Source organism: Quercus suber, unplaced genomic scaffold (assembly GCF_002906115.3).
Source record: "Quercus suber isolate HL8 unplaced genomic scaffold, Cork oak 2.0 scaffold_15, whole genome shotgun sequence".
Lineage (NCBI taxonomy): Eukaryota > Viridiplantae > Streptophyta > Magnoliopsida > Fagales > Fagaceae > Quercus > Quercus suber.
The window spans coordinates 1016297-1087553 of record NW_027069480.1 but is presented as its reverse complement, the minus strand read 5'-3'; the positions used below and the strand labels follow the sequence as shown (position 1 = coordinate 1087553).

The 71257-nt window shown below is 36.0% G+C and overlaps 7 protein-coding genes and 1 long non-coding RNA gene across 8 annotated transcripts; 2 read left to right on the top strand and 6 right to left on the bottom strand.

Annotated features, from left to right (window-relative positions):
- Window positions 1-2494: 2494 nt before the first annotated feature.
- LOC112030933 (zinc finger CCCH domain-containing protein 66) lies at window positions 2495-5745 on the bottom strand. The gene is given in 4 exon segments (XM_024063603.2): window positions 2495-3881; window positions 3884-4717; window positions 4720-5133; window positions 5633-5745. Coding segments are annotated over 3 exon segments (2124 nt in total). The 5' UTR covers window positions 5096-5133; window positions 5633-5745; the 3' UTR covers window positions 2495-2967.
- A 2-nt stretch (window positions 5746-5747) lies between these two features.
- LOC136071169 (zinc finger CCCH domain-containing protein 66-like) lies at window positions 5748-7213 on the bottom strand. The gene is given in 3 exon segments (XM_065782151.1): window positions 5748-6172; window positions 6175-6527; window positions 7073-7213. Coding segments are annotated over 2 exon segments (741 nt in total). The 5' UTR covers window positions 6491-6527; window positions 7073-7213.
- Window positions 7214-8111: 898 nt separating this feature from the next.
- Window positions 8112-10227, bottom strand: LOC112031155 (uncharacterized). The gene is made up of 2 exons (XM_024063842.2): window positions 8686-10227; window positions 8112-8555 (listed from the first exon to the last, which is right to left on the bottom strand). The coding sequence occupies exons 1-2, from the start codon at window positions 9680-9682 to the stop codon at window positions 8197-8199; spliced, it is 1356 nt and encodes a 451-aa protein (XP_023919610.2). The 5' UTR covers window positions 9683-10227; the 3' UTR covers window positions 8112-8196.
- Window positions 10228-15575: 5348 nt separating this feature from the next.
- LOC136071161 (uncharacterized) lies at window positions 15576-16775 on the bottom strand. The gene is made up of 4 exons (XM_065782137.1): window positions 16593-16775; window positions 16436-16459; window positions 15993-16189; window positions 15576-15891 (listed from the first exon to the last, which is right to left on the bottom strand). The coding sequence occupies exons 1-4, from the start codon at window positions 16773-16775 to the stop codon at window positions 15576-15578; spliced, it is 720 nt and encodes a 239-aa protein (XP_065638209.1).
- Window positions 16776-32216: 15441 nt separating this feature from the next.
- On the top strand, window positions 32217-33686 carry LOC112017274 (protein PLANT CADMIUM RESISTANCE 2). Its single transcript, XM_024049744.2, has 4 exons — window positions 32217-32571; window positions 32977-33048; window positions 33131-33343; window positions 33471-33686. Exons 1-4 carry the CDS (start codon window positions 32385-32387, stop codon window positions 33551-33553), a joined length of 555 nt encoding a protein of 184 aa, XP_023905512.2. The 5' UTR covers window positions 32217-32384; the 3' UTR covers window positions 33554-33686.
- A 9355-nt stretch (window positions 33687-43041) lies between these two features.
- LOC136070956 (acyl-lipid omega-3 desaturase (cytochrome b5), endoplasmic reticulum-like) lies at window positions 43042-47328 on the bottom strand. The gene is made up of 9 exons (XM_065781646.1): window positions 47196-47328; window positions 44714-45113; window positions 44526-44615; window positions 44339-44405; window positions 44124-44216; window positions 43824-44009; window positions 43642-43722; window positions 43374-43511; window positions 43042-43272 (listed from the first exon to the last, which is right to left on the bottom strand). Exons 2-9 carry the CDS (start codon window positions 45028-45030, stop codon window positions 43081-43083), a joined length of 1164 nt encoding a protein of 387 aa, XP_065637718.1. The 5' UTR covers window positions 45031-45113; window positions 47196-47328; the 3' UTR covers window positions 43042-43080.
- A 6299-nt stretch (window positions 47329-53627) lies between these two features.
- On the bottom strand, window positions 53628-54831 carry LOC136070954 (uncharacterized). Its single transcript, XR_010632238.1, has 2 exons — window positions 54724-54831; window positions 53628-54210 (listed from the first exon to the last, which is right to left on the bottom strand). It is a non-coding gene; the product is annotated as an uncharacterized LOC136070954 (long non-coding RNA).
- Window positions 53877-66776, top strand: LOC111987218 (phenylcoumaran benzylic ether reductase Betv6). The gene is given in 5 exon segments (XM_065781638.1): window positions 53877-54059; window positions 54150-54284; window positions 54756-55035; window positions 55191-55379; window positions 66336-66776. Coding segments are annotated over 5 exon segments (954 nt in total). The 3' UTR covers window positions 66503-66776.
- The last annotated feature ends 4481 nt before the right edge of the window (window positions 66777-71257 follow it).

Here is a 71257-nt window from a genome sequence, read left to right as displayed (position 1 = left end):
AATTACAGACAGGCTACCTAGTTTTAAATCCGTCACCCCATGGGTCCGTTCATATGTGCTGACGGACCCATCGGGTGAGGGGGCAGCTGAAAGGGGAAAAAATCTCTTAAGACCGAATAGACGGATCCACCATTTGCACGGCCCTATATGGACGGACCTGATGTGAACGGGCCGGACACGGACGGGCTGAATTATGCTGGGCTAGATTATCCATGGGCCTGTTGAGCCCCTAAGGAGGGATATTTTGGCCCATTCTCGTAAGAGCCCAAATAGAGTCCTTGCGCTAGTAGGACTTCGGAGATCTGGTATACTTGGTAAAAATCTTCCGCGTAAGGAGGAGACTTGTTCATCACGTTTTGGACTCCATGGGAAGAGTCCTATAAGGAAAAGACTTCTGCATCAAGGAAGGGATGTCAATCTCAAGCCACTATAAAAGCCCCAATACCCTCATAAGCCGAGGTACGCATAATTAACCCTCTCTAGCACTCTAGAGTTGTGAGCATACTTTCTAACTTAACCTTCGGAGGGTATTTGGCCGGCACTACACCGGTGCTCTCTGTTAGGTCCTCTTTTCTCTGTGCAGGTGTCGTTTCGAGGGTATGAGCATTGTGCAATTCACTGTTGATTTTTTCGGCATCATCATTAATATAAACATTAAATTTTATATCAATTAGATATTATTTACTATATAATCTATAAGATTTTATTTTATGCATAATTTTAAACTTGCAATTTAAAAAAATTATTGATGACATATAAGAAACATATAAGAAAAAAATATATAATTCAATAATGAATTTGTCAAAAAAATTTCTCCTTATATAAATTAGCTATTGAAAATAAATAATATTTGTGTTTCATTTTCAACATTACACACTCAAAAAGAAAACAAAGGCAAAGACAGTCTTGTATCTTAAATTTTGATTATTTTATTAGTAGTGAATTATAGACAGTTTTGTGTTCCTTGAATTTGATGTTTCAAATATACGACTAACGAGTCAAGGTTATTATAAGCTCTTTCTTTTTTTTAAAAAAAAAAAAAAAAAAAACTAATAGCTATGTTAATATCACAATATTTTACACAATTTTTATTATAACTTTTTATGTGGCGAGTTGTAGCCTTGTAGGTAATAAGGATAAATAATTGATACATATGGGTTCACATTTTCATTACTTACAACTCGTGACAAGTTGTGATAAAAATTGCGTAAAATATTATGATACTAACATTATTAGGTCATTATACAAAGCCTATTATATTAATTTATCATACTTTTGTTTATATAAAATTTTTATAATATTGACGTGACAAGTTTGGTTGCATATTGATCACAAAAAATCGAGATTTAAAAATTTACTCATATATCTATCTATTTTATTTTTGTAATGCTAAATTCATGGGATTGTACGTAATTCAAAACATATTTGGATTAAAATCCGGTAAGCCTAAATAAGTAAAGTAATGATTCTTTGTGAGAAAGACTGCAAATTTCTATGCAATTTTTGAATTCTTTAATCTTTATAACTGATAAATTATTGACAAGTTTATATATTTTTTTGAATAGTATATATTAAAGTTTGTAATTAAAAAATTATTATTTTTAAACTGAACTGATAAGATATATATAATAGATTATAAAAAATAATAATAATAATAAAAAACTAGGAATTGAGAAAAAAAAAATACTAGTAAAAAAAAAAAGGAATGGAGGAGATGCTACAAATTAGCTATATAAAATTTACAAATTAATCTGGCAATAAATATGATTATCATTATTTTTAAAATTGTATATAGTTAAATTTATAATATTTTTGACATTACTAAAAACAAATACCACGAAAAAGAATCCAACTTCCTTAACCAGATAAAGTCCTACCTAAATATTAATGGCAAGGCAATGCCCTGGTGAAGCTTCAATTTTATTTTTTATTTTTTTTCCTTTCTCTCAGTTGAATTCATCGTGGTTCAGTTGGTAGGATTGAAGAACAATGACATAGGTTGTACTGGATGACGGCCTACCAATTCCATATGCCACACCTAACAAGAAAAGTTGATTTATAAAGGCACCAAGATTGGTTATTGGGATTGGTACTGCCTTTTTCTTTAGTGCTTAAACATTCTCCCTTTAGAAAATTATGCAGCCAATGAATCTTGCCTTTTGAATGCCGAAAGTAATGTGCAAAATTCAAAAAGGAAATAGGTGGGAAACAGAGAGGAGAGATGAGGAAAAAAAGAGAGAATGAAATATCAATCTCAAGCTACAGCTAGAAAGTTGAAATGAAAGTAATATCCATTTTCATTTGGTTCCAGCTTAAAGCTATTGTAGATGATAGTTAACTCCCATACCACAGTACCTAGTGCTAGCAACTACCTGGAAACACATTAACAGCATAAAGGTGGCCAAATGAGTTAGGAAGAGCCATCCCACCAATTATTAAGAACCAAAGGTTAAATCACTGTTTTCCAGAGAAGGAAAGCATCACATCAAATTCATATGAGAAACAGAGATTAACTTATCAAAGAAACATCTTGTAAATACATTTTATGTATACAACCCACCAACAATATAGAACCCAAGACATTGTTACGCCTACGATTTTCAATAACAAAATGACATATTAAGTATTTATCAGCATCTCTAATCTCACCCACCAAAGATCCTATGCTTCAGAAATCTTTCAACTTGGGATGAAAATAGAAACTCAAAGAAAGACATGAACCAAAACAAGAGAAAAATGGGCTAATAAGAAAAACCTAAAACCTATTATTCTTAAGAACCCTAATATTTGTATGAGCAGAAACCTTTCATCCTGCCCAAGTTCTTTGTTTTCTCCCTAGGGTTATATTCTTTTTCCCCTTCTCCAGTCCTGCCACCTAGTTATGATTAATATCAATAAAGATTAAAAAAATGGCAAAAACTAGTTAAAAGATTAAAATAGTGGCAATTCTGGGGGTTGAATATGCTTTTATGCCACCATCTGCTCTTGCTCCTTGTACAGCTGCTCCACCCAGGCTGGGAGCATCTCCGAGTCTCCAGTGTCAAGATGACACTGCTGCTGCTGCTCCTTCTCAAAATTTAACTGCCCAGGTTTTGCAGGCGGGACATCTTTCACCAGAGACTGGACCCAAGAGACATCGGGCTCATTGACAGTTGCTGGCATCATGGCTGCAGCTGTTGCATAACTGCTGCCACTGCTTCGGAACCCAAATGAAGCTGATTTTCTCAGCTTATTCAACTCTTCTCCTTGTAGTCCCCAGTCCAATTTGCCATCAGGGGAGCCCCAGTCTGAAAAGGCAGAAGGCCTTACAGATGCAGAAGCACGAGGTGAAGAAACACCAGAATGACGATTCACAGCACTTCGCTCAATGAAGCTCTGGCTCCGCGTTGCAAAAGCAGCAGACCTTGAAGTCAAAGCTGCAGCGGCACTAGATGGGTCAACACCAAATGATGAAGATGCCCTCACAGGAGAGGAAGAAAGGCCAGTAGAGTAGCTTGATCGGAGCTGCTGGTTCATGTTCTGGCGCTTCTTGGCCCCAGTAGGAGATTGCAATTGGGGCACTGAGACATCCAGTGAAAGTGCCTGAAATTGAGGCATAAGGGCAGGATCTAGAGAACCAAAAAAATCGTCAAGGTTAGTAGGCTTCACTCCCCCAAGCCTATTCAACTCCCCAGTTCGATCACCCAATGAGGCAGCAAAAGCTGAAGTATTGGACATAGGACTCTTCCAGCCAGATGGGGAGGAGAGACCAGATATCTCATCCATCAACTGCTGTTGCCTGCGACGTTGGTTTTCAAGCCCAAGCAATTCAAGGTCTAATTCCATATCTCTAGCACAGAGAGCAGTTTTCAACCGGCTACCAGGAAGCTGCAAGGAAGGGGCACAAGACTTGACTGGTTCTGCCACATGGTTCCACCCATAGGAGAAGTGGCTCCAGAGGGAGTCATGGGTGGTGTTGAGTTTGAGGGCATCATGCTGGATGGAGAACCAAGGGCAAGTGGGCTGATAGACCCCATATCCAGCTGAGAAGTGTTGGCTGAGAAAGATCTAGGAGAGGGCACTGCAGAACCCGTGGAAGCATAAAGAGGGCGAAGCTCTTCCGGCTTATGAGCAAAGAAACAGACCCTTCTGGTGCATCCTGTCTCATCCTTACAGAGACGAGTACGATACTGAGCAGGGTGAAGCCAACACTCAAAAATACCATGTGCATACTCACAAGCATCTCCTTGTCTGCACGACCCCTTTCTGAACTCAGGGCAAGGGACACAACTATAATGGTATTTCCTAGGATCACGCCGCCTGGCATTTTCCCCCGGATGAACAAATGGACACTCCGTCCAGTCATGTGAGTAAGCCCTTGAGCAAGGCTTGACTTTGAACGTATACATTCTAAATTCATCCGTGCTATAAATCCCATTCTTGATATCCGGAAGAGAGAGATCAACTGGATACTCTTTCTTTTCAGTTGCATCCTTTGAGACCCAAGGCGATGAAGCCTCTAGCTGTTCTGGTCCTTCCATTTCATCACCAATTTGATCAGGCAGACCAAATGTTTCCTCAATACCACTAAAGACCTTCAGCATGACCTCCAACTTTTTCATCCAAGAATTAAAGGCTGGACTTGAAACTGGGGTGATCAAGTCACCGGGTCTTTTTCTGTTAGCATCAAGAGAATTAATATCAGCAGAAGCATCAAGCAAGAGCTTAACGACCTCAACTGAACAAGGAGAGCCCCAGCAACAGCGCAATGAAGTGCTGTGGCTCCATCCGAACCACAAGCCCTATTAACATCAACAAGACCGGTTTCAAGTATATAATTCAGCACACCCTTGCTTCCAAACATGGCCGCAATCATGAGGGGTGTCCTCTCTTCAAACCCCATCACCTTTGACCCATTTCTCCTCCCATACCACAAGCTTGACTCGTCAAAATCAAGACCCTCTTCTTCCACAGCACTTTTGAAACCGGTTAAATCATCAGAGGCCGATAATTCGAGCAAAATTGAAAAGCGAGGTTGCAAAGCCTCTTGTTTCTCAAACCCACCCGCCATGCTGAAACCTGTTTGAGAAGGTTTCCTCTTTGACCCACTGCACATGGAAATCTCTCTCTTTCAGACCTCCACACAGTCTCGTTCTACAAAATTTGTAAGAAATAGATATTCATATTCCAGAATTTACATACAAAGAAAAAGAGCAAAATTAGAAAGAAAAGCTGCACTCATAGAAAAAGTACATAGATGCAGAAAGAGAGACATAAAGCTCCACTCTTTGATGAACATACAATAAATTAATTACACAAATAGATTGTACCAAACGTTTAATACATAAACACATATTCGATCTTTAACTTATTTAGCCACATACTCATAAAACTATAACCCAAATTCAAGCCAATACGAAACAAAAATCTGTCACAATCCCAACAAAATACAACCAAATATTTTCTCTCAGAAACCAAAAACACAATAATCCCATCAAAACCAAAAGACCCAGAACTTAAAATGACACCATTTTCTCACATTTACTTAAGAAACCCAAACAGAATGCTTTCAATTATCCACGAGACCCAAAAACCCAGTAACAAAAACTCATTGAAACACCAAATATAAGTATCAATAAGAGCAAAAGAGTACCTTAGAGCACAGAAATGGCAGATAGAGCAAGACTAGCTAAACACAAACTAGTCACAACTCACAGCTTTAGTTGTTCCTCTCTGCTTAGTTGTTATAGAATCACACACGAACACAGCTAGGGANGTTGAACAAATGGACACTCCGTCCAGTCATGTGAGTAAGCCCTTGAGCAAGGCTTGACTTTGAACGTATACATTCTAAATTCATCCGTGCTATAAATCCCATTCTTGATATCCGGAAGAGAGAGATCAACTGGATACTCTTTCTTTTCAGTTGCATCCTTTGAGACCCAAGGCGATGAAGCCTCTAGCTGTTCTGGTCCTTCCATTTCATCACCAATTTGATCAGGCAGACCAAATGTTTCCTCAATACCACTAAAGACCTTCAGCATGACCTCCAACTTTTTCATCCAAGAATTAAAGGCTGGACTTGAAACTGGGGTGATCAAGTCACCGGGTCTTTTTCTGTTAGCATCAAGAGAATTAATATCAGCAGAAGCATCAAGCAAGAGCTTAACGACCTCAACTGAACAAGGAGAGCCCCAGCAACAGCGCAATGAAGTGCTGTGGCTCCATCCGAACCACAAGCCCTATTAACATCAACAAGACCGGTTTCAAGTATATAATTCAGCACACCCTTGCTTCCAAACATGGCCGCAATCATGAGGGGTGTCCTCTCTTCAAACCCCATCACCTTTGACCCATTTCTCCTCCCATACCACAAGCTTGACTCGTCAAAATCAAGACCCTCTTCTTCCACAGCACTTTTGAAACCGGTTAAATCATCAGAGGCCGATAATTCGAGCAAAATTGAAAAGCGAGGTTGCAAAGCCTCTTGTTTCTCAAACCCACCCGCCATGCTGAAACCTGTTTGAGAAGGTTTCCTCTTTGACCCACTGCACATGGAAATCTCTCTCTTTCAGACCTCCACACAGTCTCGTTCTACAAAATTTGTAAGAAATAGATATTCATATTCCAGAATTTACATACAAAGAAAAAGAGCAAAATTAGAAAGAAAAGCTGCACTCATAGAAAAAGTACATAGATGCAGAAAGAGAGACATAAAGCTCCACTCTTTGATGAACATACAATAAATTAATTACACAAATAGATTGTACCAAACGTTTAATACATAAACACATATTCGATCTTTAACTTATTTAGCCACATACTCATAAAACTATAACCCAAATTCAAGCCAATACGAAACAAAAATCTGTCACAATCCCAACAAAATACAACCAAATATTTTCTCTCAGAAACCAAAAACACAATAATCCCATCAAAACCAAAAGACCCAGAACTTAAAATGACACCATTTTCTCACATTTACTTAAGAAACCCAAACAGAATGCTTTCAATTATCCACGAGACCCAAAAACCCAGTAACAAAAACTCATTGAAACACCAAATATAAGTATCAATAAGAGCAAAAGAGTACCTTAGAGCACAGAAATGGCAGATAGAGCAAGACTAGCTAAACACAAACTAGTCACAACTCACAGCTTTAGTTGTTCCTCTCTGCTTAGTTGTTATTGAATCACACACGAACACAGCTAGGGAGGGAGAGAAAGTAGAGAGAAAAAAGACAAAGGAAAAGACTTTTTCCCTCTCTCTGCTTTTCTCTCTCCATTATATGGTGCGCTGGGTCAAAAAGACAAGCCTATCAAGTCTACCTACGCTTTTTTATAAGAAACTATTTTCCATTTCTGTAAAAAAAAAAAAAAAAAAAAAAAACCAAAAAGACCGTCTGGTCGGCTTGCATAACCAATAATATCATGCTGGAAGTGATTAGCCTTTCTAAAAAGCTGGCTTGCGAAGAAGTTGGCTTGGAGAGCTCGGGAGAAAAGTTCTAGAACATCTATTGCACTTGCAACTTTGCAAAAAGAGACGTTATTAATTACTTCTAATTTAATATATACAATAATCATTAGCTGTCGAATCATACTAATGATTAGGTTAGTGGAGATTACTTTTTGAGTTGGTGGATTTCAAAAAATCCCTAAATGTCAGAAGAACAGAATTTGTTGAAGGATTATGCTTTAAATTTGTGGATTCACAAAAAGTTGGGAACATGTGATGTAGGTGTAGCCACTATGAATGTTTTTGAACTCAATACACTCATATTTCATGGTGGTTTAAGCCTTATCAGTTATCACAACACCAAAGACCGGTTCACAATTACGCAATTATTTATTTTTTTTCAAACTTTCGGATTTGAATTCAATAGGTCTGTTTTATGACGTACAGTGAATGTCAACGGCAATCTTTATCTACCTAGTTTTAAATAATTTTCAATACTAATTTAACTACAAATTCTCTCTCTTGTGACATACATTTTGGTCCAATTATACATTATTAACTACAGTGACCTAGTCATTTAGCCAAAAAAAAAAAGACTACAGTGACCTAGTCTTGGATTAGAGAATTTAAATTCAAATTCGATTTCTAGATGATCAAGTAAAGCAAGGGAAAAAAAAAAAAAAAAAAACCTTCTTTGTAGAGTTTATTGTAAATGCGAAATTTACAAAGGTTGTAGTAAAAGTCTTACAAGATCAATTTTTTTCATGGAAGTCCAACTAATTGACCTACCAGCTCGTCTAGTAATCGATCAAGAATTTCCAGCTCGATATTTGCACCAATATCTTCAAAATCTTGATGCTTCCCTATTCTCCCGTATACCCAATTTGAATGAACCAACTCAGCACCAGTCAGCGTGAGAATTTCACCCCACATTTCCTTGTAGTTTTGGCTGTGGCACTCTTTCTTCTTTGTGCCATGATATTTACCTTCAATTTTCTTTGTTTTCATCTCATCATCACCTATCAAATTGTTGTCCTTTCGTGGAGATTGCTGCTTGTAATTTTCAAGCTCCGGGGATAACTTCCTTCGTGACCTTGAATCAGCCAAACTCGAATCTTCTTCTGTTAATAAATGTTTCAATTAGTGGCAGCAATTATAACATAAAAGTTCTTTAATTGGCAAAGTTGATACAGAAACTATATGAAGCTTAATTGGAAAAAACTTGGTACTTTAAAAGATGAGGTAACAAACCTGATCTTGAAACTTGAGGATCAAAAAGGAAATGATCAAACTCAAGAACAGAAACCGGGCTTGAATCTTCGGAGCTGCAATCAGATTCTACCATTTGAACCAGACATGGACTGGTTTTCTTCTTCTTCTTCCTCCTTGGTTTCCCTTTATGGAAGACTTCATTGTGGCTAACGGGTTTGGACGATTTCACAGCTTCCGAGGCAACAACAACATGTGGTTTTTCATGGGAGTTTTTGGCAGGAGAGGTAGTGATAGTTGAGCCTTTAACATTATTGCATACCTTCTCAACAGGCTTGTCACTGACTGAGATTCTCTTACTCTGCTTCTCTTGCTCATTCAAATCATTTAAAACCTTTCCGCTGGTTCCTTGATCCCCTTTGTTGTAGTTCTTCTTTTTCTTGTTCTTCTCTGACACCCTCTCTGTTCTATTCTCCCTGTTTTTACATCTTTCTGCTCTTCTTTGCTTCAATTCTCCAAAACCCATTTCAGATTTCCTCCCTTCTGATCTTAACTCTTTACTTTCACCTCCATTTTCGAAGCTGAGTACAAGAAAGTTCTCATTTTCAAGCTCGAGAAAGGTTGGCACCTCTCGGAAGGACAACGTGGATTTGACCTTTCGATGCTGCCCTTGCATTTGATCAAACCCGTCCAAGTGATCCGCTGAATTCATGGATCGGCTACGTGAAATTGAATTATGTAACAAGTTGATCTCTGGCATCGACTCCAAACCCATAAGCCTTGCCACTATCCCAGGCGTAGTGGTAGTCTCAATATTTTCCTTGGCCTTCAATTCATGATCTTTATCACATAACACAGAATCAACTTCTTTGATTTGATCTGAAGGATGTGTAGGAAGGTTACCAGAGCAGAGAATTCGGCGCAAAAGACCGGCTAGACAACCGGCAGTGGCACTCTTTGAATTGCACATATTTGCATCAAAAGGGGTGGTAGTGGATGAACATGATGAAAAGGAAGGAGAAGAAGATAACGACTTCATGTTGTAGGAACCAAAAAAAAAAAAAGTATTCTGATAGAGAAATAGTAGTGGGTTGGGTCTAAGGAATTTCAACTTTCAAGTTGCTAACAGCAAAAGTAGTGGTAGTTGTAGTTCAAAGGACAAAAAAGCAATGAAAAGAAAGAGAGATTTGAATTTCATTTGTTCCTCATGATAAGAGAAAAAGAGAGCCAGAGAGTATCTAAAAAGAGTGTGGAAGTGTAAGGGGTGGCGGGCTTTGCATTTGAATGTGGCCACTGTCCAAGTAGTCTCATACAAGTGTTCAGAAACATGTTGCCACGCGCGTTGTAAAGTCTGTTTGTACAATTTGTATTCTTGTGGTGATAGCTCAAACATGCAGCACGCTCAAAGGGCGCGTTAGCTAGCGTACGATGCTGCCGTTAGCATCTTAGAAAGGAAATAAAAGAGAGTTGCTTTAGGTTTGGGTTCATAGTGTATGATGTAGGAGACAATATAGGAATGCTATAATGCAATGAGTGCTTGTGTGTGAAATGGAGATTGGCTTTTCTCTAATACTCTCTATTTGATGTTGTAGTTTTATGATGGGGTTTAGGGAGAGATTTGATGATGATGGAGATGTCTACGAGTATGTCAGACAGTCAGAGAAATTGGTATGGTCACTGCCTGATGAAATGAAATTCTTTTGGGTTTTGCAATTTGCAGCCGAAGAAATTGACCTTTTTGAGAATTGTTCAAACTGAGCTTAACCAGTAACCACTTCCTTGTGTGGGAGAGAGGAGCTGGTCCCTGGAGGCTAATCACTAATACTAATGCAAATGCAAATTTGCAGTGCCTATTTATGCGTTCATTTTCTTGTTGGTGGGGATTCAAAAAAAAAAGTGTTAATAGGTTTTGGACTTATGTATCTTTTGGCTGGTTGAGTTTGTTAGGTGGTTGTGTTGTGATGACATCGAATGTTTGTTCCTACTCCGTTTGATTAAGGGATTTTAATGCTTTTAGAACTCTTCACACTTGTTTTAAGAGCGTTACAGTTTAGTGGTTCTAGACTTCTAGGAATCATTTATTGTTGCCTTGTCACGCTTTAAACTTTATTGGATTGGCTTTTGGACTTGAGTTTAAGTTAGGACTTAGGAGAGTCGAAACCATTACTCACATTCACATCGAAAGTGAAGAAGGCTACCGCCTAGCGGCTTTGTTTAGAAATAGTGCTTACAGAAGAGAAGACAACTATCAAACTAATATGCTAAATTAGTTAAATTTGGAGTGATGTGATAAGAAAAAAGATGATTGTCTATTTATGCTTTTAAATACAGAGAAAACTCATTATTTAGAGGCGGAGCCAAGATTAATTTTAACTTATAAACATGTAATCTCATATAAATATAAGATTATTCCTTATTTTTTGAGAAAGAAAAAAAGATATAAGATTATTCTATTTTACAATTTTCACATTTTTTATTAGAAAGTTTTGGTACAAATCAATGAGATATATGGGAAGTATTATTATTTCTCAAACATTTTCCTAGTCGCTGAGAACAGTTCCATTCCACATCATCTGTTTGGGAACATGTCACTGAGTCACTGACACAATTGTCTTTGTCGCTTGCCCGTTGTCTAAGGCTTCTTACCAGACTCTTGACAGGTGAGATCAACAGAATGCAAGATATGTAGTTGTGTACCACTACTTTTAGAAAAAAAATATCATATGTAGACAGCAATTTTCAATTTCGAGCTTTCACTGCCTCTGGTTAATACAACGACAAAAGTAATGTACGCCAATTTAGGGAATGGATAGATAATATGGGTGCAAGTAGGTGCAGAAATAAAAGTTCCAACTATATATTTAGCCAAAAGAAAATGTTCCAACCATTTAAATTGCATATCACGTCCAAGAACAGAAAGAGCTCAAAATTTGGATTTGGATCCAACATGCAATTACCGTTTTAACGTGACAAAGAATAGTTAATAAGATAAAAATTCAATCTCAACCCTTTAAAATGCTATTAAATGCATCAAATTTTAATCTCTCAAAATACCCCTTGTTAACGCCCAATAGAGTAGCCAATGGAGGCAGCTAAACTCCGAGCTTGATAGAAGATGGAAAAAAATAATAATAAAAAATAAAAACCCTAGTTACAGTCCACCAAACTCATTTACTGATATGTTCCTAATTCTATGCTGTTAGTACGGGTGATTCTAGTCACTAACGTCTAAAGTGATTATTTTTTTCTCAAAAAAAAAAAAAAAAAAAACACTTAAAGTGACAGTCCACCAAACTCATGTTACAAATATGTAATTAATTCTATGTTGTTAGTATGGGTGATTTTAGTCACTAACTTCTAAAGTGGTCATTTTTCCCAAAAGAAAAAATAAAGTGATTGTTCTTAGTCCCTAAAATACATAGTAAGTAATTGATTTTAATACCTAACGACTTCTTTTTTTTTCTTTTTTTTTTTTGTAAATAAAATAATCCCTAAAAAACTTAAAGTGATGTTTTAGTTTGGCAATGTGATCCAGCAGACTAAAAACAAGTACTTTCAACTTTAAAGGCTAAACTCACAACTATGCTAAACTTTAAGGACCAATGGTATATTTAAGTCTTTCATTTATTTAAAAAAAATAAATTACGTTTATTTTAAGTTTTCAAAATAGGCAACCACTCTTTAATATATATATATATATAAATGACTTTTATGTTTTCCCCCTAACACATAGAGGACAAGCATGCAAAGTTTTCTAGGTGTGTCCAACAAAAAGATAACAAGGATTTTGGGTGACCATGTGTCTTAGGTTTGAAGATGATGCCCTCTTAAGGTTACCTTGAGAGAGAGAGATGCAAAGTTTTCTAGGTGTGTCCAACAAAAAGACAACAAGGATTTTGGGTGACCATGCGTCTTAGGTTTGAAGATGATGCCCTCTTAAGGTTGCACAGAGAGAGAGAGAGAGAGAGAGAGAGAGAGAGAGAGAGAGAGAGAGAGAGAGAGAGAGAGAGAGAGAGAGAGAGAGAGAGAGAGAGAGAGAGAGAGGACTTTACAATTTTTAGTTTTGAGTTGGAGAAAGAGGAAATGACGTGTGCAAGTTTGGACTAACTGGGTTACCTTGGAGTTTGTCTGGCATCATAGCTGCTTTGGGGATTGTTTATTTTGATTTATAAGTGTTAGGACCTTAGTGTGTTGGCTTTTTTTTTTTTTTTTTTTGCTAACCTTCAATAGTATTTCATTAAAAATGATCAAAGCAGAAAGGGAAGTCTGCCTTACATATTTCAAGTAACTCCACTGGCAGACTATCCGTAAGGAAAGACATAAAGCACTGGGTCCTAAGAGCTAGCTTGGCAGCGTAGTGAGCTGCAGAATTACAGATTCTTCTAACCCAAACAAAAGAAACAGTACAAAAGGCCCTACTGAAATCAAGAATATCACAAAAAAAGTTACTAATGACCCAACTAGGTTGGAGACCAGGATTAGAAAGTACATCAAAACACTCTTTTGCATCACCTTCAATCACAACCTTTGACCACCCTTCGGCTAAAGCAAGATTGACAGCCCAGAGCACAGCTGCAGCTTCGGCTTGAGCAGGGAGGCACCTGCAGTACGGCTTGATCCATGCTTTAATGGGAGTACCTGTATGATCCCTTGCAACCACTGCAAGTGCAGTTAAGGTGTTACTTACTGCTGCATCAACATTGAGTTTTATGGAGCCTTCCGAGGGAGGTGACCAGGACAAAGGGTGTGGCAGAGGGGAGAAATGCTCTTCAGCGGCTAAAGTTGCGAATTCCAGTGCCCTTCGACAGATGCGGTTACTGGATAATTGAATATCAACTTTGCCATCTTGGAAATTTACCTGATTCCTTAGGTACCAAATCTCATCTACAATGAAGGCCATAGACGAGGAGATGAACTCTTCATCTATGTCAGAAGCAGTAGGGTTGGGAGGGTCCAAGATCATCTTTATAATATCCGTATTGCTTCTGATATTATGGTTAAGAGCTCTCAGTCCCCAGCAAGAGGAAAACCATATCGCTCTAGCCACAGGGCAGTGAAAGAAAAGATGGCTAATAGTTTCTTGGCCATCTTGACACAATACGCACTCTTGGTTGTCAAGCTCCACTCTTTGGCCTAAGACTTCTTTAACAGAAATGGTAAATGTGGCGATCCTCCATAGCAGCATTCTGACTCTCTCTGGCACTTTGATTTTCCAAATATTTTTCCACATCTGGTCACTCAAGGAGCTTTGATTAGGGTGCGGGTTTGACACCTTATATGCAGATTTGGTTGTAAACTCACCTTTGGCATTAGGCACCCATATTAACTTGTCTTCATGTCGATTGGCAGCCAGGGGGATGGACAGAATGGCTTTTGCAGATTCGGCCTCAAAGAGATAGGATACTTGGTTCTCATTCCAGCAGTGAGTCGTGCTATCTATAAGCATGGACACCATGATAGGAGTTTCAGCAAAGGCCGATTGTGCAGGCATGGGGATGAAACCTTGAATCCAAGGTACCCACGGGTCAAGCCACACGTTGATAGAAGAGCCGTCTCCAATGAGATAACACGCCCCTTTAACAATAATATATTTGACTCCTTCAATGGCTTTCCACACTGGTGAGGCTACTTTGTTAGGTTCTCTTCTGAGCCAGTCATCCCTTACTTTATACTTAGCTCTAAGTATTGAGATGCAAAGGCTGTCTCTTTTGGATGCGACTAGCCATGCAAGTTTTGCTAAGAGGGCATTGTTTATCATCTTTGCTCTTTTAAACCCCAAGCCCCCTTTGCATTTAGGTTTACATAGGTTATCCCAGGCCGTGAGGGCTAGGAATTGCCCTCCAGAGTTCTTTGGCTTCCACCAAAATCTGCGAGAGAGCGAATCCAGCTTGTTGCAAACGTTGTTAGGGATACTGAATGCCGACATTGCATAATTAGGGATGGTTTGTACAACAGAATTGATCAAGTTCGACCTCCCTGCCCAAGACAGACTCTTGCTTCTCCACCCCACAAGTTTTGACTCAACCCTTTCGACAAGATATTTAAAATCTTTAGATCGGGCTTTAGTTAGGAAGAGAGGGGACCCCAAATAAATAGCATCCTTCTTTAGGCTCCTCATTTGAAGAACATGCTTTATCGCTCTCCGCTTGTTCCGGTCTGTTTGCTTAGAGAAGAAAACTCCAGATTTCATATTATTCAGGCTCTGGCCAGACCAAAACAGTACTTCTGGATGCAGCTCATAATGGCAGTGGCGTTACTTCTTGTAGCATTGGAGAAAAGAAGGATGTCGTCCGCGTACATCACATGGGTGATGGGAGGTGCACAGACGCTGGCTTTAACTCCACTAATGTTTTTAATCTCGAACTCTTTCTCAATAAGCCTAGATAGCACTTCCTGCCCAATGATGAAGAGATAGGGTGAAAGCGGATCGCCTTGTCTAAGTCCTCTAGATGGCTTAAACTGGTTCGATTTGCCCCCATTGACTAGCACCTCAAAGGAAACTGTGGAGACACAAGACATGATCCAGCCTGTGAAAGTTCTATTAAAGCCCATCTTACAGAGAACAGCCTGAAGGAAATCCCAATTTACTCGATCATAAGCCTTTTGGAGATCTATTTTAATTGCCATCTGCCCAGATTTTATCTTCCTGCTTTTGAAACTGTGTATCAGTTCTTGGACAATCACTGGGTTCTCTGCAATCCAGCAGCCAGGGATAAAGGCTGATTGGGATGGGGAAATGAACCTCGGTAGGATAGGCCTAATTCTGAGCACCAAGATCTTGGAAATAATCTTATAAATGACGTTACATAAACTAATAGGCCTATAATTATTGAAAGTGGACGAGTTTGGAACCTTTTGAATAAGGATGATGAGTGAGCTGTTTACCTCTTTTGGCATTGATCCATCAGTGAAAAAGGAAGTAACAGCTGCAATTACGTCCTCCCCACAATAGGCCAGTAGCTCTTGTAGAACGCAACAGGAAAACCATCCGGCCCTGGTGCCTTCAGCTCCGGCATGTGAAATAAGGTTGACTTAATTTCCTCAGGCGTGGGAATCCTGCACAAAGCTATGTTCTCCTCTTCTGAGATGACTGTTGAAATCAGGTCCTCCATTTGGGCTGGGAAGTTAACATCCTCGGCAGTGAAGAGATTCTTGAACTTCTCCTGAAGGTGTTGTCTTATTAGGCAAGAGTCTGTAATCCAGTCACCATCATCCCCTCTGATAGCATCAATGTTGTTATGGCGTCTCCTGATAATTGTAGAGAGGTGGAAGAAATGAGTATTCTTATCCCCTCCTTTAACCAGAGTTCTCTAGATTTCTGTCGCCACAAAACCTCGCTACGTAACAACCATTCCCTCAATTCTGCTTGGAGTGATGCCTCAGTATTGCCATTCCAGTCCGATGACTCATCTCTTTGAATCTCAGCAATCTTATGAATGAGCAAATTGATTCTTGTTTGGCAAAGACCAAAAACTTCCTTATTCCACTTGCGGAGGGCTTTGCGGGTTGCCTCTTGCTTTTTGCACAACTTTGTGAAATATGACCCCTGACTTCCTCATTCCAGGCACTATCAATGACAGAATAGCAATTGGGGTCGCGGATCCACGCTGCTTCAAACCGAAAGGGTCTATGTGCGAATGTCTCCGTAGGACATGTGTCAAGAATGAGTGGGGTGTGATCAGAGCAGAACGCGCCAATGTGCGAGATACAGGCCTTTGGGAAGGCCAATCTCCAGGCCATGCTTGCTATACCTCTATCCAGTCTCCTCTTTACTGCTGCACTACCCATTTACCTTTTGCCTATGTAAATTTGTTTCCTGAGAACCCCAAATCAACAGCACTGAAGTCAAACATTAACTCTCTTAAATGGTTAGTTGCCGAGAGAGCACTAGAGCTCCCTCCTTTCCTGTCTTCTTGGCTTAAAGTGTAATTGAAATCGCCAAAACAAACCCACGGGCATTGAACAGACTCCAGAAAAGCTGACAGGTTCATCCAAGCTTTAGCTTTTTTGGAAGCATAAGAAGGACCATAGAAACCCACTAAAACCCAATCGCTCACCGGATCTGAGACTTTGACTGCAATGAGATTTTTATTGTACTCCAAAACACTGATGATGCAGTTAGACTTCCACATCATGGTCAATCCACCAGCAGCTCCTTTTGCATCAAACACTACTCTATTCGAAAACCTTAATTTTCCATAACAACTTTCATCTTGCTATCTTTTGCTTTAGTTTCACAAAGGAAAATGATATCGGGCCTTTCGCCTCTTATTTGAGCCTTTAAGGCTCGGACTGTCGAGGCCTTGCAGATGCCTCGACAGTTCCAACAAAAGGCCCTCATGGCGACGGTAGGGGCATGGCAAGGCCCGCCTCCTCAGCCGTAAAGTCAGAAAGATTGCTTGAGTTACCCATGTGAGAAACCGATGCATCACTACAAATAATATTTTGAATCCGAGCTTTCACTTTCAGCGATTCTCCGCGCACCTTGGGGGAGAAAGATAATTGGGGTTTATAGATTTCTTCTTCGATGAAACTCTGAAATCTTGGAATGGGGATGAGGGTTGATGTAATAGGGTCAAGGAATACTGGTTCAGGAGTATTTAGGGTGTGCTTGAGTCTTTTGGTAAAGGAAAATAACTCTTCTTCAGTAAGTTTTCTTTTGGCAGGAAGGGGGGTCGGTGATAGTAGAGAGACAGAGGTGGGTTGTTGGGTATTTTCGGTGGAGAGAGTTGAGACAGAGGTTAGGATAAGTGGTAGGGTAGAATAATGATTTGCTGTATGGGAAAGGCAGTGTGCCATATCGGGGCTGGGAGTGGGTAGGCTCATTTGTTAGGAAGAGACGGTAGATGGTAATTGGGTTTGGAGGCTTGGACTTTTCGGCCCACACAAAGTCGAAGGAGGGATTTGTATTGGGCTTTGATCATATCTTGTGTTATTTATTATTCCGCTGCTTTATATCTTGATATGATTATTTGATTGCTTTAACCTAGAATTGCATAATTTGACTAAGTAACAACTTGGCTAATTAATCTAGGCTACGCAATCTGTGTGTTTAAGGGGTCTAAATTTCCAACATATTCCTAGCAAACGGACATTCCCACAGCACATGTTCAACCGATTTTGTAGTCTGGCAGCAAAACCCACACCCTAGCTCCACTTGCAATCTCTGCTTGTGCAGATTTCTCAAGTTGGTAGTATACTGGAACAAGCTCACCAAAGAAAAGTACGTACCTTTGGAGGGACATTTAGTTTCTAGATTTTTTCCAGAGAGGCCAATCCATCCTAGCCATTGAGTGCTCAGTTTTGGATTGTTCCTTTAATCTCTGTTGGATTCTAAAAGTTTAGAACAATTGGCAAATCGTGAACACAAACTTGTCTAGATATTAATTTTAGAGTCTATTGGCATTATTAGACAATGCTCAAGGTGATACAAGTCAATATCCAAGACCAAGCAAGCTGCAGAAAAGAAGATTTCAGAATTTGCCTAGTTCGACCAATCGAGAGACAGGCTCGACCAATTGAGAGTTGTATCTGCAAAATTTTAATTAAGCCTAAACAGCAGTTCAAGCCCAAAAAAATTAGGGTTTCAGATCTACTTCTTCTACTATATAAAGGAAACTCTAGGAACGTTTTATTATGACTTTGGAAGTGCTCTTGTGAGATCTAAAAGGTTTTGTGCCTTCCTCTATCAAAGTCACTACCAAATATCACTCTCATATCTTTAGAATCGATAGATCTAAAGTTGCTACATCAAGATCAATAATAGTTGAAAATCTAAACCTTCAAGTGTGGTTTTGGAGTCACAAACAGGAGAGTTTGTATTTTTGTCACAAGTGTGGGTGCTTGTGTTGCAAAAGCCTAACAAAGAAGGAGTCCATGAATTCGGAACTTTCACGTGGTCATATTAGTAAGTTCTACATGTGGTAGCAATAAATTTATGGTTAAATCTTTTGTAAAAAAATCAATTCCCTATTAGTGGATTTGTTTGCCTGGAGGATAGCTAGGTTAAATCCTCCCTAAGTTTTTTACCGGTTTGGTTTTCCTGGGTAATCATATCATTGTGTTCTTTATTTTTCACTACTTTACATGATATAACTTTATTTTTTTAACCTTGTAAGGTTGAAATTTATCAACCATCTTGTTGGTTTTATTCCGCATTTAGTAATCCTATATTTAGGTGGGATTCATATAAGGGTAGTGTGTGAAGAGAGTGTGAAGAAAAGCTCAAGTTTGTGCAAAAAAGCAGAGTTCCGCGGCTAGGACTCGCGACTGGCAAGCCACCAACTGCAAGCACGTGAGAAGCACACAGGAAAGCTGAAGGGTCACGCTAGCTGTCGCACTACAGGACAAAAGTCCCAAGCTGGCTAGGCCATTACGTCACGACTTGAACTCGTGACTTGGACAAGCCACAAGGCCAAACCGCCAACTTACCCTGTTTGGCAAAAACTGTTAATATTTTAAAAAAAAAATCCAATTTCCATACACATAGCATCAAGTTTTAGCATGAAAATCCAAAAAAAAAAGGCAGAATAAGAGAGATAAACTAAAACTCTATGAAGCATTTCAAAAGCATCTTCAATGCCCACCAAAAACTCAGCTTTAAAATACCAATAATAACAATTATTGCTAATACCCATTCATCAAGCTAATCAAAACTGAAACAAAATGTTATTCATCAAACTAATAAAAAAAGGAAACAAAATGAGTGTCAAAGGGGTTTCGATCTTGTCTAAAAGGAAAAAAAATTGAAAAAAAAAATAAAAGAGAAAGAAAATAAAGAATAAGAGAGCTAGACCCGTGGCCACCAGTGGTTGTGACGTCGATGAGAGCCATTGCCAATGGCGATAGTGTGAGTGGAAGCAGAAGCTCGGCCACGGTTGGGCTTTAGAGAAGGAGAAAACAGAGAAACCCAGATGAGAGAGAGAGAGAGAGAGAGAGAGAGAGAGAAGAGAGAGAGAGAGAGAGAAATAGTGAGATGAGGAAATGCCAGAGCGGCAAGCATCACCGGTGGTGGTGAGGGATTTAGTGGCTGCTAGCTATAGCCATGGAGACAAAGGTTTGGTGGAAGAGAGAAATATTTTGAATTTTTTTTGATTTGATGAGAAGCTTAGGCAGGAAGCAGAGGAGAGAGCAAATTGAATTGGCAAAGAGCTAAGCGCACGGATTGCTAACCTGGACTGATAAGGTGTCAAGTAAATGAGTCATTAGATTAAATGGATGGCTGGGATTTGTGGTATTGCCCTACGTATTGCACAGATGTGAATCCATTTTTTATTATACGAAAGTGCAGCATAGTGGTACTACTCAATGTAAAGATAGTACTATTAAATGTGAGAGAAAATAAGACTATCTGAGAATGTGATAAAAGTGTAGTGACATGTGATGCAGGTGCTGCATAATGTGAGGATAGTACCATCAAATGTAAGAAAAAAAATAAAGAAACTACTGAATGTGACAAAAATATAGTCAGATGTGATGTTGGTACTGCACAATGTGAGGATGGTACCATAAAATGTGAGGAAAAAAAAAAAGGGAACCATCGAATGTTACAAAAGTACAGTTACATGTAATGTTGTTATTGCACAATGTGAGGCTAGTACCATAAAATGTGAGGAAAAAAAAAAGGAATCACCAAATTGACAAAAGTACAGTCACATATGATGTTGATACTGGCAATGTAAGGATGGTACCATAAAATGTGAGAAAAAAAAAAAGGGAACCACCATATGTGATAAAAGTACAGTCACATGTGATATTGGTACTGCGTAATATGAGGATAGTACCATAAAATGTGAGAAAAAAATAAGAGAACCATCGAATATGACAAAAGTACAGTCACAAGTGATTTGGTACTGCGCAATGTGAGGATAGTACTATTAAATGTGGAAAAAAAAAAACAAAGGAATTACTGAATGTGACAAAAATATAGTCACATGTGATCTTGAAACTATGTAATGTGAGGATGGTACCATAAAATGTGAAAAAAAAAAAAAAAGGGAACCATCGAATGTGACAAAAGTATAGTCACATGTGATGTTGCTATAAAATGTGAGAAAAAATAAAGGAACCACCAAATATGGCAAAAATACAGTCACATGTGATATTGGTACTGCGCATAATGTGAGGATGGTATCATCAAATGTGAGAAAAAATAAAATAAGGAACTACCGAATTGACAAAAATACAGTCACATGTAATATTGGTACTGCACAATGTGAGATGGTACATCAAATTGAGAAAAAAAAATAGGAACACCGAATGTGACAAAAATAGTCACATGTGAATAGTGGACGTGACGCAGGATTACATTCAATAGGTCGAGATAAGAAAAAAAAAAGGAAACTACCAAATATGAAAAAAATACAGTTACATGTGATGTTGGTACTACACAATGTGAGGATGCTACTATCAAATGTGAGAAAAAAATAAAGAAACTTCTGAATGTGACAAAAGCACAGTTACATGTGATGTTAGTACTATACAATATGATGATAGTACCATCAAATATGATGTTTTAGTAACCTAATATAACAAGTTGCCTACTAATAGGTACCGTAACCCCAAAAAAAGGGAGTACGCTATAATTACCCACAAACCAAGCCACACGTAACAACTTGACATTCATTGTACATTTATTATGAACCAGTGAAGTCGCAATACATCTTTTGCTTTTTGTTAGTCTTTCTCCAAAGAATTATTTTATTGATTGAAGAATGCTCTCAACAGGGAATGGCTGGTCAACATCACGAAAAATTATATAGTTTTTATGTGGATTACGTCATTTGTCTATTATTTTTTAAATGACTCACTTATTTAAAATTATTAAGTCAGTAATCAGTTTCTATTTAAATTATTTTTTAACTCAGTAATTTAAAAAAAATATAAATTTTTTAATGGAATAATAGATAAGTGATATAGGACATCACAAACTGTATAATTTGTATGGACCACCCATTCTCTGTTGAGAGCATCCTGCAATCAATAAAATAATTCACCGGAGAAGAAATAACAAAAGCAAAAGATATATTGCGACTTCACTGGTTCACAATAAATGTTCAAAGAATGTCAAGTTGTTACGTGTCGCTTGGTTTGTTGACTTTGTTCAATGTTTTGACAGGATCCTACAAGGATTTTTCGACACCGTGTCACTTGGTTACAGCTTTTTGTTTTTGTTTTGAAAAAACATATAATTTGAATCGGAAAAAATAAAGGATTTATCAATAGAATGTCCTAGAATGTCATTGTGGATGACAGAACACACATTTTTGACCTCTGCTTCGTTTAGCCAGGGAGATACTCCTCCTTGACTTACCTTCCCCAACTTTCTCATTTGTAGTTTGCTCATCGAGTCCTGAGTGTTGCATCTTCATTACTGTTTATCTGTCCTTGGACCACAAAGTGTCATTGGACAAGGCCAAGGCCCAACATATATTCTTGGCCTCTTATCCCTACAACAGGTATACACCAATATATCCATTCATACTTACTCTATGCGGAAAACAGTATTTTGTATTAAATGATACCACATCACATGTATCAAAAACCCAATAAACAAGAAATGTATGAAAAAATAACTATCCATTAACATGTGTCTTTCATTTTTTTAGTGGGGTGGTTATTATTTGCAGACTTGTCTCTTACACACACACACACACACACACACACACTATAAAACCGAAGGGTTGTGCTTTTTGTTGACCTCATAATATGTTGATACAAAAGTTTTGCAGCACTCACAAATTTCCATATCATTATTATTTTTTTCAATTTGTTTTTTAATATATATATATATATATATAATGTCAAAGCTCAAAAAAAATTCAATTAGATTTCAATTGGATTCTTAATTTTGCGTCTCATGTCCCATTTGATTTTTAATTTCTATGCCAAGTGAATTATTGAGTCTAAAATTGAAGAGTCCAAATCTAATTAGATTCTAATCTTCTAATTCGATTTCAATTGGAGTCCAATTTTATGCCACGTGTTTATTAATTTAAAATTTTTTGTTTTAAGTGAATTTTTGAATACAAAAGCTGAAGAGTCTAAAAATCCATTAAATTCTATAATATATATATATATATGAGAAACTATTACATATTTTAGAAATGTATGATTTTTTTTTTTTAAAAAGTGTAAATTAATACCATTTATGATTTGAACTCTTCTAAAAAATATATATATTTGAATTGTGTAATTGTGATTATTTTAATTATATCCGTGCATATGCACGAGTTACACACTAGCTTCTCTAAAATTTAAAAACTCAAAGACTTAAAAAACCCTACACTGTAGCCCACAAAGATCCTAATAAAAAAAACCTAATAAACAGGGATGGAGGTAGTCATGGACTTGAGGGGGAAATTGCCCCTCCCCCAATATTTAAAAAAAATATATTAGTGTTGTGGGGGGGGGGGGGGGTAAAAGCCCAGACAAACCTATTGGGCCGGGGGCCCTGTCTTGAGAGTAAAGTACGTCCGAAGAGGAATGGTAGGTCGGGGTAGAATTCATCTGAGCGCAACCGACCCAGAAGTGTAGGAAGAGTACATCCAAAGAAGTCACCTTTTGTCCGAAGAGGTTATACTCCTCGGACGCGAATAGTCTTGACCAAGCCAACAAATGGAAGGTCAGAATGAACTCTCTGGCAATCCCAACGACAAAGATAAGCTTTGGGCATAACTGGGGATGATAAAGACGAGAAAATATCTCAAGGAAAAGCTGCCACCACCGCATTAAATGCACTGCAGCTGCTTTTCTGGCCTCATTAATGTGGAGAAGACCCCTGAATAATGTAATCTCAGCTACTACCACTCACGGAGGGGTGAAGAGAATACCTGATGGGCATGCACTCGAGTGGATGCTTAGATGAAGGACAAGTGGACGATGAAGATGATGGGAGTGGGTGCTATATAAGTAGAAGAGGTCTCTAATAATGAAAGAGAAAGAAAAAAGGAGGAGAAAGGAGAAGATAATTTTACTGTAACTCCAAGAGTTGTAATCATCTTTCATCCAATAACACATCTCTTCGGACACACATTTGTTAAGCAAGAGGAGCGTGATCTTGTGTCAAATGGATCCTTAAACATCATAACTAATCATTGTTTAATTCGCAACCAGCCCAGCTCTTTCGCCCACTCTTTACAAATTCATTGTCTGGGGTTCATTGGGCTCGTAATCCATCCTTCTTGGGCTTGGGCTACAAACCAGGCCCTACAATTGGCGTCGTCTGTGGGGAGAGCTTGTGCAGGGGTGAAAACAACAGTTGAGGATGGCTGAACGAAGTCAACAACGGCCAGAGTCTAGGGCATCCCAGCATGTGGACCCTTCCTTAATTTGGAATAAAGACAGGATCGTGAGGGCAATGCGCACACCGTGCACAATGGACAAAGCCAGTCACATGATAGGAGTCATGTATCCATGCACAGAAGAACGGGATTTGCAGATAGAGGTTGAAAGTTAAAAAGAGAGTTGCGTCATGCAAAACGGAAACGGGTTCTTTCATATTACGATGAGGAGTCCGACGACCAACAGGATTCCACTTACCAACAAAGATCGCGAACGCCAGTCAATGAGTCCTTTTCCTACCAGGAGACGTCGTCATGAGAGACAACCTTCGAGCCACCACGTAGAGGTGTAGGGAACGATGCCATGAGCAAGGCCTTGAACCAAATCTCTAGATCGCCCTTCACATGCAGGATTGAAGAAGCGAGACTCCTCCGTGATTTTAATCAGCCTGCGTTCACATCTATAATGGTCAAAACGGACCCAGTAGAACATGTCAGTCATTTAATCAAACGAATGGCAGTCTACTCCAGGAACGAAGCTTTGATGTGCAAGGTCTTCCCCTCCAGTCTCGACCGGTTGCGATGAGGTGGTTTTGATAGCATGAAGGAAGACTCATCAGCTCTTTTAAAGAGCTCACTCAAGCCTTTGGTTCACGTTTTGCACCTGCCGAAGAGTGTCCAAGCCCTGTCCTCTCTACTATCCTTGAGCATGTAAGAGGGTGAGACTTTGAAGGCGTATTTGGACAGGTACTGGGAGATGTTAACGATATGGAAGGCAACTTTGATGCGATGGCCCTCGACACGTTCAAGCTCGGCCTCCCACTGACCACGGTTTAAGGACATCTTTGTCTGGTAAACAGTCACTAGCATGCGTCAGCTGATGGACCGCATCGAAAGTATAAAAGAGTTGAAGAAGATCAGCAACAAGGGAAGGGTAAGGAAAAGTTACCCCCCAAGAAAGAAGGGATTTCAGGTCGGATCGATACAGCAGTAAAAACCGCGGAGGGATTTTTTACGACGGGATCAACAAACCTTCAAGCAGTCAGCACTGTATTCAAAGAGCCAGTACACCAAGTTCTGGAAAGATTAAGGGTGAACCATTCTTCCGATGGCCGAATAAGATGGTGGGAACCCGAAAGACGCAATCATAATCTCTTCTGCCAGTATTATCAGGACCATGGACATACCACGGAAGATTGCAGAGCCTGTGGGACCACCTGGACCAATTGCCGAGATGGTAAATTAAAACACCTCCTGCACCACTCTAGTGGCGAGAAAGTCAGACGAGCTCAGATTCCCGAAGAAATGACCCATCCAAGCCTCCTTGGGAACTATTAATGTCGTATTTGCCGCACCAGGAAGAACAGGATCCTTGCCATCGAAGGTAATGCCAATTGGGTTCATCCACAACGGATTCCTGCAAGATCCGAAGAGAGCTAAAGTGGCAACTTACTGGTTATAGGTTAGCTTGATTAATGGGTTTTCTTGTTGAGTGTAAAGCTTGATGGTTTTGCTTGAGTTTAAAAATTGGGGCTTTGCAATATGGTTGAATCTGTTGTGATTGAATGAAAATGGGTTTTCTTGTAATTGTTATGTATATGGGTCTATTGGCTTTGGCATTTTGGAAATGTTGATACTAAATCTATGATTTTTTCCTCTGATCCTAATTTCTTTGCCTAAGAGTATCCATTTCTTATTCCTTAGTTTCTTTCACTAAAATAGAACTATGATTCTTAGCTTGATAATAATTTCTTAGTTTGAAGTTTGTCACAATGGATCAGTTTTTTCTCATTCCCTATGTTACTATTGTGGTTTGAGTTGTGAAATACACTGAAGATGTTTGAGAAAATATACCTACTGAAATCCAACTTATTTGGTCTTGTGTGTCTATGTTTCCCTAGCTTATCAATTAAGTAGAGTAGTGTATGTGTTCATCTTGGCACTTTAATGATCTAAAATCTAATTAATAGCAATACGGTATTTGAAATTTTACTTGGGGACCTAAACAGTTGAAAGAATACTCATTTGTTCACTTCTATTCGATAGCTATTGTCATTCAGCATTCTTTCTTTTCTTTTTTCTTTTTTTTTCTTTTTTTTTTAAGTCATAAACATTTTATTAGAAAGAAAATAGAGAAACCCTCTAATTTCTAAAGAAAACAGGAATCATGGGTATTGAAATTTTGTTTCTCAAATAGGAGGAAATTCCAAATCAACTTTTGAAACAAAGTTAACAAACAACACCCAAAACTCCTATCAAAATAATAAAAATAAAAACCCAAATCAATTAATAGCATTAAGGATTACTAACAATGATTAAAACTAAAGACAAATCATGCATTGATAGTCAAATAAACTTTAATAATTTTGATAGGCCGCAAACTGAATGACCCCTTATGATTAAACCAATTAATTAATTAACCAAGTTATTAATTAATCAATTTAACATGCAAACGCGTGGAAGCACAAACAAATCACCAATAAACTAAATATGCAGCAGAAATTAAATGACATGGTGATTTGTTTACGAATGGGGAAAACCCTTACGGCAAAAACCCCACCGAGTAATTTTCAGGTCACCACTCCCGAAATTCCACTATTATCACAACAAGCAGTTACAAGTAAAGGAATCACAAGTACCTTACCAACCTACAGTTGAACCCTTACTTTAATACCCAATTGGACTTATTTTGTAGTGACAATTCCCCCTTTTTGTTGCACGGCTCCCAAGTACGTGACTAACCAATGCGCGAATCCCAGTACGCGACTTCAAACACCAACTGAAAGAGAGGTTGGTTGCAAAGTTCTTCAGTTCATCCTACACGATGAAGATCAAGAAGATGTTTGGTCACAAAACCCAAAGGTGTAAATACACAGCAACTTCTTCAAGAAGAGATGAACTAGGGCAAGAACTTCATCTCAGGTCACAATTTGCTTCAACAGAGTTTTCTTAATGCTTGTGCAATTTGTGTACTATTTGATGGCCCTAAAAACAATCATTTTATATGTCTAGGGTTAGGAGAAAAGAAGGCCCAAAGACACATTCACGGATCCCAAAAAATTAGATTAGAATTTTGAATTTATTAAATCTTGACAGATAGGAGGTGTCAAGAAGCTATCAAGCAGGTGTCGAGCTTACGGGCTTGAACAGCTTTCTAAAGCTCGATAGATGCAACTGTCGAGCTTTAATGAAATTGTACTATCAGCTTATTTTCCTTGGACAGACTTGATGACTTCAACACTTGATCTTGAAACCTTGTTTCTTAAAGTATTAAAAACACCTAGAACTACCCAATTACAAGTAAAGTGTGTTTTGTCAAAGGATTAGCCAATTACATAAAAGAATGACATATGTTCTTAACAAGTGAAACACATATGTCCTAACAAATTTGTATATTAGTAGTGAAATCAACTTTGTCAGAGAGAAAGACAAAGACAAAGACAAACCTATTTCAAATATCGTCGCCGAGCAGAGAACGGCCGATACTATTTCCTCTTTGGGTTTTGTTTAGCTGCCCTGGGTTCTTGTGGTTGATTAGTAGAAGAAGAAGCTAATACAGAAGAAACTGAATTCTGGGTTCTTTAGATAGACCGAATCGGAAGCATGATATAGAGTACGAAGCATGACAGAGAGAAATTTGTTTTTGAGAAGGAGAAGCGCACAATAAATACTGGGTTGTTTTAGATTTTTTACTTATATATATAACTTGTTTGACCGGTAGCAAGTATTTACTCTAAATTACTCCAAATTAAATGAATGGTCCGGATCAAATTTTTATTCATTTAACAGTTTAGATTTAGGTGGGTACCGTACCCCAAAAAAAAGAGGGGGTATGGTAGCATGACCCTTGGTTTGTTGACTTTGTTCAATGTTTTGACAAGATCCTACAAGGATTTTTCTACACCATGTCGCTTGGTTACAGCCTTTTGTTTTTTTATATTTGTCTAAGTTGTTGTTGTTGGTTTTGTTTTTATTTTTATTTTTAATTATTCATTTTCAAATGGTTTAACTTTTAGTTTTCTTTTCTTTGAAAAAATGTTCCAGGACCTATAATTTCTCCTATATCATATATACCGTGAGGCAAACTTTGTATCAAATAGTCTCGCCAAGAGAGGGAGGATGCAAGCTAGCTTTTTGGAAACATTTTCTGATTGTCCTTCTTTTGTGTTCTGTAAATATGTATGAGACTTTTTGTGTATAGGGACTCAACGTGAGTGCCCTTTAGTTCCTGTAACTAGACATCTTTCACAGGTGTCTATTAGACAAATACGATTTTCTAGCTTTTTTTATATAAATAAAATCCCCTTCTTACCCAAAAAAAAAAAATTATTTTATTGATTCTTCGGTGGCCGTCTGGCGTGTGTGGAGGGCGATAGCGAAAAAGGACTGGGTATATAGAAACAAAATATATATGGAAATAAAATATATATGGAAACAAAATTTCAACCAATAACAATATATATGGAAACAAAATTTCAACAAGCACCATAAAAACACACCGATACAAAACCATCAAAACATACATGAAAAGCTTTTAGGAAAAACCAAGGGCAGCTCCAAAAAATTCACTATGAAAATAAAGTTTGCAATACTCAAGTTTATATCAAACTTGAGTTCATAATAAATTCTAAATATAACAAATAATCTCAATGAGTAAATACAATCTCACTACAAAACAAATAACAAAATCTTCCTTTCTAACACTTCAAGTCTCTATGATCTCATCACTAAAAAAATCCTCCAAGAGAACACCACCAATTTATCTTCCTTATGTATAGCTGAAGCCTTAAGTAAAGAAATAAAGTTTAAAAATTTTTTTTAAAAAAAAACTCTTTTTCTTTTTTTCTTTTTCATTCTCACACTCTTAGGGTCTGTTTGGTTGGAAGTGTGAAAAAGTGAAATGATAGAAAATGGTGGGAAGATAGAAAAGATTTTGATTTCTCTCTTTTTTGTTTGGTTGGGAGTGGAAAAGTAGAGAGATGAAAAATAATGATGCCTAATTAAAACAAAAAAAAATGTGACAAATAACCAAAAAAAAAAAAAAGAGCAGTCACCCAAATTTATTTAAAATAAATAAAAATCATGTCCCAAAAAAAATCCTAAAAAAAAAAAAAAGACAATGTTACTGCCCCGAAGAAAAAAAAAATGGACAAAGCCCATGTGCACTTGCACATGGGCATTTTTGTTAATTAAAAAAAAAAATGCATCATCACCTAGTTTTCTCCCCATTTTTGGGAGAAAACATTTTGGTGGGCCCAGGTGTTTTGTCCCTAGGCCCACCCTTTTTTTTTTCCTCCCCTCCCTCAAACCAAACACCTACCAAAAATGTTCACTCTTTTTTTTTTTTTCCTTTTTTTTCATTTTCCCTAAAATCCACCCAACCAAACACACCCTTACTGTGTTTCTCTCTATCTCTTTTAAACTGTACCTTTCACGAAAGTTCTCTAAGTATGTGTCTATGTCTCGACCTCACATCACCAAATGGCCAAATGGCCTTTCTTTGCTTCAACTTTTTTCCCCCCCAAGGCGTTTCCCACACGCACAAAGTCACGTCCCATAAATGAAAGGTTGACTTTTCATAAGCTTGCAAGATAAGTTTTCTCTCATGTTTTTCCCCTAACAAAACAAGCTACAATTCGAGAAATTATAGAGTCCTCTGGTGGACCATATTACTTGTCCACCATTCCACTAAAAAATTTCTACTTGTTTAAAATTGCTGAGTCAATAATTAATTTCTGTTTTTAAAAAAAAAAAAATTCTAACTAACAATTTTAAATAGGTAGAAGTTTTTTAGTGGAATGGTGGATCACATCACTTGTCCACCGTGTGGATCTAACTTTAGTGGTTTCATGAGTATTTTGGTTATTTTAGAAGTTTTGGGGTATTTTTCGTCATTTTAGAGGTTTCAAGGTATTTTCGCTCATTTTTTAAGTTTCAAGGGGTATTTTAGTCATTTTAGAGGTTTCAAGGGTATGAAGTTTGTTAGTTCATTTAGATCCATGTAAACTCAAATTGTTTAAGCTAATTAATTAACTAAGTTGATACTTAGGTTTATTATTCAAGTCTAAATTAAACACATACAATCATATCACTTAAAAAAAAAAAAAAAAAAAAAAAAGGTGATATGATGACCCAAGAAAACCAATAAAACCGTCCAATTTTAAGGTAAAAAACCTAGGAAGGATTTAACCTAAACTATCCTCAAGGCAACAAATTCACTATGATAGAATGTAAGTTTTACAATAGATTTTTCCCTAAATCTAAAATTACCTCTTGTAGTAATTACTCACGTGACTACACACAGCTCCGAATTTACAAATTCTTCTATCTAAATTTGTTGAACATAAACACTCATGTTTATGACTCTAAGATCCCACTCAAAACTTTAAATCATCAGCTATGTATGATCTTGTTGTAGCAACTTTAGATCTACCAATTCTAATAATATGTAGATGGAATTTCAGTACTAACTTTGAAAGGAGAAGACACAATATCTTTTAGATCTCAAAAGAGCACCTTCAAAGTTTCTTCAAAATGTGCCTTAGATTTCCTTTAAATATTAGGATAATTAGATCTGAAACCCTAATCACTTAATGGCCTGAATGAGCTATTGGGCCGAAATTAAATTCTGCAGATCCATGTCTTGATCGGTTGATCGGTCGAGCCTTCTTATCGATCAGTCGAACCTAGCATGTTTTGAAATCTTGAACCTGTAGCTTCCTTTTTCTTATATTTTGACTTGCAACACCTTGAGCATTGTCTAATCATACCTATAGACTTAGGAATCTATATATAGACAAGTTTGTGTTTACGATTTGCCAATTATTCTAAACTTTTAGAACCTAACAAAGTTTTCAGGTTATTTTGGTAATTTTTGAGATTTTAGGGGTATTTTGGTTATTCTAGTGGTTTTAGAAGTATTTTGGTCATTTTAAAAGTTTCAAAGGATTTTTGGTCATTTTAGAGATTTCAATATATTTTTACTTATTTTAGAGGTTTTAGGGAGATTTTGGTCATTTAGAGGTTTTTGGGTATTTTGGGTCATTTTAGAGATTTTTGGGTATTTTGGTCATTTGAGAGATTTCGGAGTACATTTTGGTTAATTTGGAGGTTTTAGGGGTATCTTTGTCATTTTAGAAATTTTGGGCTCTTTTAGAGGTTTCTTGATATTTTAGTCATTCTCATGAATAAAATAAAATTTATTAGTATAAGTAATTTTGTCAATTGTATAAATTATTATATCCCCCATTATTAAGTAATGTAAGATTACCCCCATTTAATTAATAAGATAATGAGATTAAGGTAATGTGATATATTTTATAATCTTAAATTACCATAATCTTAGAAAAAAAAAATCAAATGATATATTACGGTAATACGCATCACAAAAAGATCACATTACAACGAACCAAACATACCCTTATTCTTCACTGAGTTACAAAACTCTTTACATTACGAAAGTTGTAAACGAGTTAAGTTTTGCCAAGTAGTGCATGTTTTAAGCTTTGCTTGATCTCGAGATAAGCTTAAAATAATGTTTGAGTTTGAGCTCAATAGTGAGAAAGCCAAAAAGTTTGAGCTTGGTTTGACTTAGCTTGATTAATTAGTCAAGCCAAACTTGAACTTAATATCAAGCTCGAACTTAATATCAAGCTCAAGCTCAAACTCTAGCTCAAGTCAAGCTTTTAAGCTTGAGTTCTAACAAAATTACATTATCAAGTTATCAAGTGCTTAAATCTCCAAAAATCAAGCATAAAAATAACATACTCATTTTATCTTACTTCTAGTCCCACCAATGATTAGCCATTATTCAAATTACAACTTTACATAATTAAATCTATTCATTCATCCGTTCTTGTGTATAGGATATAGTTTCACTAATTGTTCAAAATACAATTTTTACATCCATGCTAGATAATAAAAAAACTAAAAAGAGACTTGTACATATCTATTATGAACGGTAAATAAATAATATGTTTCATAAATTTACATTAGATATTTAACAGAGAATGACTATACGTGACCCACTTAATTTTTTTTTTCTTTTTAAATATAAGTAAAATCTAAAGCTGTGATTGGTTAGTTTAAAGGGGATGGAAATATTAAGATAATTAATAGATAGTAGTCCCATATGGACCAGTGTGCGGGTTTCCAACATTTTTTTTCTACCAGATTGACCGGAAGGAAGAAGACATCGATAAACACACGTAAAAGAATAGACTGAGTCAGGAGACATCGGCGGCCAAAATCTTTTTAAATAAAAACGAGTCAGTCATGCATGGCTGCCTCATGACACGCAAAACGAGTAGTGTTCACGTCTAGTTAATTTCTTCCTTTCACAAACTAGGAATACTCCTATATAACCCCAGTACTTTCGTCCTACACCTCAACAAAAACATCTCTATAACTCTCTCAAATTCTCTTTCAGCCTTTTTCCTTTCAACAACATATACCTTTGTCATGTATTCATCAAACCCAAGTGCTCCCCAAAAGTATGCCGAAGCGCCACCTCCATATGGGCAGGTCCCCGTGACGGGTATTCCAGTGAACACATACCAACCCCAAGCAGCTCCATTTCAGGTTCAATCTAGGGCTCCGGTACCTTGGTCCACTGGCCTCTGTGACTGCGGCGATGATGTCGGAAATTGTAAGAAATTTAACCCTTTTGGCATGTGTCATAAAATATATATGAATCTTATGAACTTCAATAAATCTAGAGTCACAAAATATTTCATAACAAATATATTATCTATGGATATGATAGATGGTTAATGGTAGATAATAAAATAGTATGAGTGATATATATGCCAAAATAAGAATCAATACAAATTGATCAATTTAATAATTGTTGAATTTGTTATGTAAAATAGTGTCGTCTTTTCTTTCTTTTTCTTTTCTTTTTTTTGGAGAAAATTAGAAAACTCTATTCAAAGAGAGGAAAAATACATGCCAACAAGAAGGCAACAAGAAAAATAATGTAAAATAGTGTCTACAACACTATTCTTAGAATTTACAAGCTGTTGTTTACTGGTAATATTGGTGTTTTTCACAGGTTGCATAACATGTTGGTGCCCTTGTATTACTTTTGGACAAATTGCGGAGATTGTAGATAGAGGAACAACATGTAAGTTTGTATGGTGAGTTTGGTTTTAATTAAGTTTGATGTATTCGGGTGATGGTGATGTTGATGGGAGATTTGTATGAAGCTTGTGCTGCTAGCGGAGCACTGTATGCATTAATTGCTTGGTTGACTGGTTGTGGATGTTTGTACTCATGCTTCTATCGCTCCAAAATAAGGCGGCAGTACGCGTTGGAGGAGGGCTCTTGTGGGGATTGCATAGTTCATTGCTGCTGTGAGGCATGTGCCCTTTGTCAAGAGTACCGTGAGCTCAAACACCAAGGTTTCGACCTCAGCATCGGTAAGAACAACCTGCTTTTCTCTCTCCCACACAACACACTCACACGCTGTTTGATATAGAATAATTTTTTCTGGGTTATTAATTCTTGACGGTGATTTTTAACATGGTTTTCTTTTTGATTGTTTAGGATGGCAAGGAAATGTGGAGCAACGGACCCAAGGAGTGATGACTGCAACGGCTCCTGTGATCCAAGGAGGCATGAATCGATAGAGTGCATCATATTTTTATTTTTGGTTGTTGATTAAACCAGCAATCTGAGTGCTAAAGACTATATTGTCCTCCAGTTTGTAAACTAAAATTATATATATATATATATATAAAGTCAACAAGGAGTTTTATTTTATGGAATTTTTTTTCATATGTTTTAAATATGTCATATCATGAGAAAGTATTTGCTATCAAATAATACAACGTCATTGGTATCAAAATTCATGCAATTGTGTGATAGATTAAAATAATTTTATAAAATCTTATATTTATTATGAAACTAAACTATTGTATGAATTGCTCATGTTTGATTTCAATTTGTGTTATAATTTAACGAAGAAGTCACTACTTAACATGCAATTAAATAACTCAAAATTTCAAAGGTTTAGGGTCCATTTAGTACATATGTTTAAATACATGTTTTCAATTTTTAAACAATATTACGCGTATTTCTATATACTTTTTCACTCATACGTATTTTTAAGAAAATTAAAAATTGTTGTTTAAACACGCATACCAAACGAACCTTTAAACTTTCGAAAGGCTAAAAAATATTTAAAAATTAGAAGATTTACGCATAAAAATTATTGAAACAAAATTATATATATATATATATGAGCTGGTGGCTTGTTTGGTCACCCAATTCTAGGTAAACTACTAGGACATTTGAGTTGGCCGTGTATAACTGAAAGTTCAATATGGGTATGAAACACCCTTGAACGTTTAGACCCCCAGATACAAAAATACCAATTCAAGCTTTATATCAAACAATTAATGTGCGGAATATGATAACAAACTTATAACAGAATTGATAAAACAATCTAAGCCAAATATAAACACATTCATAGCAGTAAATATAAGGCAAAGATAAAGGAAAGAAAGATGCAAACACACGGTACAGGTATAAGACCGCATTTTGCTGATTATATATATATATATATATATATATGTTACTGTACAGCAAACTAATTCAATTAAATATATGAGTTGCTGGCTTGTTTGGTCAGCCAATTCTAGGTCAACTACTAGGGTATTGAGTTCGCCGTGTATAACGAGTATAAGCACATGAAAATAAAGTCCAACTTGGTGTGTATATATATATATATATATTGATGATACCGAATATCATCAGTAAGTCACACAGTACTCACGTGCTCTAAACAATACTTGCGGAACAAAAACAAAGAAAACCCTAGAAGAGTATCGGTGTGGTACCGGCCGATGACCTTCCGAAAGTTAAATTAGAGAACTTTCACAACTCTAGAGTGACAGAGTTGAGGGGAATTATGCGTACATTGGTTTGGAAAAATTATTGTGTACTCTCGGAATATCATAAATACGTACTCCCTCCTCTCATATGAATGGTAGGTCCTACTAATTAAATTCATGGTGGGACCCACCATTCATGTGAGAGAAGGGAGTACACATTTATAGTACTTCGGGAGTACCTAATAATGTTCCCTTAGTTTATGGGGGTCTTGGGGTTTTTATAGTAGCATGGGGTTGACATTCGTTCCATGGTTTAGAAGTTCTCTCCTTGTGGGTGAGATCTTCTTTAATTCGCATATCTTACGGGATCTTTTCTTTATGGGACTCTTTTGATTAGGGTTAAGCGTGGTGCACAAGGTATTTCCTTATATGCTTATGCATGGAGGCCAAACCATGTCAGCCTCGTCAAAGGCTCGCTTACCCCCTTTAGCTTCCCCTCATAAGCTTCATATCCCGTCAGTATATTATAGTCGTCTCATTCAGATAGTTGTTGTCTTCAGGGTTCAGCCGTCAGCTTTGAGGTGGAACCATCAACTTTCGCTCTGGTGTTTAGGCTGCGAACGTTCAAACGAGGCTGACGAGTTCATTAGGACCATCGCTTCCACCTAACATGGACGACTTTATCAAAACCACAAAATTACCCTTATATATGTGTGTGTGTGTGTGTGTGTTATACTATGCAGCAAACTAATTCAATTGTATTGAGAGAAAGGATTAGCCCCATAGGAGAAATAGTGCAAGAATATTATTGTCAAATACAATAGTGAATAGCGTATTATATTCTTTGCGAGAGAGAACAATGGTGAATTTGGGACTAAGGTCTTATGAGAGTACTTGTGTGCTAACTACTGTTGTAATATTTTTATTTTTATAGTGGAATTTTCTCTGTCGCTGCCTATGAACATAGGAATATTGCCAAACTACATAAATATTGTGTCTTTTTTTCTTCTCTCTTCTTTAATCTTACGTAAGTGGGTTTATTTTCACAATACTACATAATAGATAAATATAAGATGAAGTTGAGTTACCTCAAAAGAATAATTCATGCTTATAACTATTGAAATTTTCCATTTCAGATATTGCAAAAATATAGATATTAAAACTTCATAAAAGCAACCCCAAAAAAAAAAAAAAAAAATCAAAATATTCAGAACCCACAAATTATATAAACAAAACAAATGTGTGAGAGTACTTGTGTGCTAACTATTATTGTAATATTTTTATTTTATAGTGGAATTTTCTCTGTCATTGCCTGTGAACATAGGAATATTGCTAAACTACATAAATTGTGTGCCTATTTTTCTTCTCTCTTCTTTAATCTTACGTAAGTGGGTTTATTTTCACAATACTACATAATAGATAAATATAAGATGAAGATGAGTTACCTCAAAAGAATAATCCATGCTTATAACTGTTGAAATTTTCCATTTCAAGTATTGCAAAAATATAGATATTAAAACTTCATAAAAGCAACAACAACAACAACAACAACAAAATCAAAAGATTCAAAACCCACAAATTATATAAACAAAGCAATTGTGTGTGTGTGTGTGTGTGTGTGTGTGTGAGAGACTACATAGTAGAAAAATATAGAGAAAGATGCGTTACACTCAAAAGTATAATTCATGGCTATAGTTATTGAAATATGCCAGATAGTTTCAAATTTTACAACAAAATAATAAAAATTCAGATGTTAAAACTTTTAAAATGCCAAAAAAATATTAAAGAATCAAAAGAGTCAATGCCTAAACAATAAAAATTCAGATGTTAAAACTTTTGAAATGCCAAAAAATATTAAAGAATCAAAAAAGTCACTACCAATATATATATATATATATATATTATTAGCAATAAGTCTTCTAATTTTTTTAAAAGCGATCTGGGGTTCAATCTCCACCTACACCAAAAACTGATCAGTATTTTAGTCTGATGATAAATATTTATCATCAGGATCAAATGCCATAGGATCAAAAGATTCAAAACTTAGAAGTTATTGAAACAATATAGAAAATATATGACAAGTCAAACGAAAAATGTAAGAAAAAGATAAAGGAGAATAATCCACGATTAGATCAAAAAAATTAAGGAAATGGAAGATCGTATATATTTATTTTTTCAAAATGTACAATGATCAGGATTCTAAAAAATATTGTGAAATTTTTGGTGAGACTTTCAATTAACTACCCTATGTATTCTAGTATGTGACTTTATAAGTGAGCTCACAATGCATTGGCAAGATAAATCTTTACATTATTATTACTAATGTGTAACCTTGTGCATATGCACAGATACATTTAAAAACAACCACAATTTTATTACCAGACTCTTGGTTTTTGCACCCAATAATTTATTTGCCATAAAAATTAAAAAATTAGATAGGACACATGGTGCAAAATTGAACTCCAATTAAAATTCAATTTAAAATCTAATTGAATTTAGACTTTTTGACTTTTGCACCTAATAATTCACTTGATACACAAATTTAAGAATTAAATGAGACACGTGGCACAAAATTTAACTTCAATTTAGAATTCAATTGAATTTTCTCTTAGTCATATATATATATATGTGTGTGTGTGTGTGGGGGGGGGGGGGATAAGAGCCCAAATATGTATATTGGGCCTTAGCCTTATTCAAAGATGTGGATATATCTGAGGAGGAATAAATGATTGGGAGAGGCCCCAAAGTTGAAAATCACGTAAGTAAAGAATGGAGGAATATAGTCCGAGGAATAGCTCCTTCTCTAATACGATGAATATCGGTCAAGCATGCATTTGGATAAGTTAGGTGACTTTCTAGGGAGTTCCAACAATTATGATGAACCTTAAGCACGTACAAAGGTGATAAGAAATAAATATCTAAAAGAAAACTGCTACCATCGCATTAAATGCAGTGCAGTAACTTATGGTGTAGGGATATTTTTTTAAACACAAAAAATGACATAGATTGACAGGGAAAATTTATCCCAATTTCTTTCTCTTATACTGATTTTCGCTTCTCTCCCTATTTCAGACTATCTTTTATGGTACACACGAAGAAATAAGGAAAGAAGTGAAAATCAATATAAGAGAAAGAAATTAGGATAAATTTTCTCTGTCAATCTACGTCTTTTTTGTGTTTAAAAAATATCCCTACACTAAAACTTAACACATAAAAATATATCTTTAATTCCCACCTAAACATTTCCTACAAAATAGAATCACTCTTCCACTAACCCACTTTTTTAAAGTAACTATACATTTATTTTATTTAAAAAAAAAAAAAAAACAAGTTAAACAACCCCACATTGCTTTTTTTTTTTTTTCCTATAAAAAAAAAAAAAACTAAAATAGATATATATATGTTTGATTACAATTTTGCTTCATCAGTTTACGTCATATTATCCATACTATTATTTAAGAGGCTTTCCTTGTATGGGATCCTCATTTTTTTTTTTTTGTTCAAAAATGCCCCTACACTCTTATGTTTAAGTAGAGACAAAACTAAAGGACAATACAGTAAAAATATAACTCTAAACTCCCACTAAAACATTGTCTAAAAAATAGGGCCACTATTCTGTTAATTTTCAAATTGCTTTATCCACTTATAAATTAAATTTTGAAAATAAAAACATAGATTTTTTTTTCTATAAAATAAACGTGTAATATTTATTCATTTTTGAAGCTAACTTCATGATATTCTTGGTTGTATTAATAGTTCTAAATGCGTAATATTATGACATTATAAAATTTAAAAAAAAATTAAAAAAAAGTCTCATCACCCGCGCGTGTAATGAGGCTAGTAATTGATAGTAGATCTTCTCTCTCTCTTGACTCTTGAGATCCCAGCCCTCAAGTGTCAATCTCTATGATGCTGACTTCCTCACTACCCAGTCCTAAGGGTGGCAAATGGGCAAGTTGGGTTGTAAATGGATTGAGTGTGTAATTACCCATTTATCCATTTATGACCCGTTTATATATAAATTAATTATCCATTACCCGTCCAACTCATTTAATTAGTAATCTACCCATTCAACCTAATATGACTCAAATACCTCTAAAACTAATTGAATACCCTATTGTCTTCCAAAATTACCTAAATACTCAAAATGACCCAAATACCCCTACACTTCTAAAATTAAAAATATGCCCTTAGACATCCAAATTACCAAAATACCCCTAGAATGTCCAAAATTACACAAAAGACACTAAAAAGCCAAAAATTTCAAGACAATAACACAGGTTTTAATGGATTGTCCTGTCTTGCACATAAAAACTACTATATTATAAAGGCAGAAAACAACTTTAGATTCACTATTATGAATATCTAATAATTTTTCCATTTTCTCTGTCTTGCATTAAAAAAAAAAAAAAAAATTCACCATTTTGGGTTCATGGGCCCATCGGGGTATGGGATCTAGGTGAACATGTAATTACGTAAGGTGAGTATATGAAGCCTTCTAATTCAGGGGAAAAAAAAAAGGCGTTAATTTGCTTGTTGTATGATAAGAGAGTCTGGGGTCCGTATCAATTTGTTTGCAAAAGCTTAATAAAACAAGGCAGACAAAGATAGAAAACAGAGGGACATGGATAAAAAGCCGAAACACACGTGATGAAAGCTGATACTCCAAAGTCCACTCTAATCTCTTATTTTCATTTGCTAAGCTGTTTTCACTTTCCATTTTTGTCTTAAACGTAATCGTAATTCAGACAAGCACACCCACTGGTACAACTCGTCACTCAAATCGATGTCAGACTCGGCCCAAATGATTTACACCTACAACAATGTTACTGAGAAAATCTGAGAGAAAGAATGTACTTTAATATTAAGGAGACTGAAACCAAGGGTGAGACTGAGAGCTTGCCAAATTTTTGGTTTAGAAATTTAGAGATTATGTTGTTTATTTAAATTTTAGATTTTAGATGGATTTAGTAGATATTAGTAGGTTTATCCATTTAGATCCACCTAATTAAATAACATAATGGGTCTTTACCCATTTAATCCAAATATTTAAATGGGTTGGGTTAAGACTTATCCAAATAAGGTTGGTTAAGGATGGGTTCATGGATATAGATAAAAATTGTTACCCCTACCCAGTCCCCACTACTCAAGTACCCAAACACTCCCTACACTTTTTGACTTGAAGCTCCATTAACTGCAATCACACTTCCGATGAGCACAAGCATCACTACCTTGGTTGTAATGTATTTATCTATGTGGTTTTGGATCTAATGTGTAGTTTAGGTTTGAAGATGTGTGGCATAGTTTACGATTTTGGCTATGGAATTTTAGATCTAATCTGAGATTTTGATCTTCTCTCTCCGATGAACCATCCCTAGCTGTTGCCAAAAAAAAACCCCGCCGTAAATCAAAAGACCGACCCCAACGAGGCTAATCAGTACAATTTAAGCGATTACTAACCCTGACGGTTCAGTGAGAAAAGCCCCAAAAATCATTATCGCCCAATTGATGAACACCCATAGTTCCAAGTTGTGAGTATTTGATTTCCTACTAGGTAAGTAAATCTAAACCCATAGTTAACAAAAAGCAATTAGCAAATTAGAAATCTAAAAAAAAAAAAAAAACTATTAGACATGGTATTATATTCAGCAATTCAATAATTGTTTAAAATATAAGAATGATAACTTACTATATAGTATCCAACTTCACAACCCATCAAATTTATAAGATACTTTGTTATCTTTAAAAAAAAAAAAAATTATAAGATACTTAGACAAGACAAGAGACAAATTTATATTTATATAATCTAATATAAAACTCAAAATCCACATGACATTAGTTTTGGTCCATCATATGCCATTCAACAGAATTTTAAAACTCAAATACATGGTGATATAAAATCATGCATCACAATATCCTTAACACTAAGAGGCACTTGAAAATCTCAAATAGCACATTCCTGAATTTCCTCCAATTGAATCTGAAAGCATAGGACACAAAATATAGTGAATAAGTGGATAAAGAAGAATGTCAAAAAGTGGTATGGAGAAGATGGCCAATTATATAAAACAGTGTATAATAGCATCCACAATAGTGGAGCCATAATTTTAGCTATTTGCTCGACACCAAAAACTACTTTATCTATTTTACCTTCTCACACCCAATATCAATGATTTTATTATAACTTTCAACACAATAAAATAATATATATCCACAAACACCTATTTATTATTTTTTTTCTCACTGTTCATCTTTATCTCTCTGTCTTCTCCCTCTCCTCCCTCTCTTCAACCCACAGCCCATCATAGCACCATCGCCATCACCACCACTCACTACTGTGTCAAGCCAACCTAGCCACCAACTCAACCAATCCATGGCAAAACCCACCATCGATCTGCCACCAGCCACAATCCACCACCATAAACCCACAAAACCCATGTTCTTCACCAATCAGCACACCGCCACTAACCACCAATCCCATCAAAAGCCAACACAAGCCAAATGCAAACTCATACACACCCAAACCCACCATAAAATCTAGTAACCCACAACCACGATCCACCCAAAAAGGGGAGGCACTGCAATGATCTACCCAGCAGCATGGCGACAATCCATCCAATGGCATGACATGATCCATCAGCAACGTGACGATGACCATCAGCAGCAAGGACGACAATCCATCCAGCGGCACAACGGTGATCCTCAACGGTGTGACAGCGACCCGTCAACGGCAAGATGGTGACCCATCAGTGGCAAGGCGGTGACATTTTACTCAGAGAGGCACAAAAGAGAGATAGAAGGTAGAGAAGCTCAATGAAGAACGAATTGAGGGAGAATGAGAAGAAGGAGGTGTCTAAGAAGCTCAATGAAGAAAGATTAAGAGAGAAAAACGTGTTGAATGAATTAAAACAATATTTTAAAGCAAAGGAAGAATAAAAAATATTATTTGGGTGCATAGCCATCTACAATTCACAACTATAGATGGCAATGCACGGTAGCTCAAGAGCTAAAAAATTTAGACATAGCTACACTAATGCAGCCCAATATTTGTAGTTTGTGGTGTTAAAAATAGCTTTTTAGCACCACTATTGTAGATGCTCTAACTTGTGCATATGCACAGTACAATTAAAAAAAAAATTACAATTACACACATATATGAATTCAAATTAGGTTATTTTGTAGTTGTACTTTGATTATGTAATATATTATAAACCCGATTTAAAGCACTAATATTACTATTTTCGTATGTGTTCTAATAAATATTATTGTTTACTCAAAAAAAAAATTATTCTCTCTCCCTTTTGTTTTTTATTTATTTTAATTTCTTTTGGATACACATGAGTTTACTCTTTCTTATTTTTTCTTTTTTTCTTTTTTCTTTTCTATTGAGTTCTTGACAATTTATTTATATTAGACTCTTCGTCTTTTGTACCTCATTAACTCACCTAGTATAAAAATTTATAATTAAAAAAAAAAAAAAACCCTTAAATAGGACATGTGACACAAAATTAGACAACAATTAGAATCCAATTTAGAACCTAATTAGATTTTCTCTCAGTTTTACCTATTAATATATACTAGTATGTAACCCGTGCTACCGCACAGGAATGGATATATTATTAATCATGAGTTTATTCATATTTAAAAGGCTTAGTTAAGTCTAAATTCATAGGATTTCAATAAAGGGAAAAATAGACCTAACCGTACCCATTCTTCTTCGACTTTGGGTTGTCCCAAAGGCTTGACCTTTCCACCTAAAAACCCAAAAATAAATAAAGAAACAATAAAACAAAGAGTGTAGTCAAGATCTCATAGGTACTCTATACTTGAAATAAATTAATGGTAAATGATATTAAAATCAAAACAACAGAGAGTCAAAGGAACCTACCCAATAATGGCTCTGGTGGTGCAACGGCAGAAGAAATAAAGTTTCACAAAAGAGAGTAGAAATAGACCTTTGCAAGAGTTCTACTATATGTATGGAGTGCCTCGTTCTTGTCCCCTGTAGATAAATAGAAAAAAAAAATAATACAATTTTACATTCCAAACAACAATCATAATTATAATAAGAAAAGGGTAATACAAATCAAATAGTTGGCGTGCAATACTCAATCCAATTTGGAGTATTCATTAAATTAGAAGTTAACATTGACACCAAAACCAGTAGATACGAAAATTTGAAGAAAAAAAAAAAGACACCAAAATCAAAAGGAATTAAAAAACAAATGATAAAAAAAAAAAAAAAAAAATCAGAGAATGAATTGAAATAAGAAGAATGAAAGAGTTCTGAAACAACTACTAACCACGCCCCTCTGAAAGAATCAATTTGACTTGCTCTTAGAAGATTTATACAATTCAATGTCAGTCTGATAGTATACGATCTCTCCAGAATCGTCGACATAGTGGTCTTCTTTAATGCTTCTTACTAGATTCTCGAATAAGTGAGATGGAAAAGGCCCGGATTTCTTTGGCTCACGATAATACTTCCCAAGCACTGGTTTAGCTGCCTTAGTCTGCAAGGTAGGCATTAAAATCATAAGAATCAATTCATTATGACGATAGTATAATATACTAGTCAAAAGTTATTTGCTAAGGTGATTGAAAAATTAAGTACCGCTTCCACTAGGTGATAATGCGGGATTTGAGGGAAGAGGTGATGTATAACATGAGTGCCAATATCATGGTGGATGTTGTTAAACCATCCATAATCACGATCAACTGTTGTAAGCCCTCCCCTTAGATAACTCCATTCCTGTCAAATTGCAGACACAAAGGATAATGAAGCCTTTGAATTAAACTATTCTTCTTAAGATGCTACGATTCCCTCCGAAGTTAAGTAATTAAGCCCGTTTTCAAATGCGTTATACTATCACTATCAGTACCTTGCCGCGGTACCAAGGAAGTTTCTCCTCATGACCATGGTGATGTAAATATGTCACAAAATCCAGCCACATTATGAAAATCTGTGAATAATAGTGGATACAAATAAGCATATTACAATTGGAGAAGAAGTATACTGTACGGAATTTTATGAATAAAGCAAGAAAAAGAGAAAATCACTCACCAAGTAAGGCATACCGTACAGCTTTAGCATTTGGATTGGACCTACCACAAAGGATAGACAGATAAGCAGAGCAACCATTGCAGACCAGCACAGAGTTGAGGTTATCACATCTTTCCTCTCACTGGGGGCGAACAAATTGCTGTGAGGGTTGAAGTGAGAACCCTCCTTCCCTGGAGCTCTCCACCACTGAGATGTAATCCACCACAAAATCAAAATTTAGCTGCTTAATTACTATCACAAGCAGATAGTTAAGTTGACTATTACTACAATTAAGGGTAAACAAAATATAAGCTTTCTCACCAGATAAATTGGGTATGCAAAGAGGGGTAAAGGCACTGTGAACCTCAGCATTCGAGTACTATGATTTAAACTCTTGTATACCTTCTCAGTCAACTAATAAAAATGAAAAAAAAAATAAATAAATAAAGACATTACAAAAAATAAAAACTAAAAGATAATATTCATGTTCACGGTTAATAAGAGCATTTTTTGAAATAATGGAACAGAAATAATACCGGAACCCATGACTCATCATTCTCCACATTCCCATGGTTCTGGTGGTGAGTTCTGTGGCTAATTCTCCTGTAGGATTCAAAAGCAGTGAAATTCGTCAAATGTCGACAAAAATTTAAAACTAAATCTTAACATAAGCCAAAGATTACTGAAAAGTTAATTAACAAACTAAGTTAATCACAAACCCACCATCCATGGTAAGGTACAAGAATTGAAGAATGCAATATATGCCCCACAACGCTATTTAGAATGAGGTTGTCAGAAAAGCTTCCATGGCCACTGTTCAATCGAAAACCAAACACAATGCAATCATATGTGAAAATCAGTAACATAGTTTTAGACATTAGAAGGCAAAGAATTGACAAGTATGTGATTACCAATCATGTCCAAGAACAAATAGAGCCCAGAACATGGTCCCCTGAACAGCCCAGTAAAGTGGCCAAAAAGTCCAGCTATTGAAGTAGATTGCAGCTGCTACCAATGCAAAGACCACAAAGACATCTCTGAGAACATAACACAGAGACCTCCATGGATTCTTGACCCAGCAATGCTTGGGAATGGCAGCTCGGATCTCAGCTATCTTAAATGGAGGCGGCGCACTTGGGTCGAAATATTCTTTTTGCTCAACCCCATGAACGCCATTATTAGTAAGCTCACCTTGTCTCTGCATTTCTTCAACAACTGGCTCCTTCATTGGCTCTGGATTTGGGTATTTTTGTGCAGACCCAAAAAGATGCCCCAGAGGAGAAGTGAAGAGTTGGAGGCTTTGATAAAACTCTGTATGGTTAAGGGTTGAGAGTTGAGACTTGACAGGCTTTTATGCTTTATAGCCACAATAAGGATGTGACACGCACGTGAGAGTAGAGACACAGAATCTATCTATCTCTGGATGCACCCTAGTTGCCATGCGTGTGAACAGAATCGATTACACTACACAGTAGTACACACATACAGATACACTCATGACTTGCACATTCTCATAGGCATAGCAGCAGCATACAGATTGTGTAATTATTCGAGGCAGTCTAGGCGTGATGGTGGAGAATACTTCAGAGACACAATCACAACAACTTTTACATGAAATTTAAATTTTACCAAAACTTTAGAGTTTACAGCCAAAACAATGATTACAACATACCATAGGTAGGGAGATATTTTTTGGTAATAACAAAGTCCTAAGAAATAAAAAAGTCAAAAAACAACTTAATCAAGGAATTTCTTCTAAAAAAAAAAACCTTAATTAAGAAAGTAAAAGTAACCTAAAATACAAGAAATTCGGTGCATTACACGTTTTGTTTTACATAAACGTAGAAACTTTGTGGGACCCAGCTAAAATTGAGGAAATTAGGCATACTAAACCATAATCTAAAAAAAACGTAATTATCTACGCCACATTATTTAGAAAGTGTGTCGTGTGTAGCAGTGTAAAACATAACTTGTCATACTTTTAAAAGTTACTACAATTTTTAAGTAAAGTTTATGGCACATTTTTGTGTTAAACTTCATATTGTGTGTGTGAGTGTATGTGTGTTTTCAAAAAATAAAATAAAATAAACATATAAATATAGCTCCCATGTGAGAAACACCCCTCGGGCGCCGGTAGTGTCCACTTTTATGGCCAATGAAAGTGCAATGTAATGTAAAACCAAACAATAAAAATATATCTAATTAGGGATGGCCATAGGGCAGGTACTTTGAAACCTCACCTTGCCTCGCTTCATGCCCAGACATTTTGCCCCACGGGTATCCAACTTGATTTTGAAAGGGTTTTTTTCCCCAACCATTAACTTTAATTGGGTTGGGTCTGGTAATACCTACACCACATCTACTAGGTTTGGGCACAGGAAAAAACCCAACACTATACTTGAATCTCCTAACAGGTCTGGTAAAATTCGTGATTGTCTTGTTGAGTTCTCGCTCTTAATGGGTTTTTTGCTATCCCTATATCCAATACACAAAAATTCCATTTTTGTGGGATTTGGGGGAGGTGATTAGTAAGCAATATTTATTGGCTTTTTTTTTTTTTTAGTAGAAATTTCACTTTAAACCCTATTATTTAGGATATTCCAAATTAAACCCTATACTTTTAGAAATAACAAATTACACCTTGAACTTTTTGAATGTCACAAATTAAACCTTGGAGTTAAAATTGATATAACACCATAAACTATTGAAATGTGACAGATTAAACTTTTAGAAGGTTAGATTTATTTAAGTATTTATTATTATTATTATTATTATTATTATTATTAAAAACACATACACACTTACAAAAAGATGACAACGCCATTTAAATCAACCTGACATATAATCATTTAAAAAAAAAAACACTTTAGGATATTTAAATATCGTTTATTTTGAAATTGAAAAATTATTGCGAAAAGTACTGGAAATAAATGTAAAAATTAGTTGAAATAGTACTGTGAGACCCATGAAAATGTTAAAAATGCAGTGAATCTCATAAATAACAGTAAAAATAAATTAAATAGTGAATAAATTTTAATTTTTAATCTCCGCCAAACGCACACTTAATCTTAACCTGAACCTACCCAATATTAAGGATTTCAAGAATTTATACCATCCCACATCATCGATTCATCATATCAAGTAGTATCAAATACAGATCTCACAGCTCCATTGGATTCAGCCATAAAGCAAAGAAATTTCAGTATTAAAAAAAAAATATATAGAATATATATATATATATGAATTTCGGCTAGAATACAAAAAATGTAAATCAGAGAAATGTAACCCAGGAATCCCAGAANAGTTGAGTCAAATCACATTGGGACAACCCATGAGCAAGTATTCCAAACCAAACCGATAAGAAGAAGGAAAGAGTGAAAGAAATGTTCTAACCTCAGTGAATTGAAACAAACAAGAAAAAGACCAAAATCGTTCTACAGCACACTTCTTTGAAGGTTTCGACCTTGTGGCCTCCCTCCCTGCCTCTCTCTCTCTTTCTCTCCTCCCGGCCAGAGTCAGAATTATTTCTTTTTTATTTTTTTAAAATTTTGATATATATATATATATATATATTTTTTGTGTGGGTAAAATGGAACTACAAAAACTGAAGAGCAGATCAACAATGGCCACTTAAATACAAAGTCTGTTAAGATTCAATTCTAAAAAATTAAAATGCAACATAAGCATAACTAATTTGGAAAAATAACATTTAAGTAACAATTTTATTCTAATTTTGATCTTATGGTTTAATTTGTTACCTTTCTAAAGTTCAAGACTTTTATTTTTGAGAAGGTGGGCAGGATTTAAGTTATTTAATTTGGAACTTTAAAATGTATAGAGCTTAATTTGGACTATCCCTAAGGTTTAAAAAGAAATTTTCTCTTTATTTATTTATTTTTCAAAAAGCTAATTATCAAACTCAAATCTGAGCTGGTTTGGTAAGTGAGTTTAAACAACAATTTTTAATGTTTAAATGCTAAAAACTATAGACCCACAAACAAAACATGTGTTCCATTTAATAAAGAATGTTTGAGTAAGAGTTTTTAATGTTAAGTGTTTAAACATTGTATTTTTGTGAACATCTCAGAGAGTGTTTATAGTTTTCAAATAACAGGTTTGAGTACCATTATTATAATTATTTTGCAAACTGTGAGACTTATATGATGTCGACAACATATAAAACACATTTTTTTCTTCTTAAAACCACATACTCTTTTTTTTTTTTTTTTTTGAGAAACTAAAACCACATGCTTACACCAAACAAACAATTGTGTTTTTTCATTTTTGAAAATATGTTAATACAAACATGGTACTAAACACATTTTTTTTTTCATTAAAAATACTTTTAAACACATGTTTTCATTACACTTTTTAAATCATAATTTTCAGATCATTTTGAAAACAAATATCTAAACTCTCTTACCAAAGATTGTTGGCTTGTTGCTTTTTAGTGAAAAACACTTGCTATTACACCAAAATTTGACCTTTAAGAAAAGGAAAAAATGAAATAAAATTCGAATTCAACTAAATAACGAATAAAAAACATAAAATATATATTTTTTAAATTATCTATATCACAAATTTTCATGAGAAAATAAAACATTGTTGCGCAAAAATATTTCACAACCTTTTTCACTATTGATTGGCATGTTAAGTTACGAGTGACGTGAGATAAAAGTAATATAGGAGTGACAAGAGATAATGGAAACGTAATACTAAGTTGTTTTTAATTAGTTCATGCCAAACATTTTTTTTTTCTATTATCAGAGTTCATGCCAAGCTAATTGTCCATTATTCATAATTTGTCACTTATACGGAAAAAAGATTTTAAAATAGACAAATACTATATTCACAACATTTTTATAATACTTTCACAATAAATTTTAAATGTTTGGCTGTTATTGGTGAAATTTTTTTTTTCAATTATAGGTTCAAATTAAAATTAATAATAATTTATCATATATAATTTGTTATAAAAATATTATGAAAATGTTATTGACCGCAAGTCACATGACTATAACTGTTCATATAATTTTACCACGACTCAAAACGTGACTAATTGTGAGAAAAATTATATAGATAATTGTAATTCTAGCATTGTTGGTCGTTTCCTGCCAAAGACAATTATGAATCTTTCCTTACGCGTAAGATTTTTATTTTATATATTCGTTTTCCTTTTCTTATTCCCTTACGTCAAATACCGGGTATCTACTTTGTTTATAGCAAGCTATTATTATTATTATTATTATTATTATTATCATTTTTTATTATTGTAATTATTCATATATATATATATATAATTTTTTTTCCCCTGATATGGATGAGAACTTAAAGCGTTTCTTCTGTCAGGTTCGGAAAGAGAAACTAGGGAACCGAATAACCGCACCCCAACCATTGGTTTCACCTTTCCGAAAGGTAAGTTTTTGTTTTGTTTTGTTTTGTTTGTTTTTTTTTTTTTTTTTCAAAGAGTACGAATAGAAAGAAAGACCATCACTTTGTGAAATTATTGAAAGCTTATGACATTGATTCATATTCTTGTTTATTATTATTATTATATAAAGAGCAAATTAAAAGAAGAATCAGCAAACATTATAAGCGGAATATGAAGATTACATTTGATGCCATGTGTCTTTCTCATAAAAAACATGGATGTCATGTTGAACGGGAAATGTAGAATACAAAGCAATATTTTCTGGAAAGCAACCCAGAACGGTCCATAGCTGAACCTAAGGCCGTCAATTCATCGTGAAAAAGCAACAGGGACCCAGGCCATGTATTCATCAAGGAAAAAAAAAACAGTAAATTAAAATTCATGTGAAATTGGCTGGTTTCACTTTTTTCATTTTAATATAAGTTAGTTTTCTTGTTTCGATGGATGTAGCTCCCCATTACAGGACTAATCCTAGATATGGAAGGATTTTGTTGCTTCTCAAAAAAAAATCAAAGATATGGAAAATGTGACACACGCTGAGTTAAATCTTTTGTCTCACTTTTCCTTCTCTACTTTATACTCACAATAATACTTGCACGTGTTCATCTAATTAATTAAATACTATCATTATTGACTTATTAATACTACATTATAATTAATAGTAGTATTTAATTAATTAGGTAACACGTGGCAAGTATTTATTTGTGGAGTATAGAGTAGAGTAAGGAAAGTGATCCAGAAGATTTGGATTCGACACACGCTACTGCGCTAAACCTAAACCAGTCATTCTTGGTTCCTGCATGGCCACGTATTTATTTTATGGAGAACCAGCAACCATAGACAATGTGCTATGCTAAAAACTATTTGATCACTTTATAATTGTAAATGTTTGTGAAGTGTGAGAGTAAGGGTTAAAATTCAAATTTTCAGAAGAAAGTAACACTTATATTAAAGTTAAGTAAAATTTTATTTAAAAAAAAAAAAACAATTTGATTTTCTCTGTAAAACAACGTGGGTCCCGTAACACTTCAAATCCAATCAATTAAATGGGGGTGTCTAAATCCAATTGACGTGATTCCCACGTAAAATTAAAAGAGCCATGTTGTAATGTTGTCATTGCTGCTTACATGCTTTAATTGCATAGCAGTACTTCGGACTCTCACGTAAGGGTGCATTTAATTCGGGTACTCAATTGTTGACCCACTCATATGCGATAGCCTAGAATAATGTCTTTTTAGATGGGTGGCGCTTGTAAATATTTTCCGCTTTCATCGTTGAACCTCTTAAGGAGCATCTCCAACCAATGTTCTATCTCTATTTTTTACGGAGATAAAATGTTACTATTACGTTTAACCGTTCTCTCTAAATATAAAACTTTTTTCAAACATCAAATGCTCATCATTGAATCTCTTAAGAGCATCTCCAACCGATGTCTATACTCTATAGTGATAGTCTATAAGAAATATTGTAAATGTTTTCCACTTTCATTATTGAACCTCTTTCATTATTCAACCTCTTCGAAGTCTATATATACTCTTTAGTGATAGTATATAAAAGAAGGGTTTGGTTTACTTTCAGTATTTTTTTAATTAGATTTTTTAAATAAAAAATTGCCACATCATCTACTAACTAAATAAAATGTGGAGATTAAAACTCATTATCACTTGCTATTGTATATTTAAAACAAAAAGGACATGTCCAGTTAAAAAAGTACTGGAGGTAAGTCAGATCCTAGAAAGAAATACAAGATACCATCTAATTTTAGGTGAGCAAATTATATTGGAAGAAATATGAAACCTCTAGATTGTTTTTAGGTACAGACACATAAGTAAAAGTAAGGTTTTTTTTTGTTTGGCGCTAAGTTGTGGCTTTAAGGAGTATAATTTTGCCCCACATGCCTCATAATTTTTAATATTTGTGGCTAAATGAATTATTAGCTGCAAAAGTCAAAGAGTAAAAAAAAAAAAAAAATGAATGCATGCGTGTGTTGACTTTTGACATGGTATTGACAAGATTGTTGGTAATGAGGATTGGGGAAAATTAAAAAAAAAATAAAATATAATGAAAATGAAATTTATATGATGGACTTAGGCTTTAGCATAGGTTTTGTTCCCATCTAAACTAAATCTAGATTGACGTAAACTAAACTTTGGCATAACAAAAATTAATAACATTTGCTATCAACATTTTTTTCTTATAGTATTATTAATTATTATATATATACAAATAGTGGTTGGACAAACTAAAATTGAAAATTTCATGAATAACAATTTGAAATTGAATATTATTAATTTTTTCATTTGTTTCAAATGAACTTATATTTATTTCATAAGTAGTTATTTTATATTTTCAAATATACAAACACCATATATATTATACAAAAACTTGGTAAAATTTTTATACATATTTAGTTATGCTTATTTGTAAATNAATTGTTTTTTTTTTTTTTTTTTTGGTGAAAATGATTTATAATTGTTATTATATTGGAATACGAATGATGCATATAGCCTTTTATTTTCCCTTATTCTCATCATCAGATATGGTCTTGACCTTTCAGCCACTAGCAGGTTGAGATGCCTTCTTAAAACAAGAAATTTCCAATAAAGAAAATATCTAGATATTTCTTATACCCTTTCCAATGACATCAAAATAAAGCTTTCATTGTCTTTCTATATTAGCAAAGAAAATGTCCATTAACTAGGAATGAAATTGGGCAATAGAGAGGGAAAAGAAATTTGAGCAAAACTAGGCTCTACATATAGTTTGAATTATAAGGCAGCCACAGTACTGCAATCAAAGTGGCATAGAGAATCTATCATCTCCGTAGGCTTTAATATTGATAGATTAAACTATTTAAGTGTGAAAACTAATTTTAAGTGGGAAATTTGTGTATTAATGAACCTATTTTTAGTGTTGCTAGGTTCAAATTCTACTAATTTAACATGACTCAAGGGTGGTTGATTTCATATTTTTGCAAATAAGAGGTAAGTGGTGTTTACTAAATTTTGGGGGTTTTCCCAAAACAGTGTTGATTATTAAACTATTTTATATCAAAGAAATATGTTGATATTCTATATATAAATTGATATTTTATAAATGTTTTATGTGCATATTGATTATTCGTTTTATCAAAAACTTGTGAGATAACCTAAATTTATTTAAACTTGTATATGTGAATATATCTTTATATTTTTTAGAATTATGAATGGATTATTTTTGTAAGCATATTGAATATGTTTTGAATCCTATGGCAAGTCGTGATTAGAAGCTTAGTATTGTTTTTGGTCCTTAGTAAGAGACAATCATATTGCAGCTGGTCCTTAGTAAGGGATAGTCCCAGAAAAGGAGACCATACACATTTGATAACTCCTTAGCAAGAGAGTATACTATTGAGGATCCAAAAAGGAAGCTCCTTAACAAGGGTGTGCACCTTTAGGTTCCAAAGGAGCCACTCTTAAGGAAGGGAATGAAAAGGAGGTTCCAGTCCCAAAAATGGGACAACACAACCCTATCAATGGGGCGTAAACATTGACCACGAGAAAAGTCTAGAAAATTGTTTATATGATGGTATTTATATATATATATATATATATATTATGATGGGTCACAATATAAAGATATATTTTTTGTTAAATGAAATATTTGATGATAAAATATTGATGAGTTACAAGTTATGAATTTGTTGTAAGAATTATTTATTTGAAAGGTTTGTTCCCACACCCCAATGTTAGTGAATTCCACCTATTGAGTTATCTCACCCCCACCCCCACCCCCTCCTTTATTTTTCCATTACAGATACATTAGAAGGATTATTGGAGTAGAGATTCTTGAAAGACACCAGTTACGAATTATCTTGTGGAACTGAGGATTTTATTATTATTTTTATGGTATTAAACATTGTACTAGAGGATTATTTTGAGGATGTTTTATTTTTGGTGGATTAGAACTAACATTTGTGATGAGATTTTAGGATGTTGATTGCTTTTATTTAATATTTTTATGGATTATTTAGATTGAATAGACTTTTATTGCTTATGATTTTGGGGCGTTACACATATACACTTAGATTAGGCTAAAGTAGAATTTCTATTTTATATTAAAAAAAATAAGAAAACCTGTAAACCTTAAATTGAAATGAAGGAAAAATTATAACACTAAAAAAAAATTACTCAAAGTCTCTGAGACTCTAAAAATAAATTAGAACAGTTGGAGCTCAGCACGTACGTTTGGAGGTTGGCACCAACGTCAGCACTTATGTTTGAACTTTTTCTTTTTTTTCTATTGTAGAAGTCAATGCGAGTCTGCGATCCCTTGCATACTGCATGACGAAATATCATATACAAAACCTATATAACTAATATAGAATTAACAAAAGAAATATAACTTCAAAAACAAAAACAAAAAAATGAGTCTGTCTAAAAAAGGTCATGAAAAAGTCAAACAAAGAGCCATTCATTTTACCTTTATAATATTGGGTTGGTGGTACGTACGAATCCATGACCATGAGACAAAGACAGTTGCTGATTATGTATTTAAGGAACTCTGTTTTCCTTTGTTTGACACTTAGAAATACACTAAGATAGTCTAACTCTCTGTTTTTCTTTAACCCATTAACCCACTAATCATTTTGAAATTATCTCTGAATGGCTCACAAAAGCAAGATTTTGATAATTGGAGGGACTGGATACATTGGAAAATACATAGTAGAGGAAAGTGTGAAAGCTTGGCACCCCACTTTTGCATTGGTCAGAGAGAACACAGCTTCTAATCCTGAAAAGTCTAAACTCATTGAGAGCTTCAAGAGCTCTGGAGTGACACTTCTCAATGTATGTACAAAGTCTAGTTCTCCACAATCTGCGTGTGTGTTTAATACTTTGGCTTAGTATGTTGATCTTGAAAGTCGTAATTTTTCACAGGGAGACATCTATCATCATGAGAGCTTGGTGAAGGCAATAAAGCAAGTCGATGTAGTTATCTCTGCAGTTGGAAATCAACAGATAGCTGATCAGGTGAATATTATTGCTGCCATCAAAGAAGCTGGAAATATCAAGGCAAGGCACATATCTTTCCTAAAACATTTTAATATTTTCCAACTTTTTTTTTTCCTTCTTTTCTAAAGTTGCTTATTTAGTTTCAACAACCTTTGGCCTTTGTTATCAAATCGTCCTTTAAATTTAAAATGTTTTATTTAATCTCTTTACTTTCAAAATTGTTTCAGAAAGATACTAATCACCATAAAATAAATGAAAATTGAAGATGTGAGAAATGGAATTCATGTCATGTCATAAGCCCAATATCCTCAAAGTGACCTCAGTTTCATTAATTCATTTGTTATTTCAGCAATTGACTTTTATCATATGATGGTAATGACTTTTTTGAAACATGTTAAAGCAAAAAAGCAAAAGTTGATGACCAAATATGCAATTTAACTCCGTCTATTAGCTGTTTAGTTTGTAATTGTTGAACTAAATGAGAAATCTAGAAACTTACATTATATACAATGAAATATTGGTGGGTTTCAGAGGTTCCTCCCGTCCGAGTTTGGAAGTGCTGTGGATCGTGCCAAGGCAGTCGATCCAATTAAACATCATCTTGGGGTCAAGGCTAGCATCCTAAGATCCATCGAGGCCGAAGGAATTCCATATACCTACCTTATGTCCAAGGGCTTTGCTGGGTACTTTTTGCCCAACTTCGGAATTGCACTTACTGGTGGCACTGGCAGTCTCACGGCTCCTCCTAGGGACAATGTAGAAATAATTGGAGATGGAAACACCAAAGGTATTAATATAAATTCAATCATCTGTCTCTTTAAACTTGTCAAGACTTTCTCATTTGCTTATGTATGTGCGTGCGTGTGTGCACCTTTTACTAGCTATAAGTCAACTAGATCAACTACTTTGGTTAAAGATGACCAAGTAATTGTTATTTTCTATGTTAACAGTAATTTTTTTCCAAAGAAGAGGATATTGCGACTTATACCATAAAAGCAGTGGACGATCCAAGAACCTTGAACAAGGTCCTTCATATTAGACCCCCGGCAAATATTTTGTCCTTTAATGAGATTGTTTCTCTATGGGAGAAGAAGATTGGCAAGACCCTTGAAAAAACTTATCTTCTGGAGGATCAACTTCAAAAGAAAATCCAAGGTTAGTAAGAACAATTTCACCTGTTGATTTATAGTGTTTTCTTATAGATCTAATTTGGTTTGGATCATATATCCCCTCCTCCCTTAGACGTGTGAGTTTTTTCAATCTAATTTGTTATGATACACTTTGTTAACTCTGTAGACGACTAAATTTCTCAGTTCGAAATAAGTCAAACAAGTAAAATAGTTACACAAATGCGAATTTGTATTGATGATTGTGTGGTACAATTCTCTATGATTACAAATGACTGATCCTCTGATTCGATCTCCTTGAAAGATTTATTGCTTAGAGTTGTGGTAATGTGATTTTGATTTAAACACCAAATATACTTCAATTTGGCTGAAGAATGGATCGAAGACCTTTGAAACAGAATTACAATGAATCTCTAGCTATGAGCTTGTTAAAAATTCTTTGTTCTTCGTGTTCTTCGTACGTTCTTCATGTTCTTGGTGTGTTCTTCGTCTTTGAAGATTTGTGGTGGAAGTTCTTCGGTGCTTTAAAGACTTGAATCCGTAGAACTTCGCTGATTTGTGATTTGTTGAGGTTTCTGGAGGCTTTTGAGCTTGATTCCAGTGAACTTTGAGATATGGGAATATGATTTGGGTGATTCCTATTTGAATGTTCTTCGTATTTGAAGGTTTATGGTGGAAGTTCTTCGGGGCTTTAAAGACTTGAATCCGTAGAGCTTCACTGATTTGTGATTTGTTGATGTTTTTGGACACTTTAGGCTTGATTCCCGCAAACTTTTGGATCTAGGCAGATGATTCAGATGATTTCTCTTCGAATGTTCTTCATATTCGAAGTTGAAGTTCTTGAAGTTCTTGGAGGCTTTAGAGCTTGGTTCTGGCAGAGCTTCTGGACTTCTGAATCCTCTCTGATGCTGCTTATGCGTCAGATGGCTTGGTGTCCTCTCCAAATCTCTAGATCTCCTCAAATGCCTTAGGAAGGCTTCTATTTATAGGAGTTTAGGGGTAGGTAAGCGACACGTGGCGGAGCTTGATTGGTGACACGTGGCAGAGCTTGATTGGTCTGCTTATGTCATCGCTTACACGTGCTGGATTGATTGTGTCATCGCTTACACGTGCGAGGCTGATTATGTCATCGTTTACACGTGCGATGATGTGTGATTGGTTTTTGCATGGCACTTGGCAAATTTCTGTTGGTTTCTGAGTAGTGATATCAAAACCTAGCAGCAATACGTGGCGTTTTGTAATTGGCTGTATTTTGTGGACTTAGTAGTGTGATGAGTCAGCTTGTGATAGATCGGGAATTTTCCCTGTCTACAAATGCCCCCTCGAGACTCGTTCACACACACAGTTTCAGAGTATGGTGTGAGAATGAGTTTCGAAAATAGACTTTTACTCTTGGCTCTTCAAATGAAGTAATTGAAGGTAGTGGAGCTTTCAGCAGGATGAGATAATTTCCGAGGAGTAGACCCATCCATATGAAAGGATCTGATAAGACCGAAAAGGGGTCTGCCTGTATTTGAATGTACTTGCATGACCAAGCCTTCTCAGTAGAGGTTAAGTTGAAGTAACTTCAGAAGAGTGTTTTTGGATCGTTGGCGGCGATCACATGGTGTAGAAGATGGGGAAGACGCGAGGATGGTGGCTAGGTACAGCATACAGAGTCATGGGGCTAGCCTCATGCTTTTAAGAACCGCTGGTGAAGTCATCTCAGAAGGTTAAGTTGAGATAATTTCAGAAGCTTATGAATTCTGGAGATGATGATGTTGGTGGTGAAGAAGACGGGGATGAAGCAAAGTGAATGGGTGAAACATATGCCACCATGGTACTGGTCCTGTATGTCGGAAACCCTCTGGTGTAGGTGTTTCTGGGAGATACACCTTTGAAAATGGGATGACTGTATGTTTGCATGGGGTCTGACAGTAACTCATTGAATGTGCGTGCGTAATGGGACCATACTGACAGACGTTAAGTTGAAGTAATTTTAGAAAAGTTTATTCTGAAATACTTCAAGTTGAATTTAAGTTTGAGTAATTCCAGAAAGTGTGTTTTAAGGTACCAGCAACGATGACCTTTGGATCCCACACCGATGGGAACATGGAATATGGATTTGGCAACCATTTACCAACCCCAAAGGCTGAACTTTGATGAGCTAGTGCCCTGGAGGTCGTTTCAACTGTTGGATGAAAGACAATTTGTAGGATACCCCAACACTTTTTACCATCTTCACTTACTGCTGCTTGTTGGAAAGGCACAGAAAAATGAAAGATGGAGCTAACTTGTGATTCTGGTCCTAAAAACCAGCCAAGTTGCTGTTTGTTCCGAACCGTTGCTTCTGTTGGAAGGCCAAACAATTGGAAAGAGACTACAGGAGACCTGAGATTAGGAACCGGTGTCTGTGTTGGACTTGGATTTCCTGGCCAACCAAATTCACGGAAGCATGGAAGGTCGATGCAAGCCTTGTTATGAATAACTTATGGACAAAGGTAGTTGTTAGGTGGAGAAACAAAATTTGTTTGGATCTCAAAACTACAATAATGCTGTGAAGAAGGCTTTTACCGAACCATGAAAGGGTTGATTTCAAACTGATTATGAAGTGATATGTGTTGCTAAGTGTTGAGAATGATGAAGCAAATCTTCATTTATGACTCAGTGTGTTTTTCTGGACGAATTCTTGATGAATCCGGCCCTTCTATTTATAGCGAAGAGACGAAGAATGGTGGATGGATAGTTGAGAATGGCGGATGTGAATTTTTGGTGAGACCGGTGGATGAGAATGGTAGGTTGGAGACCGGTAGGGAACAAAAATGGTAGGTGAGAGAGATGAAGAAGGGTAGGTGGGAATGTTTGGCACCGAAAGGGGAATTGTAGGTTGGACGGGTGACCCGATATGATTTCAACTTCAAGACACACTTGTGAGAGTTCATCTGTACTTTTGAAAGAGAAGCCTTGATGAAGTCTGGAGAATAACCTTGAGGGGATCCAAACTAAATGGATGAATCTCAAATCTTGATCTTGGGAGCTTAAGTTTTGGACATTGTCAGTACTTTGGATATGTGGGTTAGATTGGTGATTTCCAAGTCACGAAAAATTATGCAAGACAAGTCTGGCTCGAAAATCTAGACTTTGGGTTGATTTCAACATAAAAGACAACTATCTTGGAATTGGTTTATTTGTGCAATTTTCGAGTCTCAAATGATGGAACGGACTCCAAAATTGGAATGTACGCGAAAAATTGAGCAAGATAGGTCCATCTTAAAAATTTTGACTTTTAGTAACATTACGCAAAAGTCAACTTTTTGGAAATTGGATGTTTTCACAATTTTCGAGCTTCAAATGAAGAAACGGATCCCAAAATCGGAATGTACTTGAAAAATTGAGTGGGACAGGCCCGTCTTGAAAATTTTGACTTTTTGGTCAAAGTCAAAGGTCAAACTTGGTCAAAGCCTATTTCTTTTTTTTCTTTTTCTTTTTTTTTCGGCAGTTCGGACCGAGTCATATTTCCGGGTCGGCTCGGGTCAAATCGGGTTGGTCAAACCGAGTAAGATGATGTCATGCATGACGTCACAGAGCTGAGGCGCGTGGCTCCTGTGGCGCGTGCACGCGCATGAGAAGCCTACCGGCGCGTGAAGAAGTCTAGAGGCGCGTGGGAGCGCGTGTTCCTGAAGCAGCCACTACTGGCGGCGAGTGGCGGTGCGTGGGTCGTCGTTTGGGCCTGAAATTTTCAGGTTTGGCCGATCTAAGGCCGTAGAATCTGCTGGTATTGTCTGTTTTCTGAAATTGTGGGCAGATTTTCACAGATTCGAAGGACTAAACCGTTGGTCATCGCGAGCTTATAGTGGAGCGTGGTGGCGCGTGGTGGGTCTGTTGTTAATGGTCTTTCTAGGTTTTGTATATCAAGGCCCGTTTAAGGTCCCTGTGGGGTCAGTTTTGTGAAGCAATGAACTGATTTGGGCAAATTTTGAAAGACTATTCCGTTGGTCACTGTGTGATCGTGGCCGCGCGTGGGAGCACGTGGATAGTCTACTGTGTTTGATCTTCTCTGTCTTGTAGCTTGAAGTCCCTAGAAGATCCTTGTGGATTCAGTTTTGTAGAAACGACACAAATCTAAAAGAGAAATCCGTAGGCATGGTTGGATTTGTTGCCATCTTAGTCCACTCTGATGATGGCTACTCTGACAATATTTGACAACTCAAGCAGGGAGTGGTTTCAGGTAATCACTGAGTATCTCTATTGTTCTCAAGGGTTGGTGGCACAGTTTTTTTTGGAACAATATATTGCTCTTTGCTAGCCTATAGCTTCTTGCCAGGCCTAGTGTAACAATTTCTTTCTAACACTATGACCTTTGTATAGACATTTACCATCTTCTCTTTTTTTCAAGGTTCGGTGCAGTATTTTTTGAAAGTTGATATTTTTAACTGCTTGGACCTTTTGGCTCTTTTGTCTGTTAGTCTCAAAAATTTTCTATATAAGACCACTTGGGTTGGCCATGCATTAAGTTGCTAGTTTTCAGTGAGTAACTAACATAATATTGTAAGTGCAGAGAAGCCATGCCTTTTCCCCTCTCTCTTTTTTCTTTTTGTTTTGTTTCTTTTTAACATGCTTTGCTGGTACTGACACCACCTTTTTTTTTTTTGATAGCAACTTGTTTCTTAACATGGTGTACTTCAGAGATATTTCCTCGTTTGACAAGAAGTATCTTGTTATTTCAAAAGATCAAAATGATGCAACTGAGAAAGGATTATCACTGCTCGTCGAGAAACCCATTATTGGTCGATTTTCACCAGTATGGCCGAAACAGAATGATCTTGGTGACATTGTTGAGTGGACGTATGACACTTCCCAAAATCCTAATTCTCCTTCTAGAGCATGGTCTTTACGTACTTCCTTCCACAAGAATACCACTGAGTCAGGTCCTTTGAGGACTCTTGGCCGACACATTATTTCTGGCGAAGCACGTTGGGGCACAATTTTCAGAACCAATGGTGAGTTTGGTTATACGCCCTACTATTGGGAATGGCTTGAAGATGTCCTCTCTTGTAGCAAGAAGACTCTTATCAAGGCCCAGATATTTGAAGCGGTCCTTGCATCTTTATACACATATGATCGAAACAATGACATCATACGTGCATTTTGTGAAGCATGGTGCCCGGATACCAATACCCTTCATACCCCGTTGGGTGAGATGTCCATCTCTCTTTGGGACTTACATCGTCTAGGTGGGCTTGCCATCACTGGTAGCTTTTATGATGAAGTTGTCCCTTGTTATAAGGAAATGGCAAGAAGTGATGAGAAAAGCAGATACATTCCAAAGAGTTGTGAATATCTGTTTGCCGCTTTTTATCGACTTCATAATGAGAAAGAAGGGAAGCCCCATGTTTCGGTAAATGACTGGATCAAATTTTGGTTTAGAAGGGATTCAAAATACATGAAGCCACCTCCTCGAAGGCCAAAGAGGTCGTGAAGTGGGTGATGAGCCACCATTTTCTGACTCTCTTCATTAAACGTCTTCTTTTATTCTCAAAATTTGGTGCAGACTTCTTTGATTTTAAGTGCACTTAAGTTTGAAAAGTCTAACTTTTAAGACGTTTTCACATTTTTTTTGAAACGTGAACACAATTTTGTTGTTTTCCACTAGCTGGTTGGTAGAACCATTTGATGGTCTGTCTGCATTCTCTATATAAAGAGTATGTGAATATCTTATTTTATCACTTAGGCATTCTCAACCTTCAACTTCTTCTACTGCTTTCAAGAAATTCTTTCTTTTTTTTTTTCTTTTTTTTTTATGTGCTATGAGACCTTTTCCCTGACAAATTTTTTTGTTGCTCGTTTTTGTTTTGCAGCACAGTTTCCTTGATCTTTGGGTTTTGACATCAAACTTTGCGCTGACATTCTCATAGAAGTGTTTGCTTTCATTTGGTGGCTTTGTATTTCATTGATAGCAACGTTCTTGCAGTGACGTATGCCTTCATGTTGTTACATTATTTTCTTGCAACAACAATCTTTTAGTGATATTTGTCTTTGCAACGACGTTTCTATAAGGATATTCAACTAGGCAACAATGCTATCACCAGTACTTGTCTTTGAAGTCGTACTGGCTCTGATGTAGGCAATGAAGTAATGCTAGCACTTGTTTTTGTATGAAGGTGATCCACACTTGTCTTTGTCATGAAGCTGGGCCAACTCTTGCATTTGCATTGAAGCATCACCATTACTTGTCTACTGAAGCAATATTTGTACTCGTCTTTTTTAATGAAGCCTTTTCAACATGAAGCCACGTCAACACTTCACTTGCATCGAAGCCATGCCAACGCTTATCTTTGTCATGAAGCCATGACAACACTCCACACTAGCACTTGCACTTGTATTGAACTTGCACCAATATCTGCCATGAAGCTATGACAACACTCCATATTGGCATTGAAGTCATGCCAATACTCATCTTTGCCATGGAGCTGCAACAACACTCCACACTAGCACTTGCACTTTGCATTGAAGTTGCACCCATATTTGCCTTTATAATAAAGCTACAACAGCATCAATTTTCAAAGGCAACATAGCTCAAACATCGAGGTGCATAGCACTGTAGCTAGACATCAGGATTTCAAAGATGCCAACAAGACGTTGAAGATGCAAGGAAAGGCCAACAAAACCTTGAAGATGAGGGAAAGAATGCCGCCAAGACTTTGACATTGCACGAACATGCCCTTAGAGGCGAGATGAAGTAACACCATCTTTAGATGTTGGAAGAAGGTGACGTTGTCCAAATTTCAGAGACATGATGTGAAACAGCACCACTTAAAAGGGAGATGATGTGGTTCAAATTTTGGAGTTGTGAAATGGCACAACCTAGAAAAGAGACGATGTAGCTTAGACTTGTAAGGTACAAGAAGATGCCCCCAGGAGATAAGTGATGCAAAACATACTTTAGAAACATGGGAGGATGCCCACAGAAGAGGGGCAATGCCATGAAGACTTCATTCTTTGCAAAAGAGGTTGAAGATTTTATTTTACTCTACAACCAAGAACTAACTTATGTTTATCATTAGTTCAAGGAAAGCCGAGTAACACCAATTCTTTGCAGCTGTCATTTTCTACCACAATGATCTTTGAGCATCATGTAGTGAGCAATCGACTGATCCTAAGCAACGCCTGCCAATTAAAGGGATCTCAAAAGCATATTGACGACCTTTGAAAAATTCCTTAAACTAGACTGGCAATCCTTCTTCTTTTTCATGTGACTGAACTTAGTAAATGATACCAAGTTGCCTACGTACCCCAGAAAGGGATCAAGTCATTACGTAGTTCAAAAGATTTTTTTTTTTTTTTGTAAAAAAGGAGGGCTCAGTGTGTAATAGTGGGTATCACCACTAATCGAACCCGAGACCTCTCAAGGGCGACTTGGGCATCCAACCACTACGCCACACTAGTAATTGGTGACGTAGAGTGGGATTAATTTCTCTTTATTGGTATGCTTTCAAATGTAATGGGAAGACATCATGTACCCTTGCAGCATTATAGTGGGTAGTTTAAGCTCTTGCTGAGGAGCAATCCTTGACTTTTAAGCATAGAAGTGTTTAAGGAACTTCCCATTGATGAGGCCGATCCTCATGCCATCATTGTCAATCAATTTGTAAGTTTCGTTGGTGTTTGCCTCCTGCTTGAGAGTTGGAAGTACATCACAAGCAATGGTCACATGATTTGACCCGACAACTTCATTGAAGTCTAGATCAATCTTGTTTTCTTTGGCAAGCTTCATGATTTGTTCTTTGAAGACGAAGCATTTTTGGATTGGGTGGCCAAGGATGCGATGATATTTGCAGTAGTTAGGGTCATCAACTTTCCCTATGTCTTGTGGTCGCCTACATTCTAGCAATTCAATCAGCTTCAATTGCAATAATTATTCTAAGATGTTTGGCACATCTTCATCGGGGAACGGATATGCTTTTTGCTCACATTCCTTAAAAGTCAGGTGACGCACTTTGTTCTTTTGCCATCCTTCAAGCTGTTTTTCATTTGCCTTTGCTCCCCTTCTTAGAACCTTGACTTCGGTAGTGTTAACAACCATTGGGTCTTTGAGGCTGACTTTTGCATTCCTATCATTCCTCCTTACTTCCCTTTTGCTTTCCTCAGGTATGAGAGGGTTTGTACTTCCATGGCTAGCAATACTCAACTCCATGTCGTGCACACGAGTTGCTAACTCTTTAAATGTTCGAGGTTTTATCCCTTGAAAGATGTAAAGAAGTCCCTAGTGCATGCCTTGGATGCACATCTCTACAGCAGAAATTTCAGAAAGTCGATCCTTGCAATCCAAGCTCAAAGAATGCCATTGATTAATATAATCGACCACCGGCTCATTTTCCCATTGCTTGGTATTAGTAAGCTCTATCATGCTTACTGTACGACGTGTGCTATAGAATCGGTCAAGAAACTCTCTTTCAAGTTGTTGCCAACTGTCGATTGACTCAGGTTCTAAGTCTGTATACCAATCAAAGGCATTTCCTTTAAGCGAACGGAAAAATTGCTGTACAAGTAGGCCTCCTTGAGTCCCTGCATTCTCACAAGTTTCTACAAAGTGAGCAACGTGTTGCTTAGGATTTCCATTGCCATCAAACTGCAAGAACTTAGGGGGTTGATACCCATTTGGCATCCTTATGTTGTTGATGCGCTTTGTATAGGGTTTTAAATATGTGAGAGAACTTGTAGAAAAACCTCCATATTGTGCTCGGATGGTATTTGTTATCATGTCTTGTATTTGTTGGACTGACAACGAAGCAACCGAAGTAGATTGTTCTCGTCGGGGAGTGTTTTCAATTTCTCTCCCTTCGTCATCCTTTGCAGATGCGAATTTATGACCATGGCTTGATTCACCAAGATCTTGTACTTCGAGTTTATTCATTAAAGTTGCAATTTGGAGGTCCTTATCTTCAAGTGTTTTTGTGAGAAGGACAACCCTTTGCTCCATTTCAGCCATCTTTTCTTCCATGGTAAAAGTGTTAGTCATCATGACTGACACAACTTCCCAAGATGATGGAGAAGGAAGTGAATTGAAGTGAGCACGTTAAATCTCATTTTTCGAGTTCCCTTTGATGGGAGAGAAATCATGCGACCAACTTCTTATGAAGGAAGAAGGGGATTTGCCCCCATACTTGAGGTGTTCCAAGGTGGAGGTGTCCTCGTTGATGACCTTGTTTCTTGTGAGAGGGTCTAAGGAGATGATTGTTTGGACCTTGGCTTCCTTGGTTGATTGAGATTGAAGTTGATTATGAGCTTTAGGTTGGCTACAATTGATTGCATCAATGTAGTTGTTGGTGTTAGCCATACCAAGTTTAGTTGAAGAAGCTGTTGAAGCTTGGATGTTCTTGCTAGTGGCCATTGAAGTTGGTAGCAAGATGATGATAATGATGATGATTTCTTTGAAGGAGAATGAGATGAGAGGCAGAGAGGTCCCACTGGGCGTGCCAGAATTATGTAGACGACTAAATTTCTCAGTTCGAAATAAGTCAAACAAGTAAAATAGTTACACAAATGTGAATTTGTATTGATGATTGTGTGGTACAATTCTCTGTGATTACAAATGAGTGATCCTCTGATTCGATCTCCTTGAAAGATTTATTGATTAGAGTTGTGGTTATGTGATTTTGATTTAAACACCAAATATACTTCAATTTGGCTGAAGAATGGATCGAAGACCTTTGAAACAGAATTACAATGAATCTCTGGCTATGAGCTTGTTAGAAATTCTTTGTTCTTCGTGTTCTTCGTACGTTCTTCATGTTCTTGGTGTGTTCTTCGTCTTTGAAGATTTGTGGTGGAAGTTCTTCGGTGCTTTAAAGGCTTGAATTCGTAGAACTTCGCTGATTTGTGATTTGTTGAGATTTCTGGAGGCTTTTGAGCTTGATTCCAGTGAACTTTGAGATATGGGAATATGATTTGGATGATTCCTATTTGAATGTTCTTCGTATTTGAAGGTTTGTGGTGGAAGTTCTTCGGGGCTTTAAAGGCTTGAATCCGTAGAGCTTCACTGATTTGTGATTTGTTGATGTTTTCAGACACTTTAGGCTTGATTCTCGCAAACTTTTGGATCTAGGCAGATGATTCGGATGATTTCTCTTCGAATGTTCTTCGTATTCGAAGTTGAAGTTCTTGAAGTTCTTGGAGGCTTTAGAGCTTGGTTCCAGCAGAGCTTCTGGACTTCTGAATCTTCTCTGATGCTGCTTGTGCTTCAAATGGCTTGGTGTCCTCTCCAAATCTCTAGATCTCCTCAAATGCCTTAGGAAGGCTTCTATTTATAGGAGTTTAGGGGTAGGTATGCGACACGTGGCGGAGCTTGATTGGTGACACGTGACAGAGCTTGATTGGTCTGCTTATGTCATCGCTTACACGTGCTGGATTGATTGTGTGATCACTTACACATGCAAGGCTGATTATGTCATTGCTTACACGTGCGATGATGTGTGATTGGTTTTTGCATGGCACTTGGCAAATTTCTGTTGGTTTCTAAGTAGTGATAGCAAAACCTAGCAACAATACGTGGCGTTTTGTAATTGGCCGTATTTTGTGGACTTAATAGTGTGACGTGTCAGCTTGTGATAGGTCGGGAATTTTCCTTGTCTACAAACTCATTTGGAATTTGGATAATTATTAGGGGAGTTGTATTATATTCTTCATTTCTTAGTACTGTTAGTCAAACCAGCTGACTGTAACACCAAAGGTTGGCATATTAGAGACAATACTAAAAAAAATTAATTAGAAGTGACTATGTATACATTAGTTGTATTTGACTGTTTTTCTGAACGACTGGCTTCATTTCATCAATATTTAGTGCATAACTTGTTTGGTTTCTTATTGAAAATTTTGGTTGGCATAAATATAATAAAAAAGGAAGTAATCCTCCTATTGATTTGAGCAGTTCCATGTACTAGCCAGAGAATGTTGACAGTTTCATAGATGGTTGGGCTATCTGATACTTATTTTTGCTTTTCTGCAGAGTCCCCCAGTCCTTTAAACCTCTTCCTATCCATTGCCCACGCTACATTTGTGAAGGGAAATCTTACAAACTCTGAGGTTAAGGCTTCTTTTGGCGTGGAGGCTTCAGAGCTTTATCCAGAGGTGAAATATACCACTGCAGATGAATACTTGGACCAGTTTGTCTAAAACTTGGAACATTCCTTTGTGGCATTGTGTTTACCATCTTACAATGTACAATAAAAATAAAGGGAAATATCTATTACACACACTCACTTACACACACAGTGTAGTGTGTGAAATATACATTGCTCAAAAATAAAATCTATGTTGTGTATGTGGCATTTGTTACTTGTTTGTTATGTCCTCGTTTGTGTCATGTAAACCCTTGGATTGGGTCCTTAATTTGTAAATTTGTTTCCTGGTGAATATATTAGTCAAATTGTGCTTCTTGTGATGAAAATTTTAAAAATCCTTGTTATGAGGTTCTTTGTTGTAGCACATGTGAAGTAGTCGGTGTCTCAAATCAGATACTCTTTTGCTTTTGCTAATGGAGTGCCATAAAAAATTCATCCGAACCCGATGTTAGCTAATAATTTGTGCATCGTGGGACTTGTGGTTATGAACTGTGCATCAATTAAAGTAAATATTTAGAGCCAAGTATTGCAAAATAAGGTCTTTGATAGGCTAGCAGTTTGCTTACTATGATAAAAGGATTTTTGCTGTTCACTTGATATCTTTTAAAATTTTGTAAAATTACACTTAGCAATCAAACATGAATTTCTCTTAAATTTAATAATAAAAACAGAATTTATAAGTTTATTTTATTGATTTACAAAAACTCAAAAAAAGTTAATCCAATAATATTTTTGGGAGATTTGGTTACATCTGTAGGTGTAACACTTGACCATATGTTTAATCATATACTGCTATTGTGGGCTTTTTTGTTTTTTTTGTTTTTTTTTTGATATTTTAGGTAAGTGGCCTAGATGAGGTATGAGTCTTATTTATTACAGACGTGTGTCTCGCCTAGTCACCCGTTTATTTGCTTGTCTTTCTTAGGCTTTAATAACTTGCCCCATCTTGTTGCTTATCATTCTTGGTTTTTATTTTATTTGTTTGATGAACCAGAAATTTTAATAAGAGAGAAAACAAACTATAAAGGTGTTGGGGGCGTTTTTCGTTGCCCACATGATGTTAGGAGAGTCAAAACCGAGACTCGACTTTAGGCTTGGAACATGGATCAAAGGCTATCGGTGAAGTATGAAAGACCCATTTTGCTCAAAGTCTAGGTTGCATCCAACAAAGATTATAATAAGACTCCAAAAATACCTCCTGGAAAAATAAGCTAGCACAAAAGATGACCCACCACAACAAGCGCTTAAATAATAGTCTAGTAGTAAGTAAGAGAAACGTCTAACGATAGATGTTTGGAAAATCAATAAATGTATTTGCATAGTAAAAATTATGCATTTCCTCCTTAGTTGGTTAGTATAAAAGTGGGTCTATTATAGCAAGTACACAAGAGGAAAAATGGTCCAACAGTGAAAATGACAAACCTCCAACGATAGATGATGACAGATTAATAAGTGTGTTTACATGGTAAAAATTATATGTTTTCCTTATTATTATTAAGTCAGCATAAGGGAAAATTTTCATAGTATTCAAAACATTATGGTTTTCATTATAATAACAATAAACAAGAATGAAAGGTTTCATAATTACAAATAAAAGAGAAAAAAATAGGATAAAATGAAGGGAGAGAGAGACTCCAGCTCAGAGCAGCACATATTGAACTAAGATTTTGGAATATCTATATGTGGGGTATGAATGGTGTAGTGTAGGCTATTTTTGAGTGAGTGGGTATTTAAGCTTGTGGTGGTGTGATGGAGTTAATGTTGAGGCTAAGGCTTTAACAGGTAAAGAGTTATTTGTGACTGATTAGGAAACATTCATGGGCTGTGAATAAGTAGAAAAAGAAAGGAAATGTTTGAAGTTAAGTGAGTGTGAGCTAAGGGGAATGATTTATGAGCTTGGAGAGAGTTGAACCACAAGCAAAGTGACAAGAAAATCAGAAATTTCAGATTGGTTGGTTGGTGTCTATTTTAAGGTGCTGGGATTTTCTGAGAAGATGGAATGTGATGTTTATGGGTAAGTGTATATGAGCATTTATGGACTAAAGGCTAGTTTCTGAACTAAGGGACTGACTTATGGGCTGAAAATAGCATGATGGGTGAGAAATTTTATGATAAGATTTGTTGTCCTCCATGAGTTAATGGTAGTTCCCTTTTATAGTGAAGTTTAAGGGATTGATTAGCAAAAGTCCTAAAACGTAGGACTAATCAGGAGCAGGACAACAAACTTAATTATTCTAGGATTTGGCCTAAAATGGGAGATTTGCAATTGGGGCTGTTTTGCTTCTTTGGGTAATGTCACACATGGGTAAAAATTAGCATAATCTTGCATTACATCCTAAGAATTCTAATATTGTGTTCAGCCAATGGGATTAAGATAGATATTAAGGGGGAATCCTAGTGCTGCAACTGAGATTTGGATCCTAGGAAATAGGATTCAACACCCCAAGCCAAATGTCAAAGTTTAAGTCCACTTCAGAGGGTTTCGTTGGAGATCCATTTATGCCCTCCAAACCACATGTTCCCAAATTTTTCCCTTTAGGATTCATGGGCTTGGTTCATGAACCAATTACATACATTTTTAGTAATAAATAAACTATTTGATTGAGGATTTCATGAGCTTGGAGGTTTTGGTTATGGCTTCCTTGAGTTGTGACCAAAACTTGGGGAAGAAGGGTATTTATTACCCATTAGCCTTTAAGTGTCAGCCTTTGGTACTGTTCACATCAGAGTTGGCAATGACATAAGTGGCCAGCTCCTAATTTGGTTTGGGAGCTTGGTTGCTTCTTGAGGTGACCTCTAGCGGAAGGCAGAATTGAATGGAGTTCTCCAGTGGAGTCAATTTGCGTACATGGGCTGTTTTGGCTGAGATTTCATGTTGGGCTTGGCCATGAGGGCTGAGTATTTTGGTGGGCCTCTGACTTGGTGGTTTTCTCCACTTGGGCCTATCCTTTTGCTTTCTCATTGTGAGCCCTACAAAATGGACAAAGCTACCATATATTGCCATGGATTTTTATTCCACATGGGTTTTAGTTGTTAGTAAAAATGAGATCCATGAGCTTTAATAAATATTTACGATAGGTTTTGGGTATTAATTTCCATAGGCTTTAAATAACAACTTGTATAGTTTCTTATAATTTTGCTATGGATTATTTTGTAAATGATATTTTCTTTGGGGCTTTTAAATAATGACCTCCAATATTTCTTGAGAATAATATTTACCATGGGTTTTAAATTGAGGCAATATCCATGGGTTTCAAATAAATATGGTAATAACCACTATAGTGGAATGATGTTCTATAGATAATCATAATGGGTTTGTAAGGAGAAAAGTCACCATGAGTTTTGTAAATAAATATTATGAATGTTGTGATGTAAGATAAATAGTGAACATGAGTTTATAATATGATATGAAATAAATAAATGTCATGAGTATAAGATAAATAATCATAACTTTCCATGGGCTTTTATAAGATGATTGTCATGGGTTTTAAGAATAGATAATTCATAAATTCCATTAGCTTGTAATATTATATTAATAGGTTTAAGAATCTAAAGTATTATTCATTATTAGACTTTTAAGTGAAATAATTATGATATGGTATTTTGTCAAGTATTAATAAACTTGGGCTTTTGATAAAATAGTGCCAAGTAGTTATCTTGGACTTTTAATAGTGCCAACGTAAGTTGGGCTTTTGATATTGCCAATGAGAGTTGGGTTTTAAATATTGTCAACGAGAACTGGGCTTTGATATTGTCAATGAGATTTGGGTTTTGATGTTGCCAATGAAAATTGGGCTTTAAATATTGCCAGAGAGAACTAGGTTTTGATATTGCCAATGAGAATTGGGCTTTTGATGTTGCCAATGTGAATTGGGTTTTGGATAAATAAATTGCCATGGGTTTAAACCATGGATTTTGATTATGGATTTGAATTTCATTGATAAAATTGTCATGGGTTTAAATCATGGGTTTTGATTATGGATTTGACTTCTATTAATAAAATTGTTTTGCCATGGACTTGAATCATGGGCTTTTCAAATATTGCCAAGCATAAGTATTCTTGGGTTTTAAATAGAATAGGATGCGTGTAATGGGTTCGTTGGGCCAGTTTTGGGCTTAGCTAAATAATGATAATAAAATTGAACAAAATATGAGTTTTTGGACTTTTGTGATAGTATATATCATGACCCAATTTAGATAATGAGATTTGAAACATTTGTGATTAACATAATAATAGAGCAAAAAATATTTGGGAAACCCAATAACTTATTACTGGTATTTGAAAATAAATAGGTGGTACTCAAATAAAATTAGGTGGAAAAAAAAAGTACCCTAACAAAAGGCAAACAAGCCTCACCTTGAATAATAGAAACAAAAGAAGGGGAGTTGTTACCAAAATCAAAAGAACCAAAAAAATTACAAGCTAAAGACCACTTTGCCAGAGAATGAGAAGCCACATTGCACAACCTAGACACCCAACAAACAGAAATCTTAGGGGAAGATGCCAAGAGAACTCGAGAGTCAGCACAAATAGACTTCATTCTTGGTTTTTATAGACGTTTGTGACGTTCATCAAAAAAATTATAGACGTTTGTGACCATTGGATTTTTCATTTATGGAACCCTTGGTGTGAACTTGTTTTTAATACCTTTCCTTTTGTCAATCCAACAAGAATATCACTGAAGCAAGAGAAAAATATGTGGCAAAGGAAATCACTCTCAAGAGAAAAAAAGATGTTTGCAAAGAGCTTATTTAATTGAAATTGAACACTTTTTGCTAAAAGTGTATAAAAAAAGAAAGAAAGTTA

What these genes read in the sequence shown, in the direction of transcription:
- LOC136071161 (XM_065782137.1), bottom strand. Translation starts at nt 16,775, where the DNA reads ATGTGGAAGTCTAACTGCATCATCAGTGTTTTGGAGTACAATAAAAAT. An exon ending in AGTCTGTTCAATGCCCGTGG is followed by an intron (nt 16,460 to 16,592) that starts GTTTGTTTTGGC and finishes TGGGGTTCTCAG; the next exon opens with GAAACAAATTTACATAGGCA. An exon ending in CAAATTTACATAGGCAAAAG is followed by an intron (nt 16,190 to 16,435) that starts GTAAATGGGTAG and finishes TGAGGAAGTCAG; the next exon opens with GGGTCATATTTCACAAAGTT.
- LOC112017274 (XM_024049744.2), top strand. Translation starts at nt 32,385, where the DNA reads ATGTATTCATCAAACCCAAGTGCTCCCCAAAAGTATGCCGAAGCGCCA. An exon ending in CGGCGATGATGTCGGAAATT is followed by an intron (nt 32,572 to 32,976) that starts GTAAGAAATTTA and finishes TGTTTTTCACAG; the next exon opens with GTTGCATAACATGTTGGTGC. An exon ending in TGTAGATAGAGGAACAACAT is followed by an intron (nt 33,049 to 33,130) that starts GTAAGTTTGTAT and finishes ATTTGTATGAAG; the next exon opens with CTTGTGCTGCTAGCGGAGCA.
- LOC112031155 (XM_024063842.2), bottom strand. Translation starts at nt 9,682, where the DNA reads ATGAAGTCGTTATCTTCTTCTCCTTCCTTTTCATCATGTTCATCCACT. An exon ending in TCCTCAAGTTTCAAGATCAG is followed by an intron (nt 8,556 to 8,685) that starts GTTTGTTACCTC and finishes ATTTATTAACAG; the next exon opens with AAGAAGATTCGAGTTTGGCT.
- LOC136070956 (XM_065781646.1), bottom strand. Translation starts at nt 45,030, where the DNA reads ATGAAGGAGCCAGTTGTTGAAGAAATGCAGAGACAAGGTGAGCTTACT. An exon ending in TGTACGGTATGCCTTACTTG is followed by an intron (nt 43,723 to 43,823) that starts GTGAGTGATTTT and finishes TATTATTCACAG; the next exon opens with ATTTTCATAATGTGGCTGGA. An exon ending in ATTATCACCTAGTGGAAGCG is followed by an intron (nt 43,273 to 43,373) that starts GTACTTAATTTT and finishes CCTACCTTGCAG; the next exon opens with ACTAAGGCAGCTAAACCAGT.